The 50,463-nt window shown below is 43.8% G+C and overlaps 4 protein-coding genes across 5 annotated transcripts; all 4 read left to right on the top strand.

Moving 5' to 3' along the window:
• Positions 1-1,680: 1,680 nt before the first annotated feature.
• LOC138620076 (SLAIN motif-containing protein-like) lies at positions 1,681-12,366 on the top strand. Its single transcript, XM_069697016.1, has 9 exons — positions 1,681-1,841; positions 2,419-3,083; positions 6,185-6,321; positions 7,115-7,243; positions 9,398-9,538; positions 9,762-10,091; positions 10,232-10,375; positions 10,945-11,242; positions 11,346-12,366. Exons 2-9 carry the CDS (start codon positions 2,428-2,430, stop codon positions 11,398-11,400), a joined length of 1,890 nt encoding a protein of 629 aa, XP_069553117.1. The 5' UTR covers positions 1,681-1,841; positions 2,419-2,427; the 3' UTR covers positions 11,401-12,366.
• A 597-nt stretch (positions 12,367-12,963) lies between these two features.
• znf711 (zinc finger protein 711) lies at positions 12,964-19,826 on the top strand. Of its 2 annotated transcripts, none has more exons than XM_069697021.1 (8): positions 12,964-13,115; positions 14,256-14,337; positions 14,454-14,539; positions 14,874-15,734; positions 15,825-15,980; positions 16,094-16,273; positions 16,616-16,750; positions 16,938-19,826. In XM_069697021.1, exons 3-8 carry the CDS (start codon positions 14,461-14,463, stop codon positions 18,116-18,118), a joined length of 2,592 nt encoding a protein of 863 aa, XP_069553122.1. In that variant the 5' UTR covers positions 12,964-13,115; positions 14,256-14,337; positions 14,454-14,460; the 3' UTR covers positions 18,119-19,826. The 2 variants fall into 2 exon arrangements, with proteins under 2 accessions (XP_069553122.1, XP_069553121.1); XM_069697020.1 differs by having other exon boundaries at positions 14,436-14,539.
• Positions 19,827-22,986: 3,160 nt separating this feature from the next.
• Positions 22,987-38,242, top strand: LOC138620087 (BTB/POZ domain-containing protein KCTD8-like). The gene is made up of 3 exons (XM_069697029.1): positions 22,987-23,438; positions 23,743-23,776; positions 37,237-38,242. The coding sequence occupies exon 3, from the start codon at positions 37,263-37,265 to the stop codon at positions 37,788-37,790; it is 528 nt and encodes a 175-aa protein (XP_069553130.1). The 5' UTR covers positions 22,987-23,438; positions 23,743-23,776; positions 37,237-37,262; the 3' UTR covers positions 37,791-38,242.
• LOC138620084 (BTB/POZ domain-containing protein KCTD12-like) lies at positions 24,443-27,982 on the top strand. The gene has a single exon (XM_069697027.1). The coding sequence runs from the start codon at positions 25,208-25,210 to the stop codon at positions 26,057-26,059; it is 852 nt and encodes a 283-aa protein (XP_069553128.1). The 5' UTR covers positions 24,443-25,207; the 3' UTR covers positions 26,060-27,982.
• Positions 38,243-50,463: the final 12,221 nt, after the last annotated feature.

Here is a 50,463-nt window from a genome sequence, read left to right as displayed (position 1 = left end):
ATGATTTCAGTTTGTTGGAGTGCATATTCAGTCTGCCCTACCCATTTGTTAATGATAAAATGAATCTCACTCATCCAGTAAAAAAAACCTCTATTTACAACAGGTCTATGCCTGCAGAGAGAATGACTCAGTTGGTCAGTTCCAGGTACAACACATTCCAGGTTGTAAACAACAATTAGAAGTTGAATTTTAATATATCAATTTAGCATCCACACACAGGGACCTCTAGTTACTAATTGCATGTCAAGTATAGAAAAGTAACACTCCTTCTTTGTACTGTGTTGCTTTTAAGGTGCTTTTGGAAAGCCTGTGTTGAAGGTGAAATGCATGAGTGACTGGGTATACAGTTTTCTCTCAGGCAATGTGTGTGGATTGCTTAAGAGAGTGCAGGCAGTGTTTTTTCCATGACAAGTCTGCTGAGACATGCTCATGCTACAGCATGACAATTACCTGATACCAAAGGCTTTATACTACCTAACTGGGTTTGGTTAGTTACCAAAATCATAAGGAGTTATGCAGATTTACAGTTTCCCTTCTGTTGTTAGGAAGCCCATTTAAGGTAATGATAAATAAATTACTTGAAAAAAAAAAAACCCATCATATGCATGTTTTCTTTTTCAATGATCTTTTCAGGATCGGGCTTGTCTGTGTGGTATATGACAACAGACTACAGCACCACATCAAACAGAACACGAAAACACAACTAATTTATCAAACATATAAACAGACACTCAATGAACTGCTAAAACTTTCACTTGTTTTTGTGACAAAGATGATATTCTTGTCTTTTGCCAAACAAGTTATACAGGTTCCTTTGGGAACACGAATGCTTCCTTAACTTCACCTTGTCCCCTAATAATAGGTAGAAATAAAGTAGACGTGACCTCTACTTTGTGTATCTCAACCTATCTGCCCATCTGCTGTATAGCTTACAGGCAATGAAGACAAAGTTAAGATAATAGCAAAACAACCACTGTGTAAACTACAGTTTGCAACGACTTAATATTATTTTGTTAATCTTAACATCATTAACACATTTGATATATTCATATAAAAACTCAACCTCACTATCTGGCAGTTTTTTTTATGCACAGATACAGTGAAGTCAAACATTGTTAATAAGCATTCATGACTAGATTGTGTTCCACTCAGGATTTCTGGACCCCCTGTAGGTCCCATGCAGTTGTGTGAACTCCTGGGATCATGATTACCCTCCAATGGGTGACATACCGCTGACTATATCCAAATTCTGATATTCATTATAGATAGTCCAGTTTGTAATCTATTTTCTCTTTCTTTTGTAAAGCTTAAAAGTTTCAATCAAACCAAAAATATTTTGTCGGTTAACTCAAGTGATAATAGGATATATAACCTTGTTCTCTACTGCAGTTAAATAGAATATCAATAGACATCTGAAAAAGTCAACAGCACTTCTTCATTCAAACTATCTGCTTATATGTGGGAAAAAAAATTACTGTCATTTCTCACTGCAGTTAGTCATGGCGCAAACATATTTGTTGGGTTTCCTACTTTCAAGCAACACCCCGTGGTTACTATATATATATATATACAGTACAGTATTACAAAAAGATGTTGTTGCAGTACCACGTCCCCGCACAGGGGGGCGCTAAATGACAGGGGAAAACCCAGAGGGGGAGGGGCGAGCGGCGAGCGCCGCTGCAGGTCTGCTCACTGGGCTAACTAAGGTCCATCATCGAGCTAGTTAGCAGAGCGGTGTGGTGGACGCTGGTACTGATGCAGCAAGACGACATGGGTCACTAGCTGGTGACGGAGTCATCCCGGAGCCTGGACAATCACGACCGAGCCACGGGCCGTTTCAGGTGGTTGTAATTAGCTTCTCCATTCATGCGGTCGCTGGTGCACCGGGGGGGAGTTTGAGCTGCGAGCGGCGGGCCGGCTCAGGTCACCAGCTCGCTTGAGGGGGAGAAAAAAAAAAAAACGGCTCAATCACCGGCGCGGTTGTTTTTGTTGATTGCACGCGTAGCCAGCGACCATTAGCGAGCTATACTAGTCACGTTTGTCTCGATATAACTGCGCCGCTGCGGGTTTGTGGGCTCGGTGGCAGGTTTCATGATGCACAAGTGAAGCTAATTGTGCAACTGTAACTGCAGCTGCGGGGTCAACAGGCTATCGACGGGAAAACAAGTGTTTGGCGTCATGTAAATAAGTGAACGTTAGTTTTAATTGTCTCCCGCGAGCTGGCGTGCTTCCGGTTTTTTTTTTATTTTTTATTGCCGACAGATTTGAATGTAGTTGAAGTAATGAGAGGATGCTGACATGTGTGTTTTGGTTGGTTGGTTGTTGTTGTGTTGCCAGTTAACTTGTCCTCATTCAACAGTCTCATGGTGGGTTGAGTGTTTCCTGCGCATGTGCCGTAACCACTGTTTGCTCCTACAGAGTGGCAGCATGGTGGTCCCGGACAGTGCCAGCGTGGTCCCCCAGCCTGAAAATGGAAGTGCCGCCGGCCTCACGGAGAGCTCCGAGCCCGGGTGCGAGGAAGCGGTAGGAGAGGGGGGTCAAGACCTGGCAGAGGTGGAGCTGGAGGAGGTCCGGAAGCTGCAGGAGCTGGTGCGCAGATTGGAGGTCCAGAATGAGTCCCTGCGAAACAGAGGAAGCAAGACCGTCATCCACAGAGGAGCGAACAGCAACCTGGCTGCTGTCAACTTCAACGAGAGGCTGACTTGTGACGGGGTGACCAACTCCCACCTCAGGTTGGAGGACAGTGGTGAGCTGAGCGGCACAGACTTGAAGCTGTCACCGCCTCAGGACAGCAGCAGCGGTGAGGAGATGTCCCCTTTGCCTGTGGCCAACAGGCTGGAGGAAGAGGAGGAGGAGGAGGAGGAGGATCGGGGTCCATGTGGGGGCTTTCTAAGGTTGACCTGCAGCAACGGAGCAGGACAGTCTGAGGGGCAAAGCCAGACACCAGAGAGCCCCTCTCAGGGAAGTTACGAGTCGGAGACCCTTGCAGAGAGCGACTCCGGGGTGGAGCAAACCGCACTGGATGAAGTGGATGTCCTAGATTTGGAGGATGAGTGTGCAGAAGTAGAGGACGAGGACAGTTGGTATGTCTTCTTATCTGCACTACCTGTCTCTGGTCTCTAGTTCTGCTTTGATCCCACCTGTTTGGGTTATTCAGAATCTATTTCTGTCTTTACCCGTGCTGCTCAACATTTGCAGATTAGACAAGTGGTGTTCACACAATGCGGCAGTGCACAGACGTTGCTACCTTCGTGGGACGTTTCCTGTTATGCTTTTGCTTATATTAACCTCTGGTTTTAATGTGTGTTACTCCTCCACGGGCCTGTGACATTATAGCATTAGGTTATTCAGATTTAAAATTAGACTCATTGCTGAGCTGACGCATTAACTGCCTTTTTTCCTCTTCCACACAAGCAAAGTGTGTTTTCCTGAACTTTAAAAGCGCTGCTTGATAATGGCAGTGACATTTCAAACACCAGTTCTGAGGATTTTCTGTAACCTGGGGAGGAAAATATGATGTTGGTAATTGAGAAAAAAAGGGGCAAAAAAAAGACGAGAAGACAGAGGAGTCTGTGTGGTTACTTTCATAAGCAGATAACTTGAAAAGTTGAACAAGGAGTTGCTTTTTATTCCTCTTAAACTTGACCCTGAGTTCTCGGGCCAAGATAAACCACAGGTAGATGACCTGTTAGACAGGTTAAGGTGAAGACAAAGGAAGCAGCTGTTGAACTGAAGCATTAATAAATATGCTGCAGTCACAAGACGAGTTGTCAGGGCAGAGAAAAGCAGTTTCAGAAAATTATTATTATTATTATTATTATTGACTTGACCTTACACAGATTTTCTGCCAAGCCTCGTTATACAATCTACTAAAGATCAACCAAGCTGTAAGTGCAGTAATGACACCCTGAATGAAGGTGATGTTGAAGCCTCTAAAAAGCCTGTCTTATTTTGAAATATGATGGACTTTGCTCATTTCTTCCAGTTTTAATTGTCTGCATGTAACTACCCCAAAGGAACAGTAACAGGGGATCAGCTACTACTCATCCATATTATTGTTATGCCACCAGTTAGAGTAGACATGATTGTGTATGCTGTACCGAAAAAACAAAACAGTTACCATATTGTGTTCCCAATGGCTACTTAAGCAGCTGAGCCGCGGAGCTTAACAGTCAGACCATTCATGAGTTATTTTCAGTTTGGTATCATTAGCCATACCGTATGTGCTTTGTGAGGTTATCATCGCCAAAACATGAAGTAATCCTAATAGCAACATAATCTGAACTGCCCCGGGCCGGACGCTGCCGCACGGCTAAACTGCTTTGGGTGGGATTGTAGAACATGTGATCTGAGCCCCTCCCTGTTGCCCACCCCCCACTGTGCAACAGGGACTCTATTTATTGATAGTGCAAGAGAATAATTAGGCTCTTAATAGCACACATTTAAAGAAGTAGAGAAAGAAGACTGGAGCTCCACTTTTGTATTTCAGCCCGTATTTGTATTTCAACTCAATTCAAAACTGACATGTAAATGTCCAATGTGCTCTGCATTTGCGTCCATTTTTCTTCTCGGCTGTTTGTTTACATATGGAAATCTTATTCAGAAACTTTTCAGTTTAGCAAAATGCCATCTTGGGCCACTTTGATTCCACACAAAGACTCAGTTTTAAACCCCCTAACTTTTGCTCTTCACACAGTCGAGCAATATAATGTGTATTTTATAACAATAAACCTGAATCTGCGGTTGATTTATGTCGATGAGGCTCCGTGATGCCACTGGATGAATGCAGATGACCCGGCTCAGCTTTAGAGGAAAAGAGCACACGTTTTTGTGAGAGTTACTTTCGGATAACAGTAAAAGATTGTTCCATCATCAGTGTTAACATTGTAGTGACTACTGTTTGCAAACCAGCAACCCCTAATGACATCCTGTAGGGTGAGTCTGTGTACTCTGGAATAATTGTAGGATTAAGCAGTAATCTGAATGTAGCGACGGTCGAAGACCTGCAGTAACAAAGTATAATCAGCCCAAAGCACAGGAGGGTTTGTGTAGAAAGTAAGAGGCTGTTTCCATTCGGCTACTTCTATCCGGACATATGCGACCTGGCTGTGATCAGCATAAGTGCAGGTGGAAACACCCAACCCTCCTACACACACACACACACACACACACACACACACACACACACACACACACACACACACACTCAGACACAGACACAGACACACTCCCCACTGAGAAGCTGTGCTCTCTGGCAGGATGTGTGACCTGAATATTGGTTTCTGTATTGTTGCTCATTCCAATGGGAGTTGGGTCCCTTTGTGTTGGCCCAATGGGAAGATGATTTGTGCTTGATTGGTGCAGAACCGGTCAGTCCGGGGCCTTTTGTGTGTCCAACTCAAAGGATCAATCGCCAGTGCAATGCTTGTGGTGACTTAATGGTTGTTTGCTCTCTCTGGGACAACATTAGACACGTTACAGAGGGCGCAGAAGCTGAGGCTGCGTAACACCGTCGTAGGCAAACAGATTTGTCCTTTTTCTAGATGCTACTGAAGATGTTTCTTGCAGTGGTGCGTAATTCAAACGGATAGCAGGAATAAAAGATGCCATATTTTTGTTATCCACCATCAGCATCCCTGGTACACCACTTAAATCTGAAATTCTCTCTCCAGTCGGTCTTTGGACACGAATGGTTTTCACACATTTCATGAGGAGCCCGAGTTCTCATAAACAGTAGATGAGGCAAATATGGATTAAGATTAGACCAGGACCAGGTGTAGGCTATAAGAAAGTTGTTCAAAGATGCAGCGCTTCCTTCATGGTATTTGATCACTCACTGTTTGGTTTTATTACGTCATTCAGTTCAAACAAAACAGCCTGCTTGTCTGCGTGCCGGGTGCGCTGCAGCACAGTGTTCAGGTGTTCATTCTGCCTGTGTTGAGTCTTATGCCATGCACATTTCTGAAACACATTCCTACACTACATGGCTCGCTCAGTGCTATTAAGTGCATACCTTGCACGCCAACTGTCCACACTAATCTGAAGCTTGTTCTAATTTTCATTTGTCTACTTAACAAGCATGTTTAATAAGAAGCAGATAAAGCTTTGTTCTTTGGCTATACCTCAGTTTTCCATCTCTTTCACTTCCCTGGTTTAACAATAAGTTTGTGCTTTCTCCCTTTAGGTTATATGTGTCTCCTAAAAAACAAGTAGTAGATCCAGGCCCGGACTCTCCCCTGAAGTGGTGCCGGCAGGTCCTCGATCATCGCAGCCCGGAGACAGAAATAGCTTGTCGGACCTTGATCAGCCGCTTGGACCAGTGTATGCATTTGAAACTCTTTCAATTATCTGAACCAAAGTAGTTATTGATCTGCCTTTTTATTCAGACCATATGCAAGCCCAAAGTTGAACAATCTTTCTTAATGCAAAGGAGCTTTTCTTTCCCTGTTTGAGAGATTCTAAACCAAAGTTCAGGCACCTAAATCAGCACATTCAATACTTGGATATGGTCTCTACTCCATTGTGTGAATGTGCTGCGGTCGTATTTACTGCTCACCCCTGCTGTGCATGTTCTGTCCTCAAGTTGTATGACAAAGCCTCAGTACTGTTGGTGGATGTGTATAGGCGTCTATGTGTGGACAGAAGTTTGCACCTGATCCAACAGACCTCATTCATTATGTATCCTCCTACATCCTGCACACTGCAGAACCTGAACAACAAAGCTATTCACACCAGGGCTGAATGTCATGAAGTCATAGGCTGGATTTCATTACCTTCCCCCTCTGGGGCATCTCTCCTTTGTTTTTGTTTTTTACCGGCAGCACCAGGCTATGAAACTACCTGGTGGCAAAAGAGCATGCTTCACTTAAAGTCCTGAAACTAGTGGGTTAGCAGTAAAGGTGCATGAAGCTTATTAGAAAAAGAAACACATCTGAATTGAAAACATTATATTTATATAGTAGGCTTGACAATATTGTGTCAAGTTGTTCTCATAACTTGTGTGTAATGATTTACAACGAACCTTCTATTACTCATAACATCACACTGTGTACATATTGGGCGGGGTGTATATTCCTCTCAGAATATCTGATCTCTCCTGTCCTGTCCCCTTCAGCGTCTCGATGGAGGAACATGTACAGCAGCCCGTCAGAGGCAGGCTCGGCAGGCGCGGCAGGCTCAGGCCTGATCTCTCCTGGGTACCACAAATCAACTAATAAATCCCTACTAACCTGTGGCAACTCAGGTATGGCATGACATTAACACACCGTGCTTCTCCTCCTCAATTTCCTCCTCAACACAAAAGTGGGAATAACGTCAGTTATTGTCAGGATGTGACTGACTGGTACATTTGAAGAACTACTCTGGCATTTTTGCACGATTTACCCTCTTTATCGTATACATGTACTGCACATTGCTACAAACCATTTTCCAAAACTTAATGTACATTTTGATTTGATTTTCTACCCCCTACCAGGTGACCTGTCATTTTATTATCTGATATTCACAGATGAATAAGGAAATATGACTTCCCCATACAGGTCAATGTGAAATTGGTAACTTATTGTATGACAAAGGTTGCTATTCCTCAGCCTACACACCTCCGCATGACAAACACTGATCTATAGCATTTGTCCAAGGTTTCAGCTACATCTCTGCACCAAGACAATAACGCAGGGAGCACTGACCAAACTTTCACATCTTTATGGCACCGACCGAATTGCTTCGATACGATCTAGTTCCAAAAAATGTGTTGTCATTGGGTACAAAATTTCTATACCATAGGGTACATCCACACTTTTTGAAACCTTTACTACGTGTTTCGCGAACACGGGCTCTACTTACTCTCTAGTGCTCTCAGAGTATTTTGGTGGCCTCCCCTACATAGATGAAATCACTTTGTTTTAGCTTTACTAAATTTTACTTGACAACACCTTATGTAATTTTTTTGAAAAAAATGTTTAGTCACATACCTGTCTTAAGTTGCACGCAGTACAGAAGGGGTCTCCAACCAGTAACTTGCGAGCTACTTGCGAGTATGTGTGCTTAATATCAATTTGTTATTGTCCACATAAAAGATGTTCCTTCAGCTGGTTTGGTGGAGCTCAGCTATGAATAAACAGAGCACACGGACTCTCATTTTGTAAAAGTAGCTCTCAGAGGAAAAAAGGTTGGCGACCCCTGCACTACAGTAACTGAGTCTCTGTGTACAATCAGCTAGTCGGTTAGGTACTGATATTGAAACCCATCCCTACACGTTGGTTATCTAAAAAAACAGACATGATATTCACTGTGACGACATTAAGCATTTTAACTTCTCTTCAAATTTGATCTTCATGTTGTGTTGAAATGAGGGGAAACCTGAGTGTGCCTGGTAGATAACACAAGTGTACTTTGGAAGATGGTCAGTAATTATGCAAAATGTATGTAATTTGTACATCAGGGGATAAAACCATTGGTATATTGAGCGTGTTTGGAAACGCTAACCTGTGTGAAGTACACTGTATAATATTGGATCTTGACGTTGACAGTTGTTGTTAGTCACTCTACAATTGTTTGTTTCTCACAATATCTTGCAGGTCACTGTGCAACTGAGCAACAGTGCTCATTTTGTTTGGAAGACCTTTTAGATTACAAATCTTTGCATGAATTTGTAAATGCTTGGCTTGTGGGTGGTGATATTATCTAATCCCAGACTTTTTACATAACCAAATGCCGCTGGATGATGATGTTGTCTTTCATTTGTCTCTGTCTGCGTGTCAGGCCTGTGTCAGACAGACGTGCCTGGCAGGGCAACTTTGGTACAGATTTATCAGGGCATCGTCAGCAGACAAACCTCTCCAGAGTCATGCTGCTGAACAAAGCTGTAGTGAAGTCAGGGTGGAGATGCATGTTGATTTAAACATGCCAAAGTCCGACCGTAAATTCTTAAATATGGGCAGGGTCACTCTGAGGCCTTAAAATGCACATCCACCTGCTGAATATTAAATCCAAAGTTGTCCTGATGCAGGCAGTGAGTTATAACTCGCACACCACCAGCTACTTTTGAGGCTCACGTCCAGGTTCTCGTTTTATTCTGGGCTGCTATTGTTCTGAAAGCTAGTTATCACCCTGTGCTGAGTACAGTTCTGCCACCTTCATGGTGCACACTGAAGGAAAAACTGTCACTTTGTTTATAAAGAATATCATTGCGAAAGGTTTATTTCTGATCATTACAAATTGAACTCTGTGCAATATTCTGATAAGTACTTATGAGTGACTATGAAGGCGTAGTGGCATTGGTTGCTTCTTTATGGGGAGCGCTGCTGCCATAAATAACTTTCAGAAACTGTGGTCCCTCTTGTTGCTTTTTATTTGTGAGCTCCAGCTTGTTGTAACAGGGATCCCGCTGTGTTTACAGGTGTCACGAGCGTGCACTCAGCCCTGAGCTCCCAGTCCTCCATAGACAGTGAGCTCAGCACATCAGACGACTCCATCTCGATGGGTTATAAACTGCAGGACCTCACTGATGTCCAGATCATGGCTCGCCTGCAGGAAGAAAGTGAGTAGAGATGTCACATAATGTAAATGTCTTCGCTATTCACCGTTTATGGCAGCTGGACTAGCGTAGTTTCCTCGCTGCAAACATTTTCTTCCACTTCAAAGGGTTGAGATATTTTGACGGTCTTTTGAAGCCCTGCACAGTTTTCTGTGATTTTTAAATGTGCACGAGTCGTCGTGTATAACGCGTGTTTGCATGGCTCCCCGGATTTTTTTGGTGGCAGGTCTGAGGCAGGATTATGCCTCCAGCTCAGCGTCTGCGTCACGCCGCAGCTCCACAGCATCTCTGCAGTCCCTGCGCCGCGGCGGTACGTACAGCGACCAGGAGTTCGACACTTACAGCCTGGAGGACGAAGAGGATGAGTTTGGCTCCATGCCCCAGCGACGACATCGCTTCACCCCCTCGCCGTTAGGCTCACCACGGTGCCTCTCTCCCTCAACGTCCAACCACGGTCAGGAATACAGCAGCCGACTCGGGGCCCCGCGCTCAAGAGCACCCAGACGATCTCTGCAGGGCCCCAGTGCAGAGCTTCTCAAATTTGCGAAGAGCGAGGGTAGGCAGTAACCAGTAATAATCCAGCATTTTGGCCCGAGGTCAAGAAGATCACCGCGGAGATCACAGAAATTCTTGTGCAAAAGTTGTGCTGATACGTATTCTGTTGTGGTTGAATGCCTTGTATGTGTGTGGTTCCAGAGGAGTTGAGGCACAGCATGCCTAATCTGGCTCCCCGCACCAGCCTACGTTCCCTGGAGGCAGTCAGAAACAGCCGCAGCATGGAGGCTAACCTCCAGAGCTCTGGCAACCGCATGTCTCACCTGACTCACTCCCCCTCCACAGGTAACCCCGCCCTCCTCACCTGCTCCCCACCTCTCCACCGATATAACGACACCCGCATTTCCTCTCATATAGCCCCATGTCATTTTTATCCAACCACCTTTACCTCCTTTTAACCTCTGCGTATGTGTGAAATATTTTACCTCTAGCAGCGCAATAAAGCACTTTTTATTTTTAGGAGTAGTTCTGTATCTTGAATGTTTTTAAAGGACATCGATGTAAAAAAGGCTTTCAGTGGTCTGATATACCAATGAAGATGTAACTTTGACAGTGCCGCACAAGTTATCATCTTTAACCAGCTCAGAAAATACGTGTCACAACTAATTAGTTTCACAAAGCATCCCCAATTCTGCCCTCCTTCTTTCTCTCCTGAGATTCCCAGGTAATGTTCAGGTGACCCTCTTCTCACTTACCTGCTCCATGATTATTCCACTTCACCTTGATAATCCAGCGTTGCTCCGCCCAGGCTTGTCTGCAACTCCTATATACCACAAATGGATTTCCCAACTTGTCTTAAAGAAGCAATCTGCATTGAGACTCTGTCATACCACCGTGTCTCTCGTCCACTCCAGGTATTGCATGTAGTCGGCTGCGCGGCAATGGCCAGTCTCCTCTCTCCCTGCGGACTCCGGTCAAAGCCGTCAGTCCTGTGGTCTCCATGGCAGCTGGTCGTCAGCCGCCCAGAGGTTTACCTGTTATCCAAACGCCGCCTGCAGGAGGGGGCCGCAGGGTCCAGTCGCCAGGTTCCGCTAACGGAGGAGCCTTTGTACCCGGGAGGGCATCAACTGGGGGAGGAAGACCTGCAGTGGGGCGAGGTCAAGCGGTGCCGTCAGCCTCCACAAGAAGTAAACTTTCACACCCTCCCAGGAGGTGAGTGCTTACAAAGAAAGGTATTAAGGAATGGAGAGATGATAAAGAGTGAGTCCTTTTGATAGCGGTACATTTGGATTGATACTTCCTATTTTCTTGACAGGTCTTTGGGCATGACTAAAATCTCAGATGAATCCTGGAAAGATGGCTGTTACTGAGTTCTCCCGGTGATGAAGGATGTTCACTGCTGCAACCCTCACCTGACCTCTCCCCATTACCTCTCGATACAAAGAACACAGCCACTGTGTCCACAACTGTGTCATACGACCTCTCGGTTCCCCCATTTCAGACTGGAGCGCTGGGCTGCACTGGATTTGTAGTTGATCTCTTTCCCTCGCATGAAACATTGTCAACCCACACAAAGAGAGAGGATGTGTAGGCAGACAAGAAGACACACATGCACACTCCACTTGTGATATGGACCAATTTGAGGCTTCCAGAAGAATTGTCAATTTTACTTATTTTTGTATGGTAATTGTGAGAAACTGCTGGAATAATAAGAGTTGTATTACTGTTCTGTTGATCGAATTGATATGAAGACAATTTTAATGAAGACGTTGCTGGTTTGTTCCTTTTCTGTGTGAACTACTACTAAATGAAGGTGCTGAGTATTGCATGCTTGATTTTGTTGTTTTCCCTTAGCCCAATAAGCCTTTTCATCATTATCTAACTGCAATATGACAAATCTTCCACGTGTCCCACAAAGACCTGTGCAAATGTACGAATGTTTGAGTGGTTCATTCGTGAAATTATCTTTAGATTTGTGTTGTATTTGTGTTTTGCTATTTGCTTACACAGCAATGCAACTCCTGTAAACCACACTGCCCTTATGAATTATACAAAACTGGGGAAAAAACAAAAAGGTTTGTGCCAAGGTGCATTACAGCTGCAACTCTTTAATTCCAGAAGTAATCTTGAGTCATTAAAGGTACTGTACTGAGTTTTCAAGGCATTTTTACTGCATATCTAGGGGTGGATTTGAGGTTTTACTTCTGGAAACCACTAATAAATAAAATGTTTATGCACAAAGGCCGTGTGCCTTAGTCAGCTATGCACCCTCATGAAGAGTGCCTCTGAAAAAAAAACGAGGCGCTGTAATAAAAATGAATAAAAGAAAAAAAAAATGACCCTGAAACTGTAATTGTATGTTTGTTTATTTATTTTTTTTAATCCATGCATGCCAAGTCCAGTGTTTGTTTGCATCACAGGCTAATTAATCACACTTCGTATACAGTCCATCCCCAGCACAGCAGCAGGTACCATCACCAACTCGCGGGTATTTCCTGAGGTGCAGCCTCTTCTCAAACGAAAGCTCTCCGCTACTACCTCCACCCCCTTGTGACCAAAAAAAAAAAAAAAAAAAAAAAAAAAAAAATGGCCTACAGGCCTCATGTGCGCGTACAAAGTCCGAGCGCGCAGCGTGCAAAAAAAAAAAAAAGGCGCATTTATTATCTTTATTTTGTCTTCGTCGTGTGTGTGTTGGATGTCGTGTCTCAGAAGCAGCTCGTCAACACGCGCCTGTTTAAAGAGAGCGACTGCGTCCGTGTAACTCTGCTCTCTTTATGCATGACGCAAATAGTAAAAGGATCAGCGGTAAACGAGGCCACGCATTGTCTGCCCCCCCCCCCCCAACACACACACACACACACACACACACATACACACCTCCCCTCCGCCTCACCCCCCCCCCCCCGCCCTCCCTCCGCTCGTCAGGAAGCAAGCTGATTGGCCGAGGCCTAGCAAAGGGCGCCCGGGGATCCAAAACTGCAGGCCGCACTTAGCTTACCGTCAAAAATAAACCAAAAACAATAACAGACAAATCTGAGAGGGGGGGGGGACAGACGCCGGTAGAGACAGAAGACGACGTTATCAGGTAAAAATAATTTTGGATCGATTAAAAAGGCACGCGGAATAAGACGCGGGGGCCCAGCCCGGACGTAGCGGGCCTCTTTCAGCCCTCTGGAGGAACAACATGGAGACGATGCGGCGACGGAGCCGCTCCGCCTTTAGCTTAGCAGGCTAGCTAGCCGAACGGACGGCCGGTCGGTCGTCGCGGGTTAAAAGCGACGGCGTGCGAAGAATAATCTCATTAAGCATTTTGAGATGTCGCTTGTGTTGCGGGCGTGTTTTTTTTTTTTTTTTAAAGCTCGTCATATTAGCGTGGTTATCGAGTTCCTCGGATTTAGCCTTTATGCTAAAACAAAATGGCGCTCGGAGAATCAGCCCTAGCTTCGCTTTGCTAAGTTAGCCGCGGTGGGTGGAGGGCGGTAGCCGTCCTGGTGCGCGTTGCATAACCGCGGTACTTTCATCATAACCCCCGAAAGCATGTGTTACTTTTTTTTTTTTTTTTTTTTTTGTGCAAACACCGTAAGAGGGTTTGAATGGTTTGGTGAGGCTGCACAGTGTTCGTCTTTTACCCTGGAAACAAACAAAAAAACAAATTAAAAAAAAATCAAGACCCTCATAACGTCACCACAAGACAAAACGAGACATATATTAGCCTTATTTTTGAATCGTCATGTGACGACCGTGCATTTCCTCCCACACAACAAAAGCAGGACTGATTCCTCCAGGAGCTGCCAGAGCCGATTTGCCTGCGAGATCTCGCCTTGCGTGCACACTTGAGTGGGACAAGTCTTTTGTCTTAGTTTGGCTCCAGCCATCAGGCTCAACCAGCTCCAGGTGTAACATCGGCTACATGTCCCTCAGGTTTGAGACTGCGTGTAGTACCCGAAGTGGGCGATGGATGGAGCCGGTAGTCAACAACACAGCTGACCTCCTCCAGCGGGAGAAGAAGGTTTTCTACCTTCTGTCTTACAGAGGTCGATGTTATGTGGTGAAAGTGCTTTGAAATAAACTATTAAAAAAAAAAAAAAAAACTATGTAGGACGTTTATAGTTATCTGCCATACCATCAGACTGCAAAACATTAACCCGTGACATATTCTTTGTTGCTTTCAGTTTAACATCCCGAGTATGTGTACCAATTGTTTTTTGTTTTTGTTCCTTGTCAGAGTGATTGTTTACCTTGATGGAAGGAAGCTCCTCAGATATCCTGTTGGTTTTATTGTGAAGGTTTTGCCATCAAATGTGAAGGTATGTATTTAATACTGGCTGTGGTATCAATGTTTTCATTTTTAATAACGAACACAAACTAAGCGGGTGGCTAACGAAGTGTATACTGTAATTTTCAGTCTTTTTTTTTAACGGAGTAAAAACATGGATCAAGGAGGAGGGGTGTTGGAGCTACACACTCAGGAGCTGAAGATGCCCCATGCTATGATCATGCAAGACTTTGGTAGGTGGTTGAACAGGACAAGCTTGACACCAATATATGAAACATAGCATTTAATCTCAGCGTGCAATACGTAACCTAAAACAAATTTGTCCACATGTGTAAATAAAGTCAAAGCAGAAGTCTGCTTTTTGTAAAAATCTTGATGAGACCCTCTCCACGTAGCCGTGCAGTTGACAGTGCAAATGCCATTGAGCTTAATCAACTGGCTTTTAATTGTACACAGACAACAACAAGAAGGTGATGCATCCTCAGAAACATGTAACCGGGGTTGTAGCGTTAGTTGTGATTTAAAAGCTCCTTCTAATGAACTGCTCTTTGTATCTTGTGATTACAGTTGCAGGCATGGGAGGTCTGGCTCACATCGATGGGGAGCACATTGTGGTGTCTGTGCCTGAGGGTATGCTTCTTTCTGATGTGATGACGGACGAAGGCATCCTGCTGGAGCATGAACTCGAGGTGGAAGGTCTGGAAACACAAGTGGTGCAGGGCCTGGAGACCGAGGTGGTTGAAGGACTGGAGACCGAAGTGGTGGAGAGCTTACATGCTGATGTGGAGGGCTTGGAGGCAGAAGTTGTTGAAGAACTACAGACACAGGTGGTAGAGTTGGAGGCTCAGGTTGTTGAGGGCCTAGATGGGGAGGTGGAAGTGGAGGGCCTGGAAGCCCAAGTGGTAGAGGGCCTGGAAACTGAGGTGGACGTGGAGGGCCTGGAAGCTCACGTTGTTCAGGGCCTTGAGGAGGAGGTGGAAGTGGAGGGCTTAGAGGCAGAGGTTGTAGAGGGTCTGGAGGTAGATGTGGAAAGTCTGCAGTCTCAAGGAGTAGAGGCCCATGAAATATCCAGCGAGGACATGGTGTCTTCCGATCACAGCGTAATCATGCCCGACAATATTCTGGGGACAGAGGTTGCGATAGAGGAAGCTCTGGACGTCCATCACCACCATGTCCTAACCTCAGACCTCATCCAGGACTCAAACCACCACCACCACGACATGTCAGACCAGGTGTTTGTGGCGGAGCTGCTCTCTGAGCACCAGGACACCACCCTGGACCACCAGCTTGTGTCAGAGGGGTTGATGGTGACAGAGGGCAACTCTGAGACCATAATCCATGAACAGCTGCCAACTGAGGCTGTTCCCTTGCAGACAGACGAGGACGATGATGCAAGAAGCAGCTCTGAGGATTACCTCATGATCTCCTGTAAGACAGCATGTCATTTTATAAAGGCAATTGACATTTATAAAGTTTTGTAATACGTTTACATAACCAGTGGTGTTTGTCGTGTTATAGTGGATGAGGTGGGAGAGAAGTTGGACATCGGAGACACTCCCCTTGAGATCAGCACTGAAGTAATGGAAGACAAGGAATCCAAGGAGGAGGAGGAGGAGGACGGCTCTGAGGTCATCAAAGTGTACATCTTTAAAGCTGAAGCAGATGATGATTTAGGCAAGTGACCTCTTTCTTAGTCTCATGGAAAACAATGACTTGCCTCCAGATTCGTTTGTGTTCAAATAAATGCGGATCGTGGCAGAGACGATATTATTTTCTTCCATATCCAGGTGGAACAGAAGTCATAACCGAGGACGACTACCAGAATGGCCATCCTGATCTAGAAGCAGCATCATCGGGCAGACTGGGAGTCGGCCGTGACAAGATGGTCTACATGGCAGTCAAGAACCATCCGAAAGAAGAAGAGGATGATGACGATGAGAGTGAAGATGATGACGATGATGACATCAGTATGTTTATTTTGTGACAAAGCATTTGGTTTATTTTTTTTTTCCGACAGGTTGTGTTCCCTGTAAATTAACAGGAAGTCGAAGAAATGCTCTCCGACTGTTCAAAATAAATCAGAAGGAGGAGATTGCTGTATGACGGCAGCAAGATGTTTTTGTCTGTTTATGGACCGTTTTTACCGCAAACGTCACAAGTTGGATACACAACATGTTTAAAACGTGACAGTGGTGTCTAGCAAACGTAGCTTTTAAAATAACGAATTTTAGCAGGTCTCATAATGAAAGTAAAATGAAATATTGTTGTCCGTCCTCTTGATAATTGAAACTGTCGCAATGTCTGTGCAGACAATACCATTGATCAGGTGAAGAATGGAGCGGCTGCACCTTTTCTGCAAATCCGTGAGGGGCTGGGTGCGAACCGTGCCCTCAAACCCAAAGCTAAGAAAAAGAAGAAAGGAGACACGCGGCAGTGTCAGACTGGTATGATCAACATTTACTACTGATGAAAAACGTGTGCTTTGCATTTTCTTTTTTGTATCGCCAAAAACAATGAAACCAAGTGCCAAAGATTTCTATGATTGGAAAATTCACGTTGAAGAAACTTTACACTAAAGTTTGATTGCACTATTTTATGCTGTTTTTTTTTTTTTTCAATCCTCTCCTCCAGCTGTTATAATTGGACCAGATGGAATGCCTTTGACCGTCTACCCTTGCCACATCTGTGGGAAGAAGTTTCGCTCACGGGGCTTCCTCAAATGCCACATGAAGAACCACCCGGACCACCTCCTCAAGAAGAAGTACCAGTGTACGGACTGCGACTTTACCACCAACAAGAAGGTCAGTTTCCACAACCACTTGGAGAGTCACAAGCTCCTGAGCCATAACAGTGAGCGATCTCCAGAATATACTGAGTACACACGGCGCTACCACGAGTCCAGTCCGCTGGGCTCCGACAAGCTCATCGTCAAGGACCGGGAGTCCAAACTCCATCACTGCAAGTACTGCGATTACGAGACAGCGGAACAGGGTCTCCTCAACCGCCACCTGCTGGCCGTGCACAGTAAGAACTTTGCACACGTGTGCGTCGAGTGCGCCAAAGGCTTCCGTCACCCGTCGGAGCTGAAGAAACACATGCGGACCCACACAGGCGAGAAGCCCTACCACTGCCCGCACTGCGAGTTCCGCTGTGCAGATCAGTCCAACCTAAAGACTCACATCAAGAGCAAGCACGGTGCCGATCTGCCTTTCAAGTGCAGCCACTGTCCCCAAGCCTACGCTGATGCACGGGAACTCCAGCGTCACATAGAGATGGTGCAAGGCCACAAGACCCACCAGTGCCCACACTGTGAGCACAAGAGCACCAACTCCAGTGACCTGAAGCGGCACATTATCTCGGTTCACACCAAGGACTTTCCCCATCAGTGCGACGTATGCGAGAAAGGCTTTCACCGGCCGTCAGAGTTGAAGAAACACGCGGAGACACACAAGGGCAACAAGGTGCACCAGTGCCGGCATTGTAACTTCAATGCTCCCGACACTTTCACCCTGAGTCGCCATATCCTGTCCTTGCACACAAAGGACCTCCCTTTTAAGTGCAAGCGGTGCCGGCGAGGCTTCCGTCAGCCCGCCGAGCTGAAGAAGCACATGAAGACACACAGTGGTAGAAAGGTTTATCAGTGCCAGTATTGTGAGTATAACAGTACGGACGCTTCTGGCTTCAAGCGCCACGTCATCTCAATTCACACCAAGGACTACCCGCACCGCTGCGACTACTGCACCAAGGGCTTTAGGAGGCCTTCAGAGAAGAGCCAGCACATAGCCAGGCATCACAAAGACATGTTGATGTAACGTCATTGCGCACACAAACACACTCCTCTTTCCCAAGTAAATCTGTGTCACACACCCACAGTTCATTTTAGTGTATTAACAGAAACGACGGATGCAGGCAGTTGATGAAGACGACAACATTATAATTGCTGTTCTGTGTTCTGTGTTGTATTGGGTATAAACATCTTCCCCCAGGTGTAATGCAAGAACACATTTTAGATGTGGGCGAAGCCTAAAAAAAAAAAAAAAAAAAAAAAACAGTGTGTACACTGAGTGGGACAGCTGTAAATTGTCTTTTGTTGCAGAAAAATCACATATGAACATTTATTCAGGGTTTCAAATCTCTATATTTTTATACCCACTCAGCTGAAATGCTGCAAGAAGATGACTGTGTCTCATAAACCAGAAAGCGGTGCTTTGTGAACGTCATGCTAGTTCTTCTTCAGTGACATGAGTACAGGAGACGTTCGCCTCCGCAGTATCGACTCGTATCTTTTTTCCCTTGTTAACCAGCTTTTACCCTGACATTTGGGTTTTGAAAATGGGTTTTCATTGATGTTAACACAAACAGTGCATCTTGAAAAGATATTTCATTAAATCTAACAGTTGAACTCTCCTCATGTTGGATTTTCCTCCCAAGCTCGAACACTTGGAGTTCCATTAAATTAATCATGTATAAATATTATCGACTGTATTCTGTTAACTATGTCTTAAAGGTTGAATCATATTTTCTGGTATGGTCAACAGTGTCTAGCAAGGAGGAGAAGGCTGCCGTTGGTTTATTAGAATATCCCTTTAGTGTACACATTTCTGACACAGAGATATGCTCTTATATCTGCCACAAGGGTGCAGATAATTGACCGGTGTATTATTATTATTATTGTTATTTTTATTATTATTATTATTATTATTATTATTATTATATGAACATGACAGATGGTGGGCTTCACGTTCAATAACCCCTGGACTGGTTATACATGACTGCCACGCATATGTGTGACGTTGCCCATGACACAGATGTACTCCCAGCTAACCGTTTGATTGCAATCATGCCTTACATCTGTCTGTCTTTATCCCTTAAGCACTGCTGAACACAGCTAATCAGAAAATAAGTGATTTTTAACTCTCAAACATGCTGTATCCATGCCATTCTCTCAGAGATTATGTGTTTGAGTCAGTAGAAAGCACTTTAATCTTTTTTTTTATTTTTATTTTTTTTTTTTTTTTTTATATATATATACATATATATATATTTTAATGACAAATATAGTGGTTTATTATCTTGGGATATTTGTATATTTATCCAGAGATAATAAGCACCTGCAGAGCTTTGTGAGCGGGTAACGGTAAAGATTGTTTTGAGTGTTATCTCTAGCAAGTGGGTGCGATCCATTACTTCGTCATTGAAAGTGGTGGGTGAAACCATTTATTGTTTTGTGATTGGGTTTTGTGTTTTGTTTGTGCTCACTAACACGTTTCCCAGACACTAGTCCCACAGTCCTAAATAACCCAACCCAAATCCCAAGCATGGGATATATTTCCCTGAAGTCGGTGGTCAACATATTGGCATTAGTCTTTAAAGTATGCACATATGCTGTCTCCATGAAATTAATTGTGGTATATATTAAAAAATCCCTGCATTTCGTGTACCTTAGTCTATATTTTCTTTCGGTCTGATTGTGGATAAACTACTGGTGGGGAAGAACCAAAATAAACAATTATCTTTTTACCTTTTTTGTACTTTCTGTTCAACAAGAAGGAAATCTTAAAGGCCCATTTAGAACTTTTACCACTATTTAACACCGGTATATGCACTTACACGACTGAATGTTTTTTTTTTTTTTTAGCTCATCTGTGTTTTCTTGAAGAGTTTTCAACATTTGTTTTTTTTTAATTTCACGGGTCATCCCTTTAACTTAGGAGGAACGAACACGGTAGTGATCAAACCGCCGGACATCCTTTATTGTCCTTAAGTTTACTGGCCGACTTGATGCAAAGAGTACACGCAGGGTTGTCGTTCTCCACAGCTGCCATTAGCCTTTATAGTCTTTATAGTTTTGAGCTCCAATGATTGTCTTCAGTTGGAGCGGGTCCTTTCATCAGCATTGAGTTCACAATGAAGCACATTTGTAGTGATTGAACAAGTTGAGCAAGCCGTTGATAAATGATGGAATATGCTCTGAGGTTCAGAGGTTGCCTAGTAAAAGGGACGTTTTAAAGTTCCACCTCTACACCCGCTCATCATCCCACGTAACTGTGCAGAGATGAAAGATTTAGTGCACGCGAAGGCAGAGCTGAACTGCACTGCACCAGCAGACTGTATATTTTACCACTTCAGCGCGCATTGGAGAGAAAGAACAGCCCGAAAGCTCCAGATTTAAAATCCAAAGACACTAAAGCCTTTCAAAGCTTTCGGTTAAACTCATTTTGGGCATGCTGATGCATTCAGATTTTTCTTCTAAATGCTATGATGCAATCTCTCGGCATTAAGAACATTGCCAACCCAGCGAGTAGATTCGAAACATACTGTACCAGCGGAGGTGTTTCAAAGAGATCAGAGCCTTGATGGCTTTGCACAAAGCTCAGTCAACAGTGAGGAGGAAATGAGCTGACAGTTGCGCAGCTCTCAAGCCGGCAGTGAATCTGAATGGGTGTTTTCCAGTAAGTTCGAAGCCACCGCTTACTTCAGGAAGTCATCACGCTTTGTAAGATCTGCCTCCCACTCGGCTTCATAATGTCTGCCACTTGTGAAGGAAAAAAAAAAAATGATGGGACGAGAAGCAGTTTGATTCTATCATCAATCACCTTCTGTTGTTACAAGTGTCTAGATGTTAGAATGAGTCTTTTTTTTTTTTTCTTCTCAGCATCCATCCTAACTTGTGGAAAGCAGGTGTTACAGTGAGCCGGCATGCACAGTATCAACTCCCTGAAACCCACGCAACAGCTAGATGGATTTCAGCCATCACTTATTTTGTCATTTACATGTATTCTTTTCCGACTACGGCATGCAGCTGCAGAGTTACTGGAAAACGGCGCTAATGAATAGAACAACAGCTGCACACTGACTCAAAACCACACGTTTATTTCAATACAGGACATTTTGATCTGCAACAGGGGCTGAAATGTTGTCTCTTTGAATATATGTTAAAGTGGAGCTAAAAGCACGGCAGGAATGAGTTCATTTAACTTCAGAGACGGCGCGGTAAACGGATCGAATCGAAACCACGCCAGGGCTGGATGTGAGCACCTTTTGCCTTTTAAACAGCACTGTGTCCCTCGGGTACACCTAAACAGGCTTTTTCAAAGTTCACCAGCAGGATGAGTGTTGCTTCTTGGAGAATCTGCTGCAGTTCTTCATGTAATCCCAGACTGACTCCACGAGGCTGAGATCAGAGCTCCTTGCTCTTCAAGTTCCGTATGACTCTGGCTGTACGTTTGGGGTTGTTGTCTCGTGCTTCAGAACACATTTGGAGCAGATCCTCGTGCTCTTGCTTGATAGATAACAATCTAAATCCAGTGCTGTGAATGCGGGCACGCTCGAATCTGATCATGTGATTGATGGGACACTCTACAGCCGCTATCAATTCTGAAACTGTTTTCTATTTAAATTGAATATCCTGTTTTTTTTTTGTTTGTTTTTTAAAAAAAAAAAACCTTAATTTGTAACAGTAATTTCCTGTTCACACAGTGAGTTTCAGTCATGGTCTTACTTCAAATTCAGACCCAGGACTGCAGAATCGGGAGTAGGAAAGAAGGAAAAGATTGATGAGTGATGGCGATGAGTGTTGAATTCACATTTATCAAGAGTTGTATATTTTACAGAGATGATCTAATTTGTTTGGGACAAGTATCAGAGAAGGAGGAAACAAACAGACCTATTAGAAGATCGGAGTGGAACCGCTGAAAGAGACCGAGTGGAAAAAGAGCGAGAAACTGATTATATTAAAAAAAAAGTTTGGAGTAGCAATGGGTGTGTGAGGGCTGCTGGTTAAATGTCCACTTTAATTTCATTATTGTGAATTGGTTAACTCATCATTATGTAGTTGTATTATTTAAAAAAAACAACTGCATCTTCTGTCTTCACTGAGGCCCGTGGAGGATTTGACTCTTTTCGACACACTACAGTACGACTGTAAAACCTCACTTTGACGTGTTGTTGTTTTGCTTCCATGTCACCTGCCACGAAAGATACACGATGTCTCATGCTGAGGGGAAATGAAGCAGTACGGACGGGCACCGCGAAACACCTGAGAAAATGGATACAACAGCTGGGTCATTTCTGTTGATCCCACAAAATATCTCATAAATCACTTACTGCTGCCGCTTGTCAGCGGAAACCGCAAAGATCAATTTGCAGACATGTCCATAAAGTCCTCCGCTAAGTGACGGCTCTTTTGTCGCTGCATTATCCAACAATTCCAGCATGTCTGGTTGTTTCTTTTCTCTGAATCCATGTGTGTGTGTGTGTGTGTGTTTTGTTTTAGCTACAGCAGCAACAGTAAGCCCATTTTGCCTCCCAGGTGAGTATGCTGAGACACTATCTCCTCCCGTGAGTTGCAAACCTCTTGTCTGCCTATTTGAAATCAGCAGAGCATCAAACACACAACGCTGTACACCTGACGGCCTCAGAAGGCCATCACTCTGATGAGAATTGACAGACGAACACATAATCCAGCTGCCGCAGAAGGTCAAACTCATTTATTTGATGTAGTCATTTTGTCCATATTTCTGCAGATCAGTGGGCCGCGGTGTGGGTATGATTAGAATAATGAAAGCGCCAGTAAAAGAACAACAACAACAACAACAACAAAAAAGCCAGGGTCACATGCTGATGTGCAGCGAATGAAAAGGGGATGGATCATACACAAATAATGCATCATGTAAATCATTTTCAGTCACTGCCGTGGGTTAATAGTTGACAATAACTCCGAATATGTCGACGCGCATCACGGCATATTGTTCTGGGTTATTTTTGCTTGTCACTCTGGAGGTGTTACACTGCATATTGCTCTTGCATATTTCAGTGAAGATGAACCCCGCGAACGGAGCCCGGACTGTGTCACGAACTCATCTCATTGGCAGACAGCACCGCCGCATTACCTCCGGACCCCGCGGTGGGCCAACATAACCAGAGTCGTCCGATCCAGGCTGCCGGAGACGAGGCGGCAGCACTCGGAGGCAGCTGGAGACCGCGGGGCCCTCTGGGAAATCAGATCCAGATTGCTTGGAGACGGGGTGATTAGTCCGAGAAAGGGTCTAGTGGTGGAGAGCACACTACCGAGAGAGAAAACAGGGACAACACCAGGCAGCCTGGTCTCTGACTCGCCCATGTTACGCGCAGGTGTGTTTAAACTTTGATGCGCAATCTCATCAGTATATGTCTAAAATAGTATTCTACATGACAACTGAACCAGTGTGATGCGGTTCAGAGCCTCTATAAAAAGCTCGTAAGTGGACCTCGAGTGCAGAATGGCCAGTTCTTTAAACTCAGTACTTGTGGATTAAGTGGATTAAAATCCCGGCATGTAGCAAGACATGAATTTATGACAGATGTGTTTATTTTACCCCATAAAAGCTAAAGGTTCAAGTTAAAACCACATCGATTCACCAATATGAACTTCTTTTTTTTTTTTTACATTTAACAGGTTGAACCTGGAAGAAGACAAACTCAGATCTCAGGTGAGCAGAGAGAAACTTCCCCCCCTTGGACAGATGAATTTGCAGTATTGCAGCAATGTCAAACTCTGCTCATAAATCATTCCTGCGCAGTGAAGGTGACAGCCATCCCAGTGAAGTAACAATCAGTCAAACACATGTATCAGCAAAGGGGAATTTAAACTAGAATGCTTAGCCCATATCTCTCATGATAATAATTTGCATTTGATCAAAATCACAAGTTCATGTTCTGTAAGAGAAATCTTTTGCTGTTCACTAGATGTCACTGTTATCCCATTCTTATAGGAGACACTGACTGCACTGATCATTGTGAGTGTTCCCAAAAATAAATGCATCAAAATGAAATGCATACCCACTTCCAAAGTCAGTGGATGGGCTTGAATGAGACTCGAGACAAATAAGAACCAGGCAGGGCTGCGGTTTTGCTTTAAGATCGCTGTTTGTCCGGTGAGCCCGCTGGGAGTGGGACGGTTGACATTTCAATACAACTTTGAGTGAAATTGCCAAACATTTATCACACTGACTCCACTGAGGGAATACGGGAGAGGTCCTGCACACTATTCTTGGTGGACAGAATATTTTGACCTGGATCACAGCAGAAGCGCGTCACCGCGGGTGGGCGTGGTTTAACGGGTGGAGGGGTGGGGGGGGGGGTAACGTTGTGTCCTCCGTTACGCTGCAGTTCGAGTTCCAGTCTGACACGAGACAGGAGCAGAGGGACCGAAAAGCCGATCAGCTCGCGTACATCTCCACCCCCAGGTGATGGAGAAGACGGAGATCTTTTTATACTTCTTCCTCTGCTCCCACTACATCTTCAACATCGTCTTCGTCACGTGGGTTTTCAATAGCTTGCCACCCGCAGATTTGACCAACTATGGATTGTCTAATTGAAGTTGGCCCACCTGATCCTGTTTGCACCAGGACAACCGAGCGAAACTAGAGCGAGTGAAGTCGTTATGAGCAGTTGTGTAAATGGTGCATTTCCTGCTCAGAGAACTGGTGTAAGAAGCATCATTTCATCCTCGGGATACCACATCCATCTGCGTAAAGGACATGGACATGACGGTTCCATTCACCACTGCCTGAAATAGGTACCCACTCCGCGCTATGTTTTAGTAACTAAGGGAGAAAGCTGTAGTTAGAATAGAGAGTGTGCTTGTGCGCTTGTTTTATTTTATGCGAGCGGGGTTTTTTTTGTGTTTTTTTTGCGCGCATATCAATTGCGCACCGCATTTTGGCCGCTCCGCTACTAGAGGCGATCCGCAGCGGGATCTGGAAATCTTTGAAAGGCAACAAGCCACACCAATCACTGTGAAAGGTTTTTTTTTTTTTTTTTTTTTTTTACTGAGGACACAGTCAAGTCCTGCCATTTGAACTTAACTGAGAGAGTTTTAAAAGCTGCATTCAAGTGCACCTGTGTGGGAGGAGTGAACCATGGCTTTACCAGATGGTGGCATATCTGGGGAGGAGGTACCATTCCCAGAGATCATAGAGCTCAATGTTGGCGGACAGGTGTACATAACCCGCTTCTCTACCCTCACAAGTGTGCCGGATTCTCTGCTATGGGAGATGTTCAGTCAAAAGTCTGCCAAAGGGCTGGCAAGGGACACCAAGGGCCGCTTCTTTGTGGACCGTGATGGTTTCTTGTTCCGTTACATCTTGGACTACATGCGGGACCAGCAGCTGGTTCTTCCAGACCACTTCCCCGAGCGCGGGCGTCTGCAGAGGGAGGCCGAGTTCTTCAACCTGCCAGAGCTCGTCAAGCTGCTGGCACCCAAAATCAGCAAGCAGAACTCCCTGGGTGACGAGGGATGTCAGAGCGACCCGGAGGAGTCCTCACCTGGGATTGAGCCGGCCCGTAACCTCGGTTCCCTGGGTGCTGCCGCTGCCGCCTGTGCTAGCCTGGTGCCCGGCGCCATGGATGGCAAACGGTCCGGGTTCATCACAATCGGCTACCGAGGCTCGTACACCCTGGGCCGCGACAGCCACACCGATGCCAAATTCCGCCGGGTGGCGCGGATCATGGTGTGTGGGAAGACCTCCCTGGCCAAAGAGGTGTTTGGGGAGACGCTGAACGAGAGCCGTGACCCCGACCGCCCCCCCGAGCGCTACACGTCCCGCTATTATCTCAAGTTCACCTTTCTGGAGCAGGCTTTTGACAAGCTGGCAGATGCAGGCTTTCACATGGTGGCCTGTAACTCCACAGGAACCTGCGCCTTTGCCCATGAGCAGACGGACGACAAGATCTGGACCAGCTACACTGAATATGTGTTCTACCGTGAGTGAGACTATCGGCTTTGTTCCCCCGGTTCCCTCACCCTGTGATCCAAGAGCCCCCACCCCCCCTCCGGCCTCCAGCCATCCCGTCTTTCTCTCTCTCTGATGGCTTCTGCACCAGTAGATGTACCGTAGATGTTTTGCCCCTCCACCTCTCTTTGCAGCCTCCAGATTTGTATCCTATGAACAGTACCCAGCTGCTGCTCTGACTCTTCTTCATACCTTCTCTGCAGGTCCATTCTGCAGCCTTCCCTCCCCTCAACCCCAAAAACCCGCCCCTCCCTTCACCGTCAGGTCCGGCCCCTCGCTTAAAGCCGCCGCTACATCTAGTTGTAGTCCCCCAGTCCTCAGCCACAGCAACCGCACATCCCTCCCTGCAGAGACTGATACCGTCTATGTACTATTCCCCTTTTGTACTCTCTATGTATTGTATCTGCCTTGGTGAAGCACAATACTGTATCCAAGAGCTAATCTTGTTAAATATGCGCCCCGGTGTGTCTCTGTGACTAGTGAACCAGTCATAAGGGGCATAAGGGAAAGGGCTTCAAAGAGTTGCCGTGATGTACACAGTGCTACACTCTGCCGGCTTACTTGAGCAGATCGGACTCTCTCCCGCTCCTCTAAACTAAATGACCAAATAATTGGACATCTTATCAGCCTTGAGGGCCGTGAGCAGCCCCAGCACAAGAAAGAAGTGTAATCTTATTTCCCTTCGTTTTTATTAACTGTGTCCAGCACCATGTGGTTTGGGAATGTGCCATATAGTTAATCTGTTCAGCTGTTGCATCGAATGAATGAGGGCTTAACAGCCACACAGACAGGAAAAGACTGAAGTGAACTTTTTCATCTTGAAAGGAAAAAGTAGGATGTAGTTGTGTGAAGTCTCCTATTCAAAAAAAAAAAAAAAAAAAAGACAGCAGGGTTTCAGTGGTAAACGTACAAGCAACAGACTTTGATGAAAAAGGATGAAAGCTTAAATATCAAGAGATCTCGGAGACGGAAAGGAAGAGAAAGAAGTTGCAGGATGAAGTGAGTGTATTGATTGTGCAGTGGAGCTTTTAGTATTTTAATCACCCACACTGGGAGGGCAGAGGACACGGAAGGTGTTACATCACCTCAAAGCCCACTGCTGTATTTCACGCTCATTGTGCTTCTTTGACATTTCTTTGTTCGATTACATATTAAAGAGGATTCTTAGCGTGAATCACTTCTTGGGATTGGCTTACACCATGACGTTCGTAAAAGACAAAAAAAAAAAAAAAAGTGGTCGTCACCATAGCGGATCATGTTTTGGGTGTTCTGTAAACAATGATGTTATTCTTAATACTCAGTATTAGTTGAAGCTGCTGCATATTTGATAACAGCTCTCACTTACTGTAACTGAATACCCATGAGAAAGGAGTAGGATTATGCTGTAGCCAGCCAAAGCCCAATATTTTCTCACCGCTGTAGCAACGGGCATCGTGAGGGCAGTTTAACAGCGACTTCAAGTTATGAAGGAGCAGGTCAAGAAACGAGGGTTGTTTCCAGATACAGCCTCGGGACAGGTCTGCACATCATATACCTCAGACGAAAACACGTTTAAATCCAACAGGATCCAGCAGATTGCATAAAATGCAGACATGGTTAAGAAAATATCCAAAAATACAGATGCTGTAGTAAGATTAGAGGTTTAACATGAAGTGAATTTTGGTTTGAGAGTCAGAGTAGCGCAGGACTTCACCTGAGCTGTAAGGTGTCAGGTTGTAGTTTGATGTCTGGCGGTGACAGTACATGTATTCTGAAATGTCTAGAAATCGCAATATTGTGTTTCAGCGTGATGAAGTGCTGTTGACATCTGAGTCAATATGTTAGACGTGCTGCAGTGTGTCGCTGCAGCCGTAGACGACACTGAATTTAAAAAGTGTTCAGCAAAAAAAAAAAAAAAAAAGATGTTTTCTTTCTATTCTGGTTGTATTTTCCATTCGTAACAAAAACCTTGATTTATTTATTTTCAGTTTTGAATGGCAATGAGCTCAAAGTAAAAATGTCACATGCCCTCCTATCACTGCAGTACTTCTCAGTGACAATATAACTCAATCACAAGTAAACCAATTCAAATTTTCTTCTCTGCATTTTCCATTTAAGGAAATATCCTTGGACATAAACCCTACTTCATATTAAATGTTCATCTCTTTGCCCTCAGGCACCAGTTCCCCCATCCTTCCATCTGCTTTTCCACTGTTTTCTCCACATTTTTCCCTCTCTCTCTCTCTCTCTCTTTTTTTCTTTTCTTGTCCGCCCAGTCTTGTATGGAGCATTTGACCAAGAAAACAGAGCCAAGAAAGAAAGGAGGACATGCACAGATAACAGGCTCTGTTAAAGCAGATTGCAAAACCCTTATTTTGTTGCCAATAATTGACCTAATTACATTGTGCAGTCAAAATTGTGAAGAGGATTGGATGGAAAATTCCGGACTGCTGAACTGCTGTAGTATTTAAGGCTTCCTGCGGAGCAACAATTCGGCCCATTTCTAAAAGATTAGAAGTCATTTTTGTCTGTTGCCAATGCAGACAGTATTTTCACTGAGCGCAAATACAGACAGCAAAGTAGTCATAATTTACATCAGAAAATCAACCAGGCCAGACTGAGATCAGGTTTAGACGCTAATTGTGACGATCTCTTGGTAAGACAAGATTCACAAAAAGTGGTGAAAAATTCATGCGGCTCGCCGTCCTGGAAACTAGATGATTTTTTGTTGCGGTCCGGAATGCATGACGAATCCTCCGAGACCGGGACAATACAGTGCCTGCCTGCAGTTTCTCCCCAGCCCAAAACAAACAGTCCCAGGCAGCAGCATTCCTCTCCGTCACTGTCCTTCGGCACACCACTGCAACACGGGAAGTGCCAAGGTCGGTCATTAGCGCGGGCGTGGAGAGAGACGTGGCTCATGTGTGAAATTTCAGGCATCAGTGTCCCAAACCGCTCTCCGTCTTTACCTCCACAAATTGCCTTGACTTGACATTCAACGGTCAATGTGTTAGAAGTGTAGACACTCAGACATTGAACAGCAGCAGCAGCAGCAGCAGCGAGGTGCACAGGCCAGACTGTGATGAAATGCTGCTTATTTTGTTTCCTGTTGGGAAACTTGTGACTGATAAGTGTAGCACGCCTGCTCGTGTGCCATATAAGAAACAGATTTTAGGTGTGTCACCATAGTGGTATGCCTGTGTTACAATAAAGATATTTTACCATGAAATGTTGTTTCTGTGTTCTGGAAAAAAAAAAAAAAAAAAAACATCACAACTGCAGATCACAACGCCCACAATCAATTAAACTAAGTCACATATTTTTGTCTATTAAACTCTCGCCATTACATTTCAAGGAAAAGAAGAAAGACTGCTTTCTGTTTGTACCTTCAGGCAGTGATTTGACCCATGTTTTGTTCCTGTGCTGCTATTGTCACCGCAGGCGGCTTTACATGGCAAACATGCTTTGGCTGTTCTGCTTTCCTCTCTTAGAATGATCCTTGTCTCACAGCCAGCTGGGTCAGTGCTTCCCCCATTAGGAAGAAGAAAGGAAGAGAGCAGAGGAGGGCAGGAACGGATGTACGTCGAAGGAAACAGGGATTGGAAAAGTGGGGCAAGGAGAGACAGAAAACTTGGTTGAAGCGAGAGGAGACTGGGAGGATATTTAACTGACGAGGATTTGGTGTTCCCACTCTTCCTGAGAAAACTCCACAATGAAGTGTCCTGTTATTTGGAGAGGTGCGGGATTGTGCTGACAAAGATGTCACTGGGCCATGTTGTAATGTGTTCCTGTGTGGCTTTTTAGCTCCATCAACACTCACAGAGGTTCTGTTACACTGCACCCGACAGATATAGATCCACGAGTATTACATCATCAGAAAGAGAGAAAGCTGATATTTAGTAGCAGGAAGAAAAATATATTTTCTGCCACATCTGTATTTGAATCCCGAGCTATCCCTTTAAGCTGAAAACAACCAGCCAAGGTTCCCAGAGTTCATCTTCTTTTATGAATAGAGTGACAACATCTTTTCTGAGTGTACCATCAGATGTGTCTGCGTGCTGCTGTTTCTGTTCATTCTGAGCGATCAGCTGCAACCATCTGTGGCTCCTTCTTGTTTATGTCTTGTCAGCCTTGATGCCTTGTCTGCTTTTGGATCCGTTGGCCAGGATATTTTGGCTCGGCTTTGGTTTTTTTATGCTCACGTTTGTGCTGGACGTGGATTTTTTTTTTTTTTGGAGCAGATGTTTGGTTGGGCATTATTTGGGCCTCTGTGTCGGGTGGGTCAACGCTGGGGTTGGTATGAGGGCCACGTGGGGCTAATGAACCAGGTCCACTCCCTGTCTCGCAAACCTGCTGAGTGGGCAGTTGGCATCTCTGAATGTGCATCGACGCAAACACGGACACACACACACACACACACACACACACACACACACACACACACACACACACACACACACACACACACACACGCGCGTACAACAGGGGGAGGGACGTTGCTAGGATAGGATGTGAAACAACCCTCTTGTGTGAAGCTAATGACTCGGAGCTGTGAGGTTTTAGATCTAATTGGCTGCCTACTTTTCACTCTTCTTTGAGAACATTTAAAAATGCATTAGCAGGCAAACAAGCCATTTACCTCCCTCACCCTCTCTTGACAGAAATAAGACGAACATGACAATACAGAAAGGCATCATTGCAGATAATTACACGGGAACGGTGACGGGAGGATGCAGCAGCCTCAAGCCCATCACAGTTTTCGTCACCAACATGTGACGTACACTTGTGTATACATCTTTTGTGTTTGTGTTCGTCCTTGATGACAACACGGTTCATCCACGCCTCCATGTAAAACCACGAGAGTACAGTAGAGCTGGCTCGGGGCATCTTTATCTCATTGTGTGTTGGGTTATTTATAGCAAGTCAGCCATTGAGCCAGATGTGTACCTTATTCACTGCACCGCTCTGTCCTCAAGCATGCGTGCACATGCTTGGCCGCTCCTCGTCTTCACAGAAGAACAGCTGTCGCACAACATATTGGCCCCCGAACACCAGGGGGGACTCCGTCACGCAAGGTCAGGGGGTGCTCATACCTCAGGGGGGGGTCAGTGTGGGACAAAAACTAGTGTCCAAATATACAGTACTATATCACCTCATCTCTCTGCCCTCATTATTATTCTCTTTGACTTTACAGACTTCTCTCCTCTAAGTTCCAAGGCACAGAAAGACAAACTGACAAAGAATAACTTTAAAGCATTAGGGATGTGTGAATACACCAGGCGAAAGTAGGATGGGAACGAGGGAGCTTGAAATTAGTCACAGAAAGTGAGTCAAAGAGCAAATGGGGAGGGGAAAGCAACAAAAAGGGAAGTTGCAAAGTTCCACATGCAGGGACGACAAATATGTGAAGAGGCAAGAGCAGTTTGAAAGACAAGAACGGAGATTTAATAGATTGTGCAAAGAGGGGGGAAGCTGTGGCAATAACTGAAAGAGTAAACGGTTGGAGGTCCATTGAGCTTCCACTGCTTTCAAAGAATGTCACATTTCATTACAAATGCAACATATTACTTCTGCAAGTGAATCTTTGTTGATGCCACTGCTGGAATTAAGGTACTCCCGGACATTGGCGTGAGAGAGAGGATTGGCAGCCCCCCCTTAGGGCCCCCAAAGCAGCGGCCTCGACATGAAGTGACTGCTATTAACATTTCTCATGGTAGCACTTTATAATACAGCTCGAAATTTGAAACATAATTTAGTTGTATGAATCAGGGAACAGTTTTTCAAATCATGTGTTTGAATAAACCTGATCCTTCATACTTGCTTCTTTAACGTATCTGTGCCGAGGGGTCCGTTTCCTCACATCTAATATTTTTGAATTGTTCATTCAGCTAATGAGCATTTAGTTTCTAAAGTTTCTATGCAAACAAATGCCTCAAAATGGGAAATTAGTTCAATTGGATGAGTTTTAATTGCATGCCATCAATCACTGATGGGATGGGGGGGGGGGGGTTGTGTGTGAGCAGTTGTCTGTATCTCGGTTTAAGCGGTGAATTGTAAATGTGTTTTGTCAGTGCCGTCACTAGGATGGGATTCACCTCGGCCATCTGGAGTCTTGGGCTTTAATCTGCCCCTCTAATTATCAGTAATCTGAACAGCCAGGCTTGTCCTTGTTGCTGCCGTCCAAGGTACGGCTGGGCCCTGCCTGAAAGCAAGCAGGAGAGGAGAAGCTGGTGGCAGAAGGGCTGCAGGGGGCTGAGGGGTGCCAGGATGGGCTTTATAAGGGTTCCTAGGCAGGCTGGTTATGGGCTGGTGGAGCCAGGCAGCAGCTAAAGCAGAAGATAAAGAGGAGGTACATGGAGCAGGTGAATCAGCAGGACACTTGGATGGGATGGAGATTTGTGCAAGCCTGCAAAAATAGAAATAAAATAATAGTCCTTTCCAAATGCCTTGAAAAACCTTATGCTAGCTTTTTATTGATGACTTGCTGACACATTTATTTCAAGCTCTTCCAACTCTTCCTCCATCTTCCCTTTAACTTTTCCTCCCTTTTCTGCATTTCTTACTCAGCAGTGGCTCTCCGGTCTCCAGCTGTTTACATCAGGCATTTCCTCTACATTATGTAGACTGACACATTTGTAATTGCTCAGAGACTTGTGAGTGCACTTCAATGATTTTGATATGGGCAACCGGGCCCGGACATGTAAACTTAGTCCGAAGAATATCGTACAGCTCTGTCTGATTACAGCCTCATATGTTTTTGCTTGATGGCAATCAGAGAGCAAAGACAATGGGAAGACTGTAGGAGGCGAGACTCACACTGTCATTAGGCGCCATGCAGATCATTTCACAAAGCAGAGTTGGGAATCTGAGCTGAATATGAGATAATTAGACATAAAACATGCTGCAATTGCCGAAACTATGTAGCGTGAACTCCCTTTAGAGCAGCGGGATGGAGCCATATGTCCAACTTCACACCAGATAAAATGCTGCTCCCACTCTGACGGGCATTACTATGCATTTGTGGGGCTCTGGCTCCAACACATTATTGTGGTGTTACCATGGAGATGATGATGTCCTCTTGTTTGTCAGTCTCCCCATCCTTAGGCCACAACATCTGTCAGTGGCCACAGTGAATTTTAACAAGTACCCACAGGCCCATCGACCCGTTTAAACTCAAGGTAATTCAGTGACCGCTTAACAGTTCTTTTTACTCAGCTTCACTCTACAACATTGTAAGGCATTTAAATCAAATTGAAATTACACTGTTAACCTTACATTGTCTGCGTATGCAGTTATTAGATACACAAACAGGTCAAGGAAATGTAAAACTACATTTGTACTGCAGCTATCTTTCAAACACATATTTGAGGACATCCAGGCGTAGCACTTTAAGTTACTACAAAATATGATGTTTTCTCTCGTTTTCAACAAGCCAACATGTTGCTAACAGTTCTGCTATTTAAGACATTTGTTCCTATAATCAACTTTTGGGAGAACCTATCAAAGGATTAAGTTCATCCAACGTTTAAGAACATCCCAGATTCCAGATTCCTAGACGCTACTTGTCAGCCATGTTATGTCCACACCTGCTGAGCTCTCTCAGCAAGTGTTACCTGTCTCCGTATCACTATTGTCTAGCTAACAAATCAAATTACACAACATTAAAACTATGAGTTGGGCCCAAAAATGTAATGGGTGCTTTACAAACTCAAAAGGTACACCAGACAAAGCAAACACAGAGGATTTACATGACGATAGCGTTGCAAAAGTAAGTCAGTTCAGTTTGAAAATGAATGCAACTCTTTTCACATTTCCCACAAATAATGGAGTGCGTATTGCAATACCTTGTCATGGTTTTATTTAATCTGCGTGTGAGAATAAATTGGTGCGGTGTGATTTGAGTAAAACACAAATGAGTAGCACTACAAACCATGGAGGAGTCATTTTGTAACAGAGAGGTGCTAAACCCTGGCAACAGTGGCACATTAGAGTTGCTAATAGCAGTAATGATGGCAACGGAGGGATGTGTCACATTGAACAGATGGGAGAGGCAGAAAGAGAGACAGAGAGAGAGAGAGAGGGGGAGAGGATGTGTGAGAAAATGCTTTAGCTTTTGCATATATCCCTGGAGAAGTGGCCCGGGGAAAAGGGTTGAGTGCACTCTTTTGCTGTTCTCCTCCATAAGGCTTAGTGGTGGAGGAAAGGATGGAGCCCATCCCCCAGTGGATTATTCCTCCGAAACTGCTAAGCCCCCATACTCCCACGTTCAGGCAGCCCTCAAACACATGTATTCATTATGAGAGATCCTGAATGCACCAAACGCACAAGCGCACACACACAGTGGAGGGCATGTTCCTGCCAACCCCCTCCTTCCCCCCACATCTTTTCTCTGTCTTTCTCTGGCCTTCTTTCAAATGCCAGTGTATGACCAGAATAACAAACGCACATGCATCTGCCCACACACAACCACACCTACACAGTGTGCACACGCTTATGCATGCATGCTCAAGCAAACACAGATGACACTCGCTTGATCTCACACGCACACGGGCTCGAGCACTCTCTGTCGCACACTCGTATTCAGGTATTCAGAAAGCCAAGGCGGTGGGAGAATATTCTGTGCCGCCTCCGTTTGACATAAGCAGCTTTTACTGTTATATAAATCGAGTTACTGTAATAATGAGCACTACTGGAGGAAAGAGTGCAGACCCCTGGGTGTCTTCGTATGTCTGTGCACACGTGTGTGCGTGTGTGTGTGTGTGTGTGTGTGTGTGTGTGTGTGTGTGTGTGTGTGTGTGTGTGTGTGGGGTGTGGGTGTGGGTGTGTGTGTGTGTGAGCGTCTGCCGCTGTGTGTGTGGCGTATTGTACCTGCATATCTCCGCATGAGGATGTACAGTATGAGAGCTTGTGAGAGAGATTAGCTGTTCATTTGAATTCTCATTTGCTGCAGCAGCATGCGCCATGGTGGTGAATGTATGCGATTTAATATTGTGTGACTGTGACTCTATTGGAGGCCTGTTGTTACCATTTCACTTGGTCTAAAGCTGTGTCTGTATAAGTGGAAATATGTTTATGTATCAAAGTTGAACCATCCAGCTGTAAACATCACAACAACAAGAAAATAATTCAGAAGTCTTCTTCTGGGCATTTGTGTCAGCAGCTTTGCACCATTTTCTACAGAGTTTTTTTTTTTTTTTTTAAAGGCTGTTTACTGTTCACACAGGGCAGGCATACAGAGCAGAGCAAGTCAAGATTCTCCATAATGGGATCATATAAGCAGTAGAGTATGTGGATACATAATGATCACACAGTACTGTAAGATTTTTGATTGGCTCTCTTTCCCCAGTCCACCATGAACACGTCACAATAAATAAATACATGTCTTTAAACATGGGTGAAGTTTGCTGTGACTTGCAGAGCCGATCTGAGGCTGTGTACCATCCATGGACTGTATGTAAAGGTGGTTGTAGCTTCTGGGTCTGAAAAATGAGGCCAATTCAAAAGTGCCTTCAACTGCGATACCACCGAGGACCAGTACGGGTTGGCTCCAAAAAGGCTCTGGCTCCATAGACTCCCATTCAACTTCTCTCATGAAGTCCCTAATCAATAGATTTTTTTTTTCCACGAGTCAATTTGGTGTCATTCGCGAAGGTATTGCTATAATATTACTTTTCAGGTGGTCAGTCTGAAAATAATCCTGTCAATAATTAGACATTGGGCCTCAAAAAACAGTATTTTTGGGGGCATGTCTGTTTGATTGACAGGCCTGTGGTGCTGTCAGGTTTTCGCTATCAGTGGCCGGGTGTAGTGTCCTCGGGTTTCCAATTCAATCAAGTCAGATCCCCTCTCACTGCTCCCCAGCCTGTCCAAATATATTTACTTCTGGCTCCAAAATAGCAACATGGGGACAAAATGACAGCACAAATGTGAAATCTAGGCTTCACAACAACAGTTCACAAACCAAATGGTGACGTCATTGTTGGTCGCCACTGTGTACAGTCATGTAGACAGTGAAAATCAGAGGAGGGCAGGAGGCTGATTACCCATTCACTTGTTTCTAGGAAAACAGGCCATTCATAAAGACAGCAATTCACAATGGTATGTGGGCTTTCAAATACCATGAGGTACTGAATGTACACATGCCACTCTAGCTCTTCCGAGAAGTCGCACAGCAGCTACCTCCTCTTTCCTCACACAGAGATGAGATGAAAAATAAACACTTCATGAAAAATGGCTTGTCAAGCTCCGGTCAGGAGGTTTCATGCCATCCGTTCAGTCACAGTGCTCCTTCTAAGATAATATGGACTCAAGCAAAGGGAAAAGGGAAATCGGATCATGCCTTGAAACTTTTCTCTACTCTGCTCATCGCTCATTTATTCTCCTTTCATGCTGAGCTCCTTTCTCTGCTAATTTCTGCTTCCAAAATGCCCCAACACGCTCTCGTGCCAGCATGTGTTTACTTTTGTACTCTTGGAGACAAAAACTGTGCAGCTGAAGGTTGAGGTGCTTGTTTCTATGCCAGTCACATGCTATTGACACACTCTGATAAGGCAAACAAGTGAAATGTAATCAAATTTCTGTGCAAAGCTCCGCTGGCAGCTGAGACCTTTTATTCAAACACAACAGACACCTGAGCATGAAATTTATTCTTCTGCTTTTCATTTTTATGGGAATAGCTTTCTTGACGGATGACATATTAGAATATCAATGCTGCTACTACGATACCAATGTCTGTATATTGAATTTGTTGCAGCATGTTGTAGCATAAAGACAAGAAGCAGGAAGAAACAGCAAGCCTGGCTTAAGTTTAAAAATGTGCCTATGAGCACCTTTAAAGATCGCTGCTGAAAACATGTGATCGTATTTAATCTCTACACAAGTTCTTATCCAGTATTTCTGTAGTGTCGCTAGCCAATATTATAGTGACGATAAAACTGAGAAGTTTTTTGGCAAGAAATAGTTTTGGACAGAGCCAGGATTGCTGTTTTCCCTCCTTATAGTCTTTGTGCTAAACTGAGCTAATCTGCTGCTGGCTTTCATTTTCATATTTAACATACAGACAATATTCTTATTTATCTCTCAGCAAGAAAGCAAAGAAGCTGTTGAATGATCTGAATTCAGCACAAAATACTTCAGATTTCACCCATAGGTACACTTCATCTTTTTGTCTTCTACAGGTACTTCATCGGCGATTTCCAAGGCAATGACCTCTGACCCCTCAGCTCCCAACGAAATGGTGACCTCTAAACTTGCTGCTGCTCAGTCTGCCACAGTGGAACCCTACAGCAGCACCAGCCGAACTCAAAGCCTTCCAGAAACCAGCAGCTGCACAAAGCTGGACATACTGCCTGTGGACTCTCCTCCTCCTCTGACAAATCCTGCTGCATACAGCCCGGCAGACCTCCCTCTTCCGCCACCTCCCTTCCTCCCTCCACCTCTGCCGCCATCCAAACCCTCCTCTACCTCCAGTCCTCCCCCTCCCCCGACGTCGCCCCGCACTGAGAGCCCCCAGCGCCCGACCACCCTCAACTTACAGACGCTTCCACGGCCCAGTGTCAGGGAGAACGGTGGCCCCCCGCCTGGGGTGGATGAGGAGGAGGAGGAGAGGAAACTGCTGGAGGAGGATCTGAAGAAATGCATTGACGACTTCAAAAAGATACGCTTGCCGAGAGTCTTTCCAGATCGCAAGAGGCACTGGCAAAGTGACTTGCTCAAGAAGTACAATGCGTAGAGAGCTTTGCTGTGGCACCACGGTGAACAAATGTCACCGGGCGAGTAGCGGACTCAGGCTTTATATTCACATTGCTTTCAAACTGTGAAGAGTGTCAGCAAGTTTACTTAAACCTGTGATGTAGTAGCTTTTGCATGTCATCAGATCTAAATTGTTTGATTGTGTGTAGTGCTTAGGCTGAGCTAGTCTAGCAATCACACATACACATTAAAACAGAGATGTATTTTCCCATCATAGAAAACAATATCCCTATAGAGCTTCTTTGTTCTGCACAACACTGTTTTGGAGTATTGAAAAAAATATTTCTTATCATTTTCTTTTTACTCAGTCAAAGGATAATATATGTAATGTCATTAATTAGATTTCTCTGCCCTGCTCTCTGTACCATGTCCACTGATCAAACAAATGAAAAATGTAAGCAAAGTGTGAAATTCTAGGCATTTGACCTTAATGATGCAAAATAAAAGAAAGAAGTGAAATCTCTGGTGCTAATCATCCAAACTATCTCACCTCATCAATATTAACCATGCGACTTCAAAGCTGTTCTCTGGCTCTGATTCAGAAGCTCTGCAGTTTGGCTTATTTTGTGATCACATTATCTTCAAGCCAGCAATGGGAAGAAGTCAGAGGGAGAAATCAGTGTACCAGGAAGCAAAGTGGGTAATTACAGGCGGCCAGAATGTGGAATAATAATGACAATAATCACTACATGAACCAATGCAGTGCCATTTGTTCCTCTACCTGCTCTGCATAAAATGCTATCAAGCTTCACTAATGAATTACCAGGTGTGTGTGTGTGTGTGTGTGTGTGTGTGTGTGTGTGTGTGTGTGTGTGTGTGTGTGTGTGTGTGTGTGTGTGTGTGTGTGTGTGTGTGTGTGTGTCTGCACTTGTTTTTCTGTCCCAATGTGGACTAAAACCTGAATACACACTAATGCACAGGGACAAAGCCGGAGGTCTCCAGGGGTAGAGTCTGCTTTTTGAGGGTTACGACTTGGTTTTAGAGTTTGAATGAGGTAAGGGTTCGAGTAAGGGCGAGCAGCAACCAATAGTGATGTCACCCAGTATTGTGTGAACAACCAATTCTGAAAGCCTTGAGTTTGATATTTGGCTGTTTTCTAGATACAATTGTAACCAGCAGCCCACCACCAAATGTCCCATCTGCACCATAAACAAAACCCCTTTCATAGCAGGAAATATATAACAGCAAAAGATGGCAGGTAACTTGTGTAATACACAGTCAGCTTAACGTAAACTGTGTCCTCACAGTGAGGCTACAGGGTTCACACAACCTCCAACTTGGGGTGTTTTTATGTTAATTCCAACTGTGGACTCACCACTGGATCAACTTGGAAAGGCAGCAAAAAAGACACAAGATGGAAGAAAAATTTTGAGTTGCTTTGAGTCATATTTCTCTTTTTTCTGGGTGAATCGCCTCCACACACCTCTACCACCCGTACACAGAGAACACGTTCAGCAGCAGTCTGACAAATGAAGGCACACACACCAACAATCCTGCATTACCTTAAAAAAAAAAGCCGACTCCCAAAACTGTTGAACTAAAAGAAGCTTACTGGGATTCATAATTGTAATATATTGGCAGAATTTCACGTTGTTATCCCTAGCTATTACTGACAATACACAATAACAATGATAACTGGTGTTCAGCCCTGAATACACCGTACCCTCAAAAGTATTCGCAAAAGTTTCTGGCCATAATGACTCTAGTCTAATTACTTTTCTGCAATTTGAAACTAGTGAACAAAGTATTTTGTAATTTTTAAACCCTTTTATGATAATTATTCCTCCAACAGCATCTTGTTTCCACGAGAAGTAACCACTGATGCGAGGGGACAATCAAATTGCTGTTTTGTTGTGATTTACAAAAACATCCATGTGTCATTTTGGCTTTATATTGAGCTCCTAGTGAGTAACAAATATCACACAGAGGCTCCTGTTCATGCACAATAGAGTCCTGTCTTATTGAAGATGTTTTGATGTGTATTTTCTTTCTGTTGTGATCATTATATGTTCCGCTCTTTGCCTCATTTAACACAAGCAGAATTAAAGCTCCAACCTGTAGCTCTTCCTCTTGGTCATAATGAGGCCTGATGGCCATTTGCAACATCTCAGCTCCTAATGATGTTGTCTTATCAGCTTCCATCAGTAATGTGCCTCCAGCCTGATGCAGTTCAGCTCTGCGCTGCTCGGGGTTAATATTGAGGTTAAGGAATTAATCCTCAAGTTGTTGACCGAGAGGGAAACTAAACATCATTAAAAATCTGACAAATAGAATAGTTTTATCAGGCGCGCTGGTAACTGTTAAGCAGCAATAGATATATCCTCTTGCTCTGAGTAGAGGATTAGCTACAGATTAGGGTTTGTCACAGTCCTAAAGAGTGTCACAGCAGGCCCTCTCACCAGCTACACGATGACTACAATTTATACCATCCAGTCAGTCTTAGCTACAACATTTCACACCAACATCAACACTCAGGCCTACTCCTCTTGGCTACAGATTGCTGATAAATCCATAGAAAACATTCTGCTTTGAAACTCATTAGAGATTGTTGCCTCATCAGCTCTTTTTCTTGAATTTCTCTCATCTTTCAACATTGGCTTGAACAGTGACAGTGTGCTGGCTAGACTCCCGGGCTCAGAGGAGTATCATCAGAACGTGAGTCAGGATGCATAGAGAGGATTGAAACAACGAGTCTTTCAGATTTTAAATTTCTATTTACTGTCGGAGACATGGCACAGTCAGCTGTGTTTGAGTCCTGTTAGACAAAACAGGCATTGCGTTTCCTGAAAACAAAATGTGCACTTTGATTTGCATTTAGGCCTCTCCATAAGAAACTGTTCACTCCTCAATTCTCTTTCACCCTTTGTCTTTTATTTTGGTATAACCCCTCAAAGCTGGCCCTTTGACTCATTATGGATGCACTATGAGGATTTGATCTGTGAAGTCGATAGGCTCAGCCCTTCAACAAAGGGAATACTTCTCCTTTGAAATGAAGAGGTAAATCAGTCTAGTGGGGCCAGAACTGACAGAAAACACTCTTTCACAGAATATTGCAGCATCTGAGATCAAATCTAAGAATTGTGATTATCACTGAACAGAGGAAATCCACAGGGTTTCTTTAAAGTCCCTTCCTAAAGTTTTCACAGTGGTTTGGCACCCATCACACAGAAGAGGAAAATTGGGCTGATCAGAGGCCGAGACTTTAAATCTCTTCCTGTGTCCAAAGTGTCACCAATTGGAAGTGAAGATTTGAACTCATCCATTCATTTATTGATATAATGCTAACAAACATGTTAGCTACGACCTTTATGATACATCAAATATTAATGAGTAGTAAACTTAGTGGTTGCTGATTTGTAGTTGGTCCAAGCAAAGTGGGAACTGCAGTGTTATTGATCTGCAACTTCTTTGCAAAACCAGCATGATATTAAGCTAAACTGAGGAAGCAGTCATCGCTGAAATGAGACAAGCAGACAGTCACGTTTGGACTAAATGACTGCGGTATTTCAGAAAATATAATTGAAAGCCAGTGGTTTCTTAAATTACTGTCCTTTGGAAGGCTATGCAACAACAACAATTATTTTTTCATTCAACAACGGAGCAGCATTTTCTCTACATTTTCGCGGTTCTTGTAGTTTGTTAGGTCTGCAACAATTGCTGCATTCAAATGGAACTCGAGAGCTTGTGGTTACAACATAGGAGGTGGTGTGTACCGTATGTTTGGCGTCCACATGGACGGTGTCTAGAAGCCTCAGAGGCTAACAATTTAGCAAGCTAACAGGGGGGGTATGTAATGGAGAAAATGCAAAGGCAAGGACAGAAGGACAAGCTGTTGGCAAGATCAATATTTTCCTCACACGTAGGCTATTAAGTTATGAAAACAAACTCTGTATGACCAAATTACAATATATTAGTTTAACATCCAACAAAAAATTCATTTCCATGGCCTCTGCCATTTCTGTAAACGTCAGCAAACAGGTCACAACTCGTGAACTCAAGGCTTACAGAAAAGTAGTGAGAAAAGTAGAGTTTTGACGTTGTGAAAAACACAAGCCATTCATATGGACTCTTCTCGTGTACACGGTAAATATGATCACATTTGAAGGGAGCAAAAGTGACGACTCTGGAGATTTCCTCCGCATCAAAGCTGTATCAAGCAGTCGGTGGGTTGTAGAGGGAACGGTGTGGAGGGCGGCGTTATACAGCAAGAGTTTTGGATTTCTGATACAATATGAAATAATATTATCTGTGACAATATTACGAACAGCTTTCTGACATGGCAAAGTTACTGGATTAGGGTTGTATACATTTCTGCGTAGACTTTTGACACTTTCACAGTATTTGTCTAGCATCCACACCTACTTAATCATGAAAAAGGCTAAGTAAATTTGAGTTTATACAATGTTCGGTCTTTAATAGCCAATCAGAATAAAATGGGATACATTAGGTTTTCTGAGAGAAAGGGGAGGACTGACAAACAAATTCATCCTTTATTTTCAGGTAATGCCCAAGAACAGTTTTTGAGGAACCCCACTAACATCCCAGGCATCGTCATGCATCTTTTCTCCTCAAACGTACAATTTTTTTGGCCTTTTTGCTGACACACAGGGCACCTTGCATTTGCATGAAAGAACACCTTGCAGATTTATTTCAAATGGCCAGCAATACATTAGCATCTCATTTCTTCAGGGCATGAGTTATCTTCAGTACAGTCAGCTCTCTTGACAATTAAAGCACAGCTGAAAGTGATCCACGGAAAATATGGTGATGCAGGAAGGGTAGTGGGATATTTTAGTATTTCAGCAGTCAGGAAGAGTTTCACACTTGGAGATAAACTTTTTGTACGAGCAGTATATATAATGTGTGCTGATATAATGTGGCTTCAGGGGAGATACGAGAAGTGAGGCCTAATGCCTGAAATGGGAGCACTGAGCTGGAAGTCAAGCTGTCTAACACACTCGCAGGTTCATACGCGTGTGTAAAAAATGTTAAACCCTGCAGTTTTCTAATTATCAATGGTTTAGGGTGACCTTAATCGACTGCTTTGTCACAATTATTTTAACAGGGGACACACCACTACTTTGGTCAGAGTAGTGCATTCTAATCAACACTGAGTAACTATAACCGTTTATTCTGGTTAAATCAAAGTAAGAAAAACGATCCTGATTCACACTCTTGAATCACAGACCAGGCTTGCCTGTTGTGGAAGATATACTCACAAGGATTTGAATTTGTTCATGCTTATTAAAGATCATGCAGTAACCTTCAGTCACCAAAAATCATGTAAAGGTGTCCTGTAACGTAAACAAGACCTTCCATTGGCTCACACGTTTTGTGGAATTAATATGATTTTTCCTGAAAGTGATTACACCTGATTATTCAAACTTTATCTTGGAAGTCTAATTACTTTAAATCAGTCACTGCCAAGTGTTTTAATCGAATGTTATGCAATCCACCTTGTGCTCTTTTCTTTCTCTTTCTCTTCAGGTGTTTCTGATGGTGTGATAAGTGGATGGCCCCGCCCACTTAGGTTATTTAAGGGGGTTGAAGGAGAAGGTGCTCTCCCTCCCTATGTACCTTTGAACCATCCCTCTGATTAATTACGCTCATTTGTATTTTTCTTTTGTTTGAGGATGGAGGCCGGGTGGTCCAGTTTTTTGTTTTTGTTTTTGTTTATTAGTTTATTTGTCGGGGTTAATTCAGGGGGAGAAGCTGTGGGTCCGACGGTCCATGGCTTGGTTGGCCCACACTCTCCCCATCCTTTTGTTGTTTTTGGCCAGCCTCCACACGCTCATAATTTCACTTCGGTTTTTGATATTGCTCGTGAATAACTTTACTTCTGCCACACTTGTCCTTGTGTATGGCATCCTCTTCATATGTTGGTGGTCACGTGGTTGAGCCAAATGCTTTATTGTGGCTGTAAAACCACTATAACCTTAATCCTGTTACTTGCAGTCTATGAGTATGCATGTAAGTGCAAACATGAATTTGTGTGTATGGGCAGAAATGGAAATCTTGTCCATGTATTTGTTACCAAGTGGATCTGTATTGCTTGAGGAAACGTGTGCTTGCACATAAATGTTCTTTAAACAAATGTATGTTATTTAATGGAGGACAGAGCTGGCTCTCCCTGGAGGCTGTCCACACAATCAGCAGGAGACACATGCTCTGGAAAAAGGCAGTAAAGAGGAGAAGAGGGCCAGAGAGAATATGTTAGAGTCTGTTCACAGCTTTTCCATTTCCATCATTAAAACCTGAAGCTTAATCCTGCAGCTACTTTAATCTCTTAATTCAGTCCCCTTTTTTTTTTTTTTTCTCTGCACACTCCTGTTCCATTCTCTCTCTCTCTATCCCCTCACTGATTTAAAATCATGAATTTCTATAGATTTGGTGCAAAAGCTTTCACAGTCCCTCCACCACACGCACACATACACACACACACACACACACACACACACACACACACACACACACACACACACACACACACACACACACACACACACACACACACACACACACACACACACACACACACACACACACACACACACACACACACACACACACACACAAACGCTTCCAGTCTTTCAGTAGAGTCACTAAACTTGCTTTTAAATCCTTTACATGAACATGCTTGCATGTGATAAGTGTGTATGGAGCGTTTTCTATGCTCATTTCTGCCGTCTCCCTGATTGTTGTCAACCCCTGAACATGATTAATGGCATGTAAGAGGATATACAACAGCGTCCTGGGTAGTGCTGTGTAATGACAGGGAAGCAGGCATGTGGAGATGAGCAGTGGTATTAAGAACATGGAAACATTAGATGACCTGATTACCAAGCATCACATAAAAGAGTGAATTTGAGGGATGGCACGACACATGGTCCGATAGTCTGATCTGTGAGCCAAGTGCTTGGCCTGCTACTTTTCTCTGGAAAATATGACATGGCCCGTCTGAATGTGAGGCACGTTGCCGTGTTGCAGAGACTGCTGCCTGATTGGTGCAGCATCCCTGGCTCTGCATAGGAATTATAATTGACCAAATGTAGAAACAAATATCAAGCAGGCTAAGCCCTCCTGCAGCATTGTATTATATTTATAAGTATTGTAATAATGGTGTAACCGCACATTAGAGATGTAAAAGCCATTGACGTCATTTCAAATGATTATGATTCAGCCACGTCATTTCAACAGTCGTCACAAGATGTTCTGTTGCTCATTGATGCTTTCCTCGTGTTCCATATTTTTCTCGCCCTTTTGCAGACAGTTGACAGTAGTTTTTGTGCATAGCAATGAGTGCCCTGCTGACAATGTTACCCTGCAGGCCATCTGCTGTCAACATGGAGGGGAGTGGAGCACAGAATGTAGCTTGACATGAGTTTAAGCTCCAGCAGTAGTGCCGTCTGGTTTGTCCTGTCCTCCGACTGGTTCCGTTTCTCAGCTTTGTGAAGTCCTGGATGGTGATTCAGTGGAGTCATGGTGAAAATATGAACATCCGACACACCGGAACTCTGTGTATGCATAAATGAGGCAAAGCATCTTGCTGCTGGAACTTTGTAAAATGTTTTGTAAGGTAAATATGAAGTAGTATTACAAATATACAGTGCATCTGACAGTAGGAGACAGATGTCTTACTGATGTTGTTGTAAACAGCAGGCATGCTGATGATAATGATGTAGGAAGGAACCTGTGCAAAATGCCTGTTAAATATAAGATATACAATTTTCCAGACCTGGCTATGTGATCTGACGCTTGGGTTTGCTTGACCACCTCAAGCATGTCAACAGTACGGAACACTTGCAAGGCGGGAAATGCTCTTAACACCAAGAGAGAACACAGCCTTTTAAACGCTAATTAGCCCGTAATCCTATTTGACACGAGTTCACCTACAACGATATTTTAAATACAGTTAAACCTCACCTTGTTAGCTGCAGTCTTAATCTGCCATTCAACAACAACATAAACAATCCTGTTTCATGCGTAATGCATGATGACTGGATTTTCCTTTTACGCAGTTTCACTGAAGAAAAAAAGACTCGTGCAAAATACATAACTGTGACTTGAGGGAAATAAATGATTTTGGAAAAATAAATTCTAATGAGTTTTTGTTAAAGACCAAATTTTCATCTAAAGATTTTACTTGCAGCATCAAACTGGCTTCAGATGACAAGTTTTTGGCCAATAAAATCCAAACATCAAACACAGTGCTGTCACCTGTTAAGTAGACTTTTGCATCCCACACGAACCCATAATCATTCTCTCTGTTATTAATTACTCATTCCTCTGTTTTGTGATCTTAAAAAATAAAAAAGAGGCTTTGAATTATACAGTACCATTGTTAATGTTAAATAGGGTTTATTAAGTCTGCCCAAAGCAGATATCATGCATTTTGTATGTGGCCTTGGACAGTTTGGCCCAAATCTTTTACAGACACAACTATAAAAGTTACAGAGAAAAAACAGCACCTATAGCCACAGTAGTCGCAGTGAATACTGATCTGATTGTCAAAAATAAATCTCCAGTGTGCAACACTGACATTATTAAAACTATATTTAAAGAACTCCCATCAAAATGTCAGACTTTCAACACAGGAGCTGTTGTGGCTGTCTTCATGTCTTTATTTTATTTTGGCAGCAACACACCCTGAGTTAAGTTCAAATATTGAATATCTTATGTTATTATTATTAATTGAATCATTATTTTACAAAGAAAAGTGCTTTTTTACTTATTTAGCACAGCATGGAAAAACGAAGGGATTATTAGGCTCATAGGGGAATGAGGAAGAGATGAAATAAAAATTCAGACTTGCAAATGATCAACATCCAGGGACACAAACATCACATTAAACAACAATACCATCAACAACGAGGCTAGGGAGTCTACGGAAACTGGGCTGCAAAGCTGTGCTGTTTCTGGCAGAGGAGTTGTGGTGCATTGGGAACAGATAGTAGTTTCTTTGGCCCTACACACCCGCTGTGTCAGCCTGAGTCACTGCGCTCTCCTGGCATCGTGTACTGCTGAGGAAGCTCCTCAACACATCGAGGCAGTACATCATCATCAGTCCCTGTGTGTGTGTCTTTGTCTCCTCTGCAAGTGTCCCACGAGGCCCCACAAACTCTTCAGCAACAAACAAACAATGTGGCAACAACAGAGCCCGCTCAAGATCCCCACTGTTCCCAAATATACCCGGAACATTGTTGGTTTCCTTTCCCTTTGAATCCAAATGGGCAGGTTGCATTAGCGATGCTGTTTTCTCACCGGCAGACTGCCAGTCACACATCACAAGTTTACACCTCAGAACACGTCCGGGAAAAACTTAAACTCGTTCAACGCTTTGTTGAAATTTCAAAGTGCACATTGATATGTTTATACTAACGATCAAATAAATGAATAATTGAACGTTAGTGGATTGTGTTAAAAGGGATCCACAGATTTTGACCTTTTTTGTTTTGGTTCAACTGCTTTGGTTCACTCTCTCATCAACGCTATTTGGCGGCGTAAAACAGCAGACAAACAATTAGTTGATGAGCAGTATGTAACAACTAAAGAGACAGATTTTTGGTGGAGACCAAGCAAAGCAAAGTGAGCCTGTACAACCCTGTTTCCCAAAATGTTGAGACACTGTAAAATGTAAATAAAAACAGAATGTGATGATTTGCAAATCTCTTTACACAAGGGAAAACTATATTGGATGTCTGCGATCTTTTGGTCCTCAGCGGCACTGCATTGAAAACACAATTGCATGAGCTCAGGAACGTTTCCGATAGGGGCTTAAAGTCAGGATAATTTGACCGACCTGTTTTTTTTTTTTTTTTTTTGGTATCTTTCTTTTCTTTCTTCCTATTAAAATGTTCCACCTGTAGTAGATGTGTCTTTTCCTTTGAGTGGTCTGACTGTGGATGGTTACAGTGTGGGCAAAAAAAATACGATGAAGCTGAGCATGTCTAAGTGAGTGACATATGATCAGTTGTGCTTGTGAATGGGTTTTCCAATTCCAGCACTTGCAGCAGCCTCTCTCAGGTGGCCTCTCATCTTATTAAGGTGTCGGAGGAATAATTACCTCTAAATTAATTGGGAGGAAAGAACAATGCACCACAGAGCGGACTGCTCCTGTGTCATCCATTATGTATTGACCCTCTGATGGCTTTGAAGTGATCATCATACTGCTGTATTCTTCTCTCAGAGTCTTGTGAAGTCTCTATTATGGCCTGTGGCTGTATCTCTGTCTCCAACACATCAAGGTGAACGGAGAGAGCGCTCTTCCCTGCAGCCTTGGCTATTACAATGTGCAGACAGAATTCAATTAAAAAGCACCACTAACAGAACATGTTAGAATTACTGAGATTTAATCCGTCACACTGAAACACTACTGCTGAATGTAACCAGTTAAAGGAAGAATGAATTAATGGATTAATGGAGGACTGAACGAGTCAAATGCTAATTCCTGCCCATTACCCCCGACATATTCTCAGAACTGCATTTAGAGCTTTTGTTTTGTTGCAAACCTCTAAATGAGAATGCATTTGACATTTAGCTCTTGTAGCCCACATTTGAGCACACTCTTTGACAGACAAACTCTTAAGTGTCACAAGATAATGAGCACAACAGCTATCCACATTTGAGGGTTCAAACCCGATTATAGTTTTTGGCAAATTACTAGGTCATCATTGTTTATAAAACCTGGGACTCAAAGGCTTCACGTCAAACAACAGCAACCAGGAAAAGTGGGCAACTCCCCCCAGCTACATTTAGGACTTTTGGGAGCCCCAAAAACATGTGATTTATTTTGTTGTTGTTTTTTTTAATTGTATTTATGGAAAAAAATTTAAGGAAATTAGCACTGCTGCTGATATCCCTCACTGGGAGTCGTGATTACTGCTATAGTTTCATCATTGTTCAGCCAAGAGCGTCACGGTATGTGGTGAGAGTGGACCCAAATGCAGCACGGACAACAGTTGGATTATAGGTAAGAATATTTATTTCCAAAGAACAGGTTATCCGGTAATTTGACTGAATGGTTCCTTTGGAATAATTCAGCACGTCAGGGAGGGTCGACTATGTGGCACCCGTGGCCCGACACAGGATAGCAGGCAGGATCACAGGATCACAGACAGGCAGACATGCTGCTAGGAACTGCGGCAGGTGGAGGACAGACAGGAGAGTCAGAACCGGAATTGCAAACTATGCAGACTTGATTTACGGAACCTCAGCGTAGTACCAGGTGAGGTTATTGTACGGACTGACGCAGGTGGAGTGCAGGACCGGGGTTCATATACTGCCAGGTGGTGACTACTGGAATGAGAGACAGCTATGCCGACCTGATCACGTGATAATGGGAGGTGTCTGGAGGCGGGCAGGTGGATGAGTCCACACGCTCCAAACACAGATCAAAACAAGAACACATGACAGACCAAAACAAACAGGGGATAGAGACAGGAACATGAGGAAGAGGAGATAGGGGAAAACAAAGGGACAGACAGGGATCATGACAGAGTTAAATATTGAGAACATATTGTTATGTATTTTATGATATCTTTTACTTTATTCATCAGTCACATACAAAATGCACACTTTACCACTGTTGACAGACATGCCCCAGTAGACATCAGTGAAACTTACCGGATTCACTTCCAATTTAAAAACTTAGTTGAACCTGGTTTATTTGATTTACTTTATGAGTGCTTTCTAAAAAATAAAAACAGGACATAGGACAGACCGCAACATATTTCCCAGGACGAAGTCCTCCACAGAGGACACAGTGTACAAGCCTCCCTGAACCTGTTTATTATCTCAGTGAATGTAATCTTACATGATCTATTGATCCGTATCTCCAGTCATTCAAAATTTCAAAAGGCCCATTGAATCATGTCAGTCATTTCAATATTGCAGTTCTCCTGTGGTTTTGGTGTAGTTTTGGGGCAATCCTAGATAATTGGATTTTATAACCTCAGACTGTCCTGCGAAAAGGTTTGGGGAAATTAAATTCTTCCTTGTGCAGTGAATCAATATAAACACAATCCTCCTCACTCTTAAAATGTGCTGGACATGCACAGAAAAGCAATTAACCCACTGCAGGAATTGATTTGGTCCACATCAGCTTATCTCCTTTGGCATGGCCAAGCTTTTACATACCCGCTGGGAAGATCAAAAGTTTTTCTTGTTTCAAAATCTGACAACATCTCAGGATTAGCACTGATTTTATCTTCACCAAGCAATTACCTGCTATGGTAATCAATGCACCACTGCTGCCTTTAACAGTCTGTGGAATCGCCTCCTTTGCAGGCTGCGCAAATTACAGTGATTCATCACAGAACAACACTGCACTGCTAGCAACGCTGAATCAATTCACGCATACTGTACACACACACACACACACACACACACACACACACACACACACACACACACACACACACACACACACACACACACACACACACACACACATGTCTTCACTGTGCTGTTGATACTACAGCAGCTGCTTGCTCTCTATTGTGGTGGAGTGGTTGCAGAGAGACCTTGATACTTCTAAACATATTATTTTAAATGGAATTAATAAATTAGCAGCTTGAATGGAGGTACACATCTGATACACAGATACATGAACACGAGTTGCCAACAGTAATACATGAGGTCGCTTTTTACAATTA

This window comes from Brachyistius frenatus, unplaced genomic scaffold (genome assembly GCF_029030835.1).
Source record: "Brachyistius frenatus isolate BFR_SWC_R1_liver_20210118 unplaced genomic scaffold, ASM2903083v1 Contig_22, whole genome shotgun sequence".
Lineage (NCBI taxonomy): Eukaryota > Metazoa > Chordata > Actinopteri > Embiotocidae > Brachyistius > Brachyistius frenatus.
Note: the sequence above shows the minus strand (reverse complement) of the source record. Positions and strands in the feature narration are given on the sequence as shown.

Coding starts and splice junctions, on each gene's coding strand:
- LOC138620076 (XM_069697016.1), top strand. CDS start 2,428: ATGGTGGTCCCGGACAGTGCCAGCGTGGTCCCCCAGCCTGAAAATGGA. Junction 3,084..6,184: donor GTAGAGGACGAGGACAGTTG/GTATGTCTTCTT, acceptor TTCTCCCTTTAG/GTTATATGTGTCTCCTAAAA. Junction 10,092..10,231: donor CAAATTTGCGAAGAGCGAGG/GTAGGCAGTAAC, acceptor GTGTGGTTCCAG/AGGAGTTGAGGCACAGCATG.
- LOC138620087 (XM_069697029.1), top strand. CDS start 37,263: ATGACCTCTGACCCCTCAGCTCCCAACGAAATGGTGACCTCTAAACTT.
- znf711 (XM_069697021.1), top strand. CDS start 14,461: ATGGATCAAGGAGGAGGGGTGTTGGAGCTACACACTCAGGAGCTGAAG. Junction 14,540..14,873: donor TATGATCATGCAAGACTTTG/GTAGGTGGTTGA, acceptor TTGTGATTACAG/TTGCAGGCATGGGAGGTCTG. Junction 16,751..16,937: donor CACGCGGCAGTGTCAGACTG/GTATGATCAACA, acceptor CCTCTCCTCCAG/CTGTTATAATTGGACCAGAT.
- LOC138620084 (XM_069697027.1), top strand. CDS start 25,208: ATGGCTTTACCAGATGGTGGCATATCTGGGGAGGAGGTACCATTCCCA.